This window comes from Jaculus jaculus, chromosome 1 (genome assembly GCF_020740685.1).
Source record: "Jaculus jaculus isolate mJacJac1 chromosome 1, mJacJac1.mat.Y.cur, whole genome shotgun sequence".
Classification (NCBI taxonomy): domain Eukaryota; kingdom Metazoa; phylum Chordata; class Mammalia; order Rodentia; family Dipodidae; genus Jaculus; species Jaculus jaculus.
The window spans coordinates 244,464,686-244,525,633 of record NC_059102.1 but is presented as its reverse complement, the minus strand read 5'-3'; the positions used below and the strand labels follow the sequence as shown (position 1 = coordinate 244,525,633).

At 53.1% G+C, this 60,948-nt stretch overlaps 3 protein-coding genes across 6 annotated transcripts in view; all 3 read right to left on the bottom strand.

Annotated features, from left to right (window-relative positions):
- Positions 1–1,259: 1,259 nt before the first annotated feature.
- Positions 1,260–20,034, bottom strand: Tnnt2 (troponin T2, cardiac type). Of its 4 annotated transcripts, none has more exons than XM_045152197.1 (16): positions 19,941–20,034; positions 15,135–15,182; positions 14,155–14,165; positions 14,036–14,047; positions 9,789–9,818; positions 7,884–7,952; positions 7,558–7,593; positions 6,423–6,456; positions 5,478–5,541; positions 5,019–5,135; positions 4,440–4,517; positions 3,853–3,963; positions 2,665–2,774; positions 2,006–2,096; positions 1,682–1,722; positions 1,260–1,444 (listed from the first exon to the last, which is right to left on the bottom strand). In XM_045152197.1, exons 2-16 carry the CDS (start codon positions 15,170–15,172, stop codon positions 1,399–1,401), a joined length of 888 nt encoding a protein of 295 aa, XP_045008132.1. In that variant the 5' UTR covers positions 15,173–15,182; positions 19,941–20,034; the 3' UTR covers positions 1,260–1,398. The 4 variants fall into 4 exon arrangements, with proteins under 4 accessions (XP_045008132.1, XP_045008131.1, XP_045008135.1 ...); XM_045152196.1 differs by having other exon boundaries at positions 15,135–15,186; positions 19,941–20,030; XM_045152200.1 differs by lacking the exon at positions 9,789–9,818 and having other exon boundaries at positions 19,941–20,033.
- A 3,429-nt stretch (positions 20,035–23,463) lies between these two features.
- On the bottom strand, positions 23,464–43,439 carry Lad1 (ladinin 1). The gene is made up of 10 exons (XM_045144381.1): positions 43,367–43,439; positions 31,882–32,019; positions 28,646–29,519; positions 27,899–28,003; positions 27,117–27,160; positions 25,354–25,426; positions 25,130–25,267; positions 24,752–24,838; positions 24,432–24,506; positions 23,464–24,118 (listed from the first exon to the last, which is right to left on the bottom strand). Exons 1-10 carry the CDS (start codon positions 43,402–43,404, stop codon positions 24,113–24,115), a joined length of 1,578 nt encoding a protein of 525 aa, XP_045000316.1. The 5' UTR covers positions 43,405–43,439; the 3' UTR covers positions 23,464–24,112.
- Positions 43,440–55,569: 12,130 nt separating this feature from the next.
- Tnni1 (troponin I1, slow skeletal type) overlaps positions 55,570–60,948 on the bottom strand; it is an 11,981-nt gene continuing 6,602 nt past the window's right edge. Inside the window, exons 4-9 of the mRNA XM_004670689.2 lie at positions 60,809–60,850; positions 60,241–60,372; positions 58,993–59,082; positions 57,686–57,862; positions 56,771–56,880; positions 55,570–55,882 (exon numbers count right to left, since the gene is read on the bottom strand). Coding sequence (XP_004670746.1) covers positions 56,773–56,880; positions 57,686–57,862; positions 58,993–59,082; positions 60,241–60,372; positions 60,809–60,850 — 549 coding nt within the window. The 3' untranslated portion in view covers positions 55,570–55,882; positions 56,771–56,772. The remainder of the gene's footprint in view (positions 55,883–56,770; positions 56,881–57,685; positions 57,863–58,992; positions 59,083–60,240; positions 60,373–60,808; positions 60,851–60,948) is intronic.

Below are 60,948 nucleotides of genomic sequence, written 5' to 3'. Positions count from 1 at the left end.
AATAAGAAAAGAGGCCATGACCACAGGCTAAGCCCCTACCACATCCTTTTCCTGTCTGTATCACTAAGCATCTGTCATAGGAGCTAGAGCATAGCATAAGACAAAAAGGTCTGCACTGTGACCAGAGAGCAGGAGGGGAGATGCCTGCAGGAACAGATGGATCTAACAGTGTGGCATTAAAAGGCATAAGTTGAGGCTAGAGACATGGCGGTAAAAGCACTTGCCTGCGAAGCCTAAGGGCCCATGTTCTACTCTCCAGAGCCCGTGTAAGCCAGACATTCCAAGGTGAGGCAAGCACAAGGTTGCACATGCCCACTAGGTGGTGCAAGCATCTGGAGTTTGATTTCAGTGGCTGAGGCCCTGGCACACCAATTCTCTCTCTCTCTCTCTCTCTCTCTCTCTCTCTCTCTCTCTCTCTCTCTCACACACACACACACACACACACACACACACAAACACACACACACACACACACAAAATAAAAATTTTCTTTAAAAAAGGCATAAGTTGGCTAGTAGTCACAGGAGGACCTGGGTGCTCAGAACAAAGACAGATGGATTCCCTCTTCCTGGGAGATAGTGGGGAACTCTCTGAGATGGGGCTCACTGGGTCTTGTTGGGCCAAGGGGATCGCCCTAGAGAAACGTTGAATGAGAGGCTCTCCCTTCCCTGTGGTTTCCTCGTCCTTCTGCGAACTGGAATCTATGCCACCATGCTGTCCTCTTCAGCTCAGGGATCCCTTGGTTCCTAGTTTCTGGCTTTAAGTCTAGAGGTCTAGAGTTATGCAGATCACGGGAAAGGGGAAACCAAGGCACTGAGACTAGTCAGGTCTCTTGGCAAGTCTGGCATGAATGACTGCCCAGTGAAACCAGAACCTCCTTCCTCCCTCAAGGTTCCCTGCCCCTCAGACAGCGGGCTCTTAGTGTCTTGGCCAGGAGGAGAAAGAAAACAGGAACCATCTAAAGAGGCCCTATTGTTCCCCACTGAGTGACTCACGTGGAGAACGCTCTCTCCCCGTGCGACAGCACTCTTCCCACCGTGCTGCTCCCGGTGACTCACGGTGGCTAAAATCACAAGTCCTGTCCACTGTTCCTGGCTCCCTCCCGAGCTCTGAGAACGCTGGGCATCACTCAGGGCCTCCGGCTCTCCCAGGAGACTAGGAACAGAAGGGCCTAAGCAGACAGAAGCTCCTCCAAGCTGAGCAGATAATAGGAATCTGACTCCCTCTGACACACGGGAAGTGAAAGAAATGCCATTCAGTGTGTGAAATGTGCTGTCTTTTTATTCCTGGTGTGGCATGGGCATGGGGAGCGTCTACACAGGGGTAACCAGGAGGCCCCGGAGCTGAGGGTCCACAGGGCAGGGCAGGCAGAGAGTTCTGGTGAAGGCCGCTCAGCCTCTACTTCCAGCGCCCGGTAACTTTGGCCTTCCCACGGGTCTTGGAGCTGCAGGGGGGAGAAGGACCCCATGAGATGGGGAACACAGGCTGGGGTCTTCATGAGGTGAGGCAGGGACAGGCTGGGGATGCTGAGGGCTGAAAGGAGCAGCCTGGAGCAGGGGCAGCAGCCACCAAGGGGGAGAGAAGGAAGGTGTAAACTGACGGAGAGGAGGAAAGACTGGGGCTGGGGCCTTCTCAGGAGGACAGGGACAGGGAGGGCCAAAGGAGGGCCCCAGGCACTTACACTTTCTGGTTGTCATTGATCCTGTTCCGCAGAACATTGATCTGTAAGAAAACGGGGAACAAAAACAGGAAAAGTTGGGGCTCGTGGAGTTCAGCTCCGAGGAGCCTGCAATGAAGATGAGGGGACGTCTGCATAGCATCAGGGTGCAAGGGAAGGAGGAATGGGGGAGAAAGCACCTGAGCACTGTTGGAGGCCAGACGGGGTCAAGTACCTGAGTTAAATGGGTTGACAGGGGGATAGGGAGAAGGGCCTGAGGGACAGCAGGGGCAGGGGACCCAGTCAAGTCAGGGGTGTGGTGGGGGGCGGTTACAGCAAGCGGCTCACTTCATATTTCTGCTGCTTGAACTTTTCCTGCAGATCGAACTTCTCAGCCTCCAGATTGTAGATGCTCTGCCACAGCTCCTTGGCCTTCTCTCTGCGGGGAACACCGTGGGGACGGTGAGGGGTGACAGTGAGAGGCCCTCCTCACTGGCCTTCACCCTGGTCCTGGCCCAGCTCCCCAGGGCCCCAGTGGGCCCTTCCACCTTCAGGCCCACAGAGGGTACTCCCAGGGCAGGCTATGGGCCTCGCCCTCCTGGGTCTCAGATGGCGTGCCCATTGTTCAGGGACCAACACCAGAGGCTGTCAGGGCAGAGTGCTGAGAGCTGGGAGGAAGGGGAGAGGCCCTGTTGGCAGCGTGGACCTCTATTTCCACCTGCCTCCCGTCTCCTTAAGCAGGCAGGCCAGCTGGAGTTGGGACGGATGAAGGGCCCGCCCAGTTCTCTCTGCCCATCAGCAAAGCCTAAACAGGGAGTGGCCTGACCTCCCGGGACCCAACTCCTGCCCCAGCAACCCTCTGTGACAAATGTGTGAGGGAGCTGCACCCTCTGGTGGTTCTCAGCAAGAAATGCCTCCCCGTACCCCCCCCCCCCCTCCCCGCAACACACACACACACACTTCTCTGCGGCAGAGTGCCAGGAAGTGTCCCAAACAACTGGCCCCACCTCAGCTGGTCCTCGTTCAGGTGGTCGATGGCCAGCACCTTCCTTCTCTCCGCAAGGATCTTCTTCTTCTTTTCTCGCTCCGTCTGCCTCTTCCCGCTCTTCCGCTCCGTCTGACGTGGGTGATGGGTGAACGGGGGCACTTGGTTAGGGACAGCTCCTCTCTGTCCCCTGGCCCTCCCACTCCTCCCTACCCAGCGTGGGGGTGAGGCTTGCACAAAGTCAGGCTCTCATCCTCCTTGCAACACCCCATAGCACCGCCTGCTAAGACAGACAAACTAAGGCGAGGGTAAGAAAGGCCACCAAGGCCCTTCTCCTGTACCCAGCCAACCTCTTCCAGGCCTCTCCTCCTCCTCCTCCTCCACCCGCCACTCTCCCCTAGCAGAGCACTCTCCCTTCCCAAGGAGCACCCTAAAACTAAAGGGGAAAAGAGCACTTGAGGTTTTGTACCCACCTGGGCTTGCTAAGCCAGGAAACCATGAGAGAAAGACCCAGAGAGAAAGCCCGAGATCGCCACATAGACAGAGAGAGAAGGAAGGGCAGAAGGCAGGGGGACACAGGAAGGAGAAACATGATTCGCATGCTTAACAGAGTGTGCGGGGGTCTGAGGCTCAGGGCAGGGGCAATTTTGATGCGTCTGGCTGGTAGGATCACTGCAAAGACAGACGCTTAGATTTTGGAAATCTTAAGTGATGGTCTGAATCCTCCCCCCCAACCCATGCATTAGGAAGATCTATAGGTAGACTTTGAAAAGGAGAGATGAGTGTCCAGTAACAGACCACCCTACATCTCTGTAGCACTCTCTCCATGATCGCTCATCAGCCCTTCCACAGCATCAGGGCAACCAATAATGGGACCCTAGGAGGAAACTGAGGCTCAGAAGGCAGTTGCCTCACACTGCTGTATGCAGCAGAGTTGGCCTTCAACTAGAGCTCTGACTCCAGGGTCCAGGTCTCTCCTAGCTCTCCCTAGCCACCTCGAGGAGCTGGGGTGAAAGGCTCCAGCCTCGGCCCACAGCAGTCCACTCTTGGTAAGAGGTCATGGTCAGGCTGATAGCCAGCTCAGGGGCTGGACAACAAGAGGTCTCTAACTCCATCCACAGTAGTGGGCAATTTCTTTCTGGATCCAACTGAAATCAGCCTCAAGGGTACACCAGGACCTCCTGGTGCCCCCTGCTGCCTCCCCACATACCTTCTGAATGTAACCTCCAAAGTGCATCATGTTAGACAAAGCTTTCTTCTTCCGGGCCTCGTCCTCTGCCTTCTTCCTGTTCTCCTCCTCCTCGCGCCGGGCCTTCTCTTCCTGGTCTCAGGGAAGGGACAGAAGAGGGTAGATTAAGGAGACCGGTGGGAAACTTGCCTCTGGGCTGACGTGTGTTCTTTGCAGGTGAGATCGTCCCCTGCTGGACAGGGAGTTCTGAGGTACTGCCGGACACAGGACGGGCTATAGTTTACAGAGTGGATGAAATGAATGAATGTGTGAAAGAGGTCTTGATTCCCACCATGCTCTCAGGCCTATTGCTTTGGCTGCACAGGAAGGTGACAGACTCTTAGTTCCCGGGCAGCCTGTACTGGAGAAGGGATGAGGACTGGAGTGTCTTAGGATGTCACACATGAGAACCAGTCTGTCCTTTCACTGGTAAGCTCTCAGAGCCAAAACAATGGCTCACGCTTATGTGATGAATTCTGCCTCTTGAATATCGGTGCATGTTGAGGGGGGCTTGGCTCTGCAGGAGCCGAGCATCAGGGGCTCCACGGGCCAACCCCGGGGCCACTCACCGCCAGGCGGTTCTGCCGTTCCTTCTCCCGCTCACTGCGAATGCGCTGCTGCTCGGCCCGCTCTGCCCGCCGCTTTTCCTAGGGCGAGAGGCAGGGGCTCCCGAGTGTGCCTGGGAGGGGCTCATCCTAAGGCTTAGAGACCTGGAGGTGGGCTTCCTCGCACACATCTCTCAGTCTCTCCAGGGGCACAGATGGAACACCACCCCCCCGCAAAGGAGCACCCTGTCTGCGTCAGGACAGGCAGTCAAGGACCCATTGGGAAACATCAGGGGGCTTCGCCAGTCTCCAAGGACTACACTCCCACCTCGTCCCCTGCCCTGCCCCAAGGCGGCTGCTCTGGGGATTTCAACAGTCATTCCACAGACAGCAGGGCCTCATTTGGCCCTGCCTAGATCCAGAAATGATCAGACTCAGCTCCTGCTGTGGAGCAGTATCCGGGCTGGTGGGGCAGATGGCAGATGGCAGGGACCCAAGGAGAGCAGCCCAGCGATGCAGGGTCCCGAAGGAGAGCTGCATCCAGCAGGCACCAGGGCAGAGGAGAGAGTGGCTGTGGAGCCGGGTGGGGAGGGTGACACCTACGATCCTGTCTTTGAGAGAAATGAGCTCCTCCTCCTCCTTCTTCCTGTTCTCAAAGTGAGCCTCGATGAGTGTCTGCAGCTCATTCAGGTCCTTCTCCATGCGCTTCCTGTGGATGTCCTGTGGGCAGAGCCAGGGCTGAGAGGCCGCCACCCCCACAGTCCAGGGAAGAGGTGGGTGGGCTCAACGTGAAAGGGGCTGGCAAAGCCTGGGTCTTAAGCTGTGCTCAGGCTCAAGGGCTGCCAACCAGCTGGCTTATGCTAAGCACCATCCCACCTGCAACCTACCCCCCAGCCCACAAGTTCAGGATCTATGCCTGTCTTTCTGTCTGTCTGTCTCTCTCTTTCCTTTTCTTCTTCTCCCTTCTTCCCTCTCTCCCTCCTTCTCTCCTCTCTTTCTCTCTCTCTCATCAGATCCCTTGTGAGCACCCCCAGACCCGCTCTGGCTGCAGTCATCACTCACATCAAAGTCCACCCTCTCTCCATCAGGGATCTTGGGTGGCACCAAGGTGGGCATGAATAGCCTGCTGGAAAGAGGAATGACAAGTCAGGGTCACCAACCCCACATGGGACCTGAGGGACTGTGAGCGCCTGGGGCTGCCAGGGCCTTCTTCCTGCCGGGACTTCCACCACCACAACGATGTCAACGCCAGTGCCGACCACGCTGGTTCATGCCTGGCACCAAGGTCATTTCACTTCATCCTCTCAGTAGGCCCCTGGTGTGGGTAGCGCTAGTCTCTGTTAGGAAAGCTGAGGTTGAGAGAGTAGCTGGCTCAAAACCACACAGCGGGGAAGCAGAGAGACTGGTCTAAGATGGCACGCTGGGGTGGGTCTCGGGTCCAGCAAAGGAAGGACAAGTGAATAGACCTGGAACCAATGTGGGCCGAAGTAGGAAGAAGCCACGGGGGTGCTGAGACATCACTTGCTGGCAGAATAAACATCACCGAGAGGAAAACGTTCCTCGTCTCCCAACCTGCCACAACACCCATCGCCTCCAGATGTGTCTCTGTGCGTGGGACCATGCCGCCCAGCTCTGCCCCTTTGCAGCTCTCTGAAACTGCCATGTCATGCCTAGACTGGCATGTTTTCATGGCTTAGCACCTCCAATTTGCCTCTTTTTCTCCCCTCCGCCAGGGTGGAAGATGTTCTAGCCACACTGTGCCATAGGGCCGTGACTAGCCTATCCCTTCTCTGCAAATGAACATAGCCTTAGCCATGCCAGTGTATGGGGTGCCTAGCCACACACCCCTCACAGAACCTTGTGCACTAAACAAGCTTATGTGGTGGTTTATGCCTGAAACACCTGCAGCTCACGTTGATTACACCATGTATACTCCTGTCCCCTCCTTGACACCCACACTCACTGGAATCTTCTCCTGCGGACTTACCACCAGTGCAACCCACTCACCTGGGCTTGGGTTTGGACTCCTCCACTGGGCCATCTGGAGTAGGAAGAAGCACATATGTACACAGTCAGGAAATCAGAATCTAGTCCCTGGTACACACCCGTGAGCTGGGAACCTGGGAGCCCCCATTTCCTCATTCCAACAGGAAGTCCCTTCTAACCCTGGGGAACCCCAAATTCCAGGAGCATTGGTAAGCATGAAGACAGCCACGAGGGGAGGTCACAGAGAGCAGCTGTGTCTACAGAGCCAGCACGCTCAGCACGGAGCCGCAAAGCCCTCTTTTCATTCACCAGTTCTGGGCTGGGCAGACTGCTTCTCGCTCGTCACAGTGAGGAGAAAGGAGGTCCTGCGGGCAAGTCCCCAGGGGTCCTGACCCTAGAATCCCATTCCAAGTCTGCCTCCTGGTATGCACGCAGGACTTCCTGGGGCCCACAGTGCCAGGGAGCGGGTAGGGTAGGATTCCATGTTCCCAATAACTGTCCCTCCTGTGCAGGAGTGTTCAGCCAGCGAGCAGCCCGATAGAGGCTGGAGCCTGACAAGGACCGCATGGGCCGTGTATGACCTGGAAATCCATCCTAGAAATACCGAAGCCTGCTAACGTTTTGCCTGGATGCCATAGAGTGTGAATATGACGTTCAAGTCCCAATGGCCTGCTCATACCAGAAACTAGACACTGCTCCCCTGTCCTGCTGGGTACCAAGACAGCTTTTCTGGGATGAAGAAGGCAAAGCGTTAGAGGGGAGTCCCCTAGAACCTTCAAAAAGGGTTAGAGGTGATTCCCCCAGACCCTTCAAAAAGGTTTAGAGGTGAGTCCCCCAAGCCCTTCAAAAAGGGTTAGAGGGACTGGGCATGGTGGCGCACTCCTTTATTCCCAGCACTAAGGAGTCAGAGGTAGGAGGGTCGCTGTAAGTTTGAGGCCACCCTGAGACTACATAGTGAATTCCAAGTCAGCCTGGACCAGAGTGAGACCCTACCTGGAAAACCCAAAAAAGAGGGGGGGGGTTAGAGGGAAGTCCCTCCAAATCCTTCAAATATCTCCTATCTTGGAAGGAGCCCCACAGGCAGTCTCCCCCAAATCCACTGTGAGGGGTTCCTTTGCAGCCCCAAACCTCTCTTCTCATGTCCAGCGGCCCTTACCTTCTGCCTCTTTGGCTTCTTCCCCTGGACCATCCTCTAAACAAAACGAGAAATCCACAGAAGGCATGTTCTGAGCTTAAATCCTTCTAGAACATTTCCCTTACCAATACACAGGGTCAGCCAGCCGTCCTGCACACACATGTGTCCTAGGCCCAAGACTGCTTGGCATGAAACACTTGATCAGTGTTCATCAACTGGGCAATGGACTGCTGCCTCCCAACCCAGACCGAAGGCCCGGGGACACGGGGCAGAGAATTCGTTGCTTCCAGGTTTCTGGTAACCACCAGTGCCCCGGAGCCCCTTACCCCTTCAGCCCAGGGTCATACCTTCTGCTTTGGTCTCCTCAGCCTCAGCCTCAGCCCCGTCAGCCTCCTCTTCCACCGCCTCCTCTTGCTCTAGAGAGGGGAACCGGACACTGTGAACAACTCATCTCCGCTTGCGTCATCAGGCAGCACCCAGGACAGACAACAGACAGACAGACAGGAAGGGTGGACAGGGTCAGCGGTATGCAGATCCGCATGAATTTGAGAGCCACCAACGAGAATGACAGACAGAGCTGTTTGGTTCCTGACTTAAATCAGAAGTCAGAAAACCAGAGCCCAAGGCTGCATCCATCTCAACACTACGTGAGCCAGGGTTCACGGGCACAAAGCCTCACTCACTTGTCTACCCTGACTTCCAAAGCCACACGGCTGAGTTCATGCGACAGAGACAGTGGCCTGCAAGCCCAAACATTCCCTGCTATTTATGTCCTTTGCAAGAGCAGTAAAACACAACAGCAGGGTGCCGATGAATACCCCAAATTTGCCTTTCTTAGAGTTTGGTTATCAATCCTTCCCCATGTAGAGACCTGTTTCCTACCTGACGGCTACAGGACGGGCTAGGGTTTGAGGGTGTAATGAGTACTGTGGGGAGCACCAAAGATGGGAGGGGCAGCCAGACCCCTTGTGGGGAACCAAATTAGAGTGGGGGCCCACAGGGCTCCCTTCTGCCCAACTTATCTCTCCCTACCCCAGACACTTTTCTGGTGACATGATTCTCCCCCATTCCCCAGGTTTCTACCCTGGATGTTCCACCCAGTGTCTGGAGCACAGGACAGACCCTGTTTAAGGCGAGTCTGAGGCCAGGTGTGTTGGGAAATCTCTGCCGTGGACCCAGCGACTCTGCACGTCTAGACAGCCTCCCTCTGTGTCTAAAAGAAACCAATTCCACGAGGCCGAGATGCCCAGCATCAGAGATCTGTGCTCGCCACAGGGCTGCCAGGAATTTCTATTTTCATCCATTTGTTGGCAGGATGTGGGCCCCGCCTCTCCCCTGCATTTGGAGGGGATAAACTGGGGAGACAGGATGCCACCCAGACCACGGTCCTGCCTGGTGGAAGTGCTATGTGACACGCAGTGATGGACAGAGCGAAGAAAACACCTCAGGAAGGAAGGTAGAAAGGGCACCTCCACTCCCTGCCTCATCCTCTCTGGCCTTTCTTCCTATGGCACAGGCCTCTCTGATGCCCGGGCTTGCCTCCTCTTTCATCCATGCAGGAGGTTTATTCAAAAAATATCCTTCCAGTAGGTGTGAAAGAAGAGGAACAGCCAGGAAGGACAGAGCTAGTCTAGACCTCTGGTTTCTCTAGGTCACACCGCCCCTTATCACATGGTCCTGTAGCAACCCAATGAGTGGCTCATACTCACTGACACCCTGGGACACCGTACCTCGGGACATCACTGTAGGAGGGCCTGTTCTAAAATTGAGCTCCAGTCTGTCTCCTTTGCCCTCTCGCTACCCCTGGGAACAGGTCCAGCTTTGCCCCACCGCTCAGCAGTGCGCGTCTGAAGGCTGACACCATATCCTCTCTGTTCTGTCTCCAGTTCCCCTGTTGCCTTTCAGTGACTGTCCACAGGGCTATAGCTCTGGCCACTGAGCCTGGGGACAGGGAGGAGCTCCACACAGAATCCTGGCATGTGCAGAGGAGCAGCTGGAGCGACTCATTCCTGCCACCGGTGTCCCTCTATGTCCACGTTTGGAACAGGTTAAGAAGATTAGACAACTGAGGTCCTTCCCATTGCCCATCCCAGAGAACAGACACAAAGGACAGACACGAAGGTTGGGGTCCTGGCCCCTTCGATGCTGGGAAGGTTATGCCTGGACCACCCAGTGCTCTCCACCCCAAACCCAGAGCCCCGGATGAGCAGGAGAGCAGGGAGGAGGGGGCCGGGTAGGGAAAGCTGTACTACCGTCTTCGTCCTCTTGCCAGTATTCCTCTTCTGGGTTCAGGGGGTGGCAGCCACAAAGGGAAGAAGCAGAAGAGGTTAGTGCAACAAGCCCCGGGCAGCAGCAGCAGCGTGAGCCGCAGTGGCCTCAGAGTTAAGCCTGAGCGCCGATTCCCAAGCCACCGTTTCAGCAACATGCCCCACTCATTTCTCAGTGACATCCCTGGGCCTCGGACACCTCCCAAGCAAGATGGAAACGATGACAGTGTCTTCCCAAGCACCGTGAGAACTGAGTGACACCATGCGTGTAACCCAGCAGTTCAGGCCTGGCATGTGGAGGGCACTAACTGGCCTGGTCCTCCTTCTGAACCAGGAGCTCTGGGCTTCCCTGTCACTAAGAGAGAGACCCACCAAGAACAGAGAGTGGGGAACAATGCACTTCCATCAAACTTGCCTCACCTTCCCGCCTTGAGTGAGGCTTCAGGGAATCCCATAAAACACCTGCAGACTCCTAGAATCACACTTAGACCAGCCTCTCTGGGAACCAGACCCAAGGATCTAGCCTGGCCTGTTGGAAGGAACTGTCCCATAAAAAGCAAACCTGGGGCTGGAGAGCTGGCTTAGCAGTTAGGGCATTTGCCTGCAAAGCCAAAGGATCCCAGTTCCATTCTCCAGCACCCACTTAAGGCAGATGCACAAGGGGCGCATGCATCTGGAGTTTGTTTGCAGTGGCTGGAGGCCCTGGTATACCCATTCTCTCTCTCTCTCTTTCTCTCCCTCTTTTTTCTCTCAAATAAATAAATAAAATATTTTTTTAAAAAAAAAGCAGGGGCTCGAAGGATGGCTTAGGGGCTAAGGCATTTGCCTGCAAAGCCAAAGGACCCAGATTTGATTTCCCAGGACTCACGTTAGCCAGATGCACAAGGGGGTGCACACATCTGGAGTTTGTTTGCAGTGGCTAGAGGCTCTGGTGTGCCCATTCTCTCTCTCTCTCTCTCTCTCTCTCTCTCTCTCTCTCTCTCTCTCAATCTCTCTTTCTCTCTCCCTCCCTCCCTCCCTCCCTCCCTCCATCCATCCATCCATTCCTTCTTCCCTCTTTCTCTGTCAAATAAATAAATAAAAATAAAATATTTAAAAAAAAAAACAGCAAACCTGTACTCATAATTTGAAGAGATGGACTATCCTTCCCTGTTGTTCTAGATACAAATATCTGCCAAGGAAGAGCTCACAGCAGTGGTACAAACCTCTCTTCTAGAAAGGACCCTCAGGAATATCTACTCCATAGGCCTCTGCCACTCATCTGGAGCCGGCCCTCCCTTGACAGCTGACTGCCAGGTCCTGGGCTGGGACTGGGGAGTCTGTTGCAGGCCATGCACAGCAAGCAAAGCCACCACAGGTGCTGCATGGAGCTCAGTGGAGGAACACTTTAGTTCCAAGCCATGTACTTCTGTGTGAAGCCACCAAATTGGTCTCAAATCCCAATGAGGTCTGTTGTCCAAACCCCACCACACCAAATCTGCGGTGATCCTCCAAGGCAAAGGAACCCCAGACAGACCAGGAGTCCATTCTCCAGCAAAAGTTGTAGCCAGCTAGGTTTTTGATGCAAAAAGTGTTTCTGGGGCTAGAGAGATGGCTCAGCAGTTGAGGCGCTTGCCTGCAAAACCTAAGGACATATGTTCAACTCTCCAGGTCCCCTGTAAGCCAGACACTAATGGTGATGCAAGCACACAAGGTCACACATGTGCACGAAATGGCACATGCGTCTGGAGATTGCTGGAGGCTCTGGTGAACCAATTCATTCATTGCATTCTCTCTCTCTCTCTCTCTCCCCCTGACTCACTCTCCCTCATTAAAAAAAAAAAAAAAAAAAAAAAAAAAAAGTATTTCTGAAGCTGGGTGTCGTGGCTCACACCTATAATCCCAACACTTGTGAGGCTGCGGCAGCAGGATTGCCACAAGCCTGATACCAACCTGGGCTAAAGAGAAAGACCTTGTCTTTTAAAAATGGGTTGGGGCTGGAGAGATGGCTTAGCAGCTAAGGCTCTTGCCTATGTAGCCTTAGAACCCAGGTTTGATTCCTCAGTACCCATGCAAGCCTGATGCACAAGGTGGCGTATGTGCCTGGAGTTTGTGTACAGGGGCTAGAGGCCCTGATGCACCCATTTTTTTTTCTCTCTCTCTCTCCCTCTCTTTTTTCTCTCAAATAAATAAATATATTTTTTTAATTTTTATTTATTTATTTATTTGAGAGCGACAGACACAGAGAGAAAGACAGATTGAGGAAGAGAGAGAGAGAATGGGCGCGCCAGGGCTTCCAGCCTCTGCAAATGAACTCCAGACGCATGCGCCCCCTTGTGCATCTGGCTAACATGGGACCTGGGGAACTGAGCCTCGAACTGGGGTCCTTAGGCTTCACAGGCAAGCGCTTAACTGCTAAGCCATCTCTCCAGCCCAAATAAATATTTTTTAAAAATAAATAAATTAAATATAAACATTAAAAAATAGGTTTGGATGAGATGGGTCACCCCTAACTCAATCAAGTCATTACAGAGAAAGTGGTGACATGAATACTGCCAGCCTGAAAAGAAGTTCCAGGGCAACAGTGCCAGTCACTCAAACCTCATCAAAACAGAGACCCAGAGTGACAGAGAAAGCAACACTAATTCAGATCCCTATCTTGTCTGCCAAGGCTGAGGGAACATTTTGGGAGAAGGGGTAGAAAGACTGTAAGAGCCCCCGGGGTAGGAGGGAATAGCCCGAGGCATGGTATCTCTTCCTCTCCACAGAGACAGACTCAGCCCTCTTGGTCCCCACAATGGGTACTAATAACCCCACCACAGAGGGTCTCCTCAGCAGAATTGGAGTGGGGGAGAAAGTGGTTTAAGAATGCAACCTTCATTTAAAAAAATCAATAAATAAGCCAGGAGTGGTGGTGCACGCCTTTGATCCCAGCACTCAGGAGGCAGAGGTAGGAGGATCACTGTGAGTTCAAAACCACCCTGAGACTACATAGTGAATCCCAGGTCAGCCTGGGCTAGAGCGAGACCCTACCTAGAAAAATCACAAAAAAAATCAATAAATAATAAAAACATTTTAATGGGTTGAGAGGCTGGAAAGATGGCATAGTGGTTAAGACAGTGCCTGCAAAGGCTGACGACCTGAGTTCCATTCCCCAGGGTCCACGTAAAGCAAGGTGCACAAAGTAACACCTGCACCTGGAGTTTGTCTGCAGTAGCTGGAGACCCTGGTGCACCTGTTCTTTGTCTCTCTTCTCTCTCTCTCTCTCTCTCTCTCTCTCTCTCTCTCTCTCTCTGTTTGCAAATAAAAATATATTTTTAAATTTTATTTTATTTATTTATTTTACATGAGACAAATAGAGACAAGAAAGAGAGAATGGGCGCACCAGGGCCTCTAGCCCCTGCAAACAAACTCCAGACACATGTGCCACCTTGTGCATCTGGCTTATGTGGGATCTGGGAAATTGAACCTCAGTCCTTAAGCTTTGCAGGCAACTGTCTTAACTGTTAAGCCATCTCTAATAGGTTGGGGATTTAACTCAGGGGTCAATGTGCTCTTGCAGGGTTTAATGTCCTTTGAGAACCCAAAATGACTCCAGAGAGACCTTTGTGTTGCACTTATGAATTCCCCTCCCAGCTTTTCTTTGGGTAGATGGCCCAGAACAGGCCTAAATTTTTGTGGGCTCAGTTGGGACTGGAGGAAGGTTTCAATCATTTCCCAAGTCAAGCTCCCAGGATGGGAAGGCCAGGGTGTTCATCCAGGAAGAGAGGACCCCAAAACGGTGATGTGTCATCTTATTCAAGAGTGGGGTGCAACAAGATGGACCTTTATTTCATACCTGCAGTCCAGGTAGCCAAGCACCTTCATATCCATAAAAGCATTTGAAAAAGTGTTAAATGGAATGTCCTTGCGTTCGATCATGGAGTGTTTTTTTTTTAAAGTAGCATTTCTCTTTTAGAGATAGATATGTGCCAAAATAGTAAAGCATAAAATGATATCTGGGAATGACGTGGGGTGTCTGCTGCAGAACTGGGGCAGGTGAGTGGAGATGAAAAATGGTCAGTCATGCATTGGTGACTATGAAAACGAGATAATGCATTTGTCTCAAGACCCAAACAACCAAGGTAGGGCTGTCTCTCATGTACTATCTCCAACTGTCAGAATTCAAGGTTGGGACGGACGGGCTGTTTCCCCAGCAATGTGTTCTCCAGACGCTCCTCCCCTCGGACTCCCTGCCTGCTCAAGGTACGTACCTTCCACGGCTTCTGCTCAGAAGAGAAGGCCGGGGCCGAAAGAGAAGAGAGAAGAGGTGGTCAGTTTCTGCCACGCTGTTCTCAGCCATCCAAGTGAGCAAGCATCCCCTTGTGCTTACCTTCCTGCCCCCTGGGCATGAAAGAAGACATTGTTGGGGTGTGTGCATGCTCTGCCACACGTACCCCTGCGTGCACACACGGGGGCCTTTTCCCGAAGCCAGCCCGTCTGCTTCTCTACGCCCGTCCTTACTTAACGGAGCCTCCCATTCCCACTCTTGCTCCTCAGCCTGCCCTGTACTGATCTCTCTTAGCTTGGCCACCCTGCCCAGCCAGCACCATCTACCTGTTTCTGCTCCTAACAAACCTGTATCTTCAACACTCTGCCCTCCTCCTTGCACCTCACCTCTGAGCTTCTCCTTTCTAGAAAGTCCTTCCCTCTCCAAAGTCATTAATTGTTCCCAGTGCTATCAAGTGAGGCCTGCCGTCTCCATATCTGCCTCTGACAAGGCACCCCAGCTTTCTCTCTCCCAGAGCTCCTATGCTATACTACCTCGGACCACCTCCGCATGTCACACCCCCTTGCTAATTCCCTCCATGCTTCTCTCTCAGCAGTCCAAAGGAAGAGGGGATTCCCCCAAGGGCTATCCCTGGGATGGGGTTGGATATCCTAACTGAACCCCACCTCTGGCTTTTCTCTAGGACAGGGCTGTGGGTGGACACTGTCGGGATGACTAGGGATCCAAGGCACAGTGATCACCCTTGGCCTGAGGTCAGGTTAGTGGGAGGGTGAGGGGAGAGCGCCATCAGTTCTGTGGCCTGGGGACAGTCATGGAACTGGGTAGTGCCAGTCCCCTAGCCAATAGGACCCTACTGACCCTGGGGCTGAGCTCTGTGTTCCCAAAGTTCCCAGCCTGAGGTCTGCCCAGGACCGACTGTTTGGAGGTATAGGAACAGGAAGGAAGAGGGGAAGCCAGTTTCAATGTTGGAAACAGCCCCAGCCACTTCCACTAGGATCCCAGGGTAGCTCCTTGGCCAGGTGTGAGGGCTGGGGTGGGGGGGGAGATGGCATCCCAGAGACAAGGTGACCCCAGATACTCACTCTTCGTACTCCTCCACTACCTCCTCCGTGTCAGACATGGTCTCCGTTCTCCCTCCAGAAAGAGAAAAATGTCATTCATTGTGGGCAAAATAAGAAGGCTGTCTTCCTCAGAAGCCCTCTGCCTAACCCCTGACTATAGAGGGGTCAGAGAGGGGCCCGGGAGTGACTGTTTCCTCCTCTGTGAGGGGGTGCCCATGACATTCTCATCGCAGTGGGGCAGCCAGCGGATCCACTTCATTCCCTGCCCGTGAGTAGGCATGAATTTGGGATTTCTGTTTGTAACCTTCAAAGCGGTGTTCACAAAGCTTCCCTCATTCCAACCTGCTTCTGCATTCAGGGGAGCAGAATGCTGATAGAGCCCCACCTCTGTGCCCCGCGAAGGACTGGCGGGATCAGCTCTGATCCTGCACGCCATGGAATGCAGCTCAGTGTACAAAAGGCAGGACACTGATACACCTGGCAATCTGGGGGATCCCTCAGAGAACCCAGCTGCTGGAGAAAAGCCAACTCCAAAAATACGTTCTAAGATTCCGTTTGTATAACATCCTTTTTTGGTTATTCATTATGTGTGCCAAAGTCTCTTGCTGCTGCAAACAAATGCATGTATGGCTTTTTGTGTCTGGCTTTCTGTCGGTCTTGGTGGAAATAAACCCTGGGCCGGCAGACTTTGAAAGCAAGTACCTTTAACCAATGAGCCATCTCCTGAGGCCCCCTGTGAGACATTCTTCTGCTTTTTTCTTTTTTCCTGAGGTAGGATCTCACTCTAGCTCAGGCTGACCTGGAATTCACTATGTAGTCTCAGGGTGGCCTCGAACTCATGGTGATCCTCCTACCTCTGCCTCCCCAGTGCTAGGATTAAAGGTGTGCACCGCCTCACCCAGCCTGGCAACATTCTTGATATAACAAAATTATAGGCATGGAGAACAGGTTGTCAGAGCTCGTGTGGAGGGTGGAAGGGAAGTGGGGATTATAATAAAAGTATATACCAGGGATCTTTGTGGGTCTTGACTGTGAGCATGAATACATGAACCTTCTCAGGTTAAAATTGGACAGAATTTGACACAAACATAGTACACGTGAAGCTGGGAAAATTTGAGTGACAACTTGGATTATTGCATCAGTGTCTATATCTGGGCTGTGATATCATACTATGTAGTTCTGTAATGTTTTCATATGGGCAAAGAGTACAAGAAGTTTGTCTGAAAAGAAAAATAAATTTCTTTGTATTGGTTTTGCAATTGATATTAAATCCACCCTACCTCGTTTAAGCGCTTGCCTGTGAAGCTTGAGGACCCCGGTTCGAGCCTTGATTCACCAGGATCCACGTTAGCCAGATGCACAAGGGGGCGCACACATCTGGACTTCATTTGCAGTGGCTAGAGGCCCTGGGGCGCCCATTCTCTCTCTCTCTCTCTCTCTCTCTCTCTCTCTCTCACTCTCTCCTTCTTTCTCTCTCTGTCTGTTGCTCTCAAATAAATAAGTAAAAATAAACAAAAAAAATTTTTTTTAATTCCCATTAAAGGGTCTGGAGAGATTGCTTAGAGTTTAAAGCATTTGCCTGCAAAGCCAAAGGACCCTGGTTCAACTCTCCAGAACCCACATAAGCCAGATGCACAAGGACACACATGCATCTGGAGTTCATTGCAGTGGCTGGAGGCCCTGGCGTGCCCATTCTGTCTCTCTTTCTCCCCCTCTCTCTCTTTTTCTCTCTCAAATAAATAAATATATATATATATATATATATTAATTCCAATTAAAAAGCTTTCCCAGAGAACACATTTTGAGACCCTCCTCACTATACCAGGAGTAGATCTGTGGTCAGAGCCTCTGCCGGCATGTACTAAGGGTATTGGGGCAAGTCTGTATACGCAGACCTCCCGGCTGGGAGGGCTTTATGAGGAACCAGTGGAAATGAATGGAAGTTGGAGCATCAGGCAGGACCAGGTGTAACTATGTGCAGGTGTAGCTCAGGGAGGAGCCACAAGGAAAGGTAGAAAGAGCCAGGCTTTAGAGTGACACTAATCTGGTTTAGAATGCTGGCTCCCTGGTGCCTTTGCGTGTGTGTAACCTTGGAAGAGATGTTTCGCTACCCTACACTTTGGTTCCATTTATGATGTAATCTCCCCCTTTCTGGGGTGGATGAGATAGGCTGCAAAGATCAGAGCCCATGTAAAGTGCTTGGCCGAGGGTAGGCACTCAACTCATAGTGATTATAACCCAATCCAGAGCCCCAAACAGGTGCCTAGCCCAGGGACACCGTCACATTGAAATACGAACAGCACACCCTGTTGTTTGCAATCTGGCTGATCCTCCTGACAACTGTCAGGGTTGCAAGGGAGAAGGGATAATGTGACGGGTGGGAGAGGCTGGAGTAGAAGCAGACTGATGCACGGGACCACCCTTGCGTCTTCCTCCTGTCCTCCACTGGGGTCTGCCAACACAGAAGCCACCCTGCACAGCCTGTTGCAGTGTGGGGACAGGGGGGGCACACTTTCTCCAGTCCTCCCTGTATGTACCAAGAAGCTGCTAGTCCCATCTGTCACTTTGGGTAGAGACTGCCTAGAACCCAGGACCCACTGCAGCTTGGGTTGGTCTAGTTCTGCTTGGTGAGGGACAGGCTACAGCTAAGGAAGCAGAGAGGGCACGCCACGTGTCACAAGAGGTGATGGAGCCACATTCTGTTGAAAGAAGACTCAAACCCTAGATGCTCTCCAGCAGGATCTCCTGAGCACAGGCTGGATGGGAGTCTAGTGGCAGATGCACCTTGCCCAGCGACGCGGCCAGAACCTGTGACCTGAGAATGTGAGCTGCCACCTGTTCCCCAAAGGAGCCTGTTGCCTCAGGGAAGAGGAGAGGTCGTGGGGTCGGTGGCTGCCCCACGGCTTATGGTGGCCAGCTTCTCTCCAGCCCGGGAACCCCACGAGCTCGGAGTCATGGGGCTCCCTATGCTGGGCTCAGGGAAGATACAACAAGTTGGACTCCTCTCCTCGTCCCCAGAGCACCATCCAGCTCCTAAAATAGCACACAGACCACAGAGGCTGTAGGAGGGCTTTCAGCCAAAGGGGTGCAGCCAAGCCAGGTGGATCTGATAAAAAAGACGGGGAGGCTGAGACTGGGGCGGGGGGGGGGGGTTCCAGAACAGAAGGATCCTCACATTTCCACCAGCTGCTTGCCATCTTATTCCACTCACAGCAAGTGATTGGGGAGATAGATAGAATGGGCATGCCAGGGCCTCCAGCCATTGCAAACGAACTCCAGACCCATGTGCCACCTTGTGCATCTGGCTTACGTGGGACCTGGGGAACTGAACCAAGGTCCTTTGGCTTTGCAGGCAAATGCCTTAACTGCTAAGCCATCTCTCCAGCCCTTGAGACAGTCTCTTATAGTTCAAGTTGACCTGGAACTCACAACGATCCTCCTACCTCAGCCTCCCAAATGTTGTGATTAAAGGTGTGAGCCACCATACCCAACTTGGGGTCATATTTTTTGCGGGGGAGTAAAGCAAAACAAGAGAAGGCAGAAAGAAAATTGGCTTGGGGGTGGAGTGCTCAAGAGATCTGCATTTTAAACCCAGTTCTTGCTGTGTGGCCTTAAGTAAGTCACTTCAGCTCTCTGGCCTTTCAGTTGGTCTATCTATAAAATAGATGAGCTTCAAGTGCTGGTCTTCCAAAGTTTCTGAAGAACACAGGCCCTTATCCCTCAGTCTTTGTCCCCAACATACAGCTAGGATCTTGCTAGACTTATAGTTGTTAGACCACCAGGGGAGCAGAGGGACTGGGGAAGGGTGAGAACCCCCACACCCACCCCACACAGGTAACTTGATCCCCTTGGATTCTTCTCCTGCCCTAAGGGGAGGGTGACTTGCCCTGTGAGAAGAGGAATCCTAGAGGTCAGGTGGCTTCCCAGTTAGACTCCTGTGGAATGTGCTGGAAATTCCTTACACCCAGTGTCTAGGAATCAGAAAATCAGGGGAACCTTTCTTTGTCCACCAGTTCCAGGCACAGCGCAAAGTCCCTCTCTAAGAGTGTGTTGGTGTGGGGTGGGAGCAAGGGGCATTTTGGAGGGGACATAATGGGGCAGCTAGACCTAGGGTTAATCCTTTAATGCCAACAGGCTTGGCTGGTCCCATCAGCCCCCAAGGGCTGACAGCGGTTGTAGCTCTCCTCCAGGTAGGGGGATCAGGCCCAGCTACCACGCCAGGGGAACTCGCATGTATGCTTGGAGAGGCCCCAAGTGCTTGGAGACAGCATCTGAGTCCCTGGACACAAGAGCTAGGCCAACAGGATTCATCAGCTCTTAGGACAATGGTCTCATCCCTGTCTCCAGGCCTTTAGAAGAATGTGCCTGCCAAGTTCCAGGTGGCCCTTGATCCGGAGCAAGGGAATTGATGGAACAGTCTGGGGGAAATCCCTATCTCACATATCTGAACATATATATAGTACTTAAGGCAGACAGAGGCCCAGCAACGACCTAGACCACTCTGGAGAAAGGAAATTAAGACTCAAAGGTGGAAGAAAGTGACCTGTTCAAAACTATACAAAATACAGCATCTTCAATGGCAGACGGGCACCTTCAACCTCAGTCTCCAGCTGTCAATGCAGGCTTCCTCCTTTCCACTGCACTAGCCCTGGAGCCCAGCCCCAGGAACACCTCTGAATGTGATCCCCTCCAGGAGGGGCTGTGGATTTTCATCAATGTGGTGGCCAGAGGGGACACAGGCAGAGGCTGTGGAAAGGTACCAGAGCCAGGACCCTCATGTTCCCCCATCCTGCTATGCCCTTCTCTCAAGTTTCACCCCCATCTTACCTCGGATCGGGGCGGTACACAGGTCCTGAGATGTCTGCTCAGCCTCAGCAGGGACTGGCCCAGGGTAGGGACTGGAGAGGGCTTTAAGCAGGCATGTGGGCTGAGGCCTTAGGAGCCAAGCCCTTCAGTGGGAGGAATGTGCAGCAGGAGATGGGTTGGTGGGGGGGGGGGGAACCACAATGAGGGGTGTTGGCTGCTATTTTGGCAGGTGCCAGGCACAAGGCTAAAGGAACAAGTACCCCACGCCATATAAGCCCATGTGGCCCTCCAGCTGCTCAGATAAGCTATTTAAAACCAGAAGAGATATGTAGGGAACAGGCTTGTGACATAAACCAGCTGTCCCTCTTGAGAATCCTGATAAAGCAGATGCCAATGGCCCAGGCCTGGGAGGGCAGGGCTGGGGCGGAAGGCCACCTAGGAGAGCCTTCAGGAGCCTCTGCTCCGGGTCCTTGGGGGCAGAGGGCATGAGCTCCACTGAAACCAATGCTAGGGTTAAAGAGGTCTTCTGGGCTGCTGGCTGCTACGGGCCAAGTGGCCATGGGCAGATGGCAGGCTCTGCAGCCTTGGTAAGAGCATCTGTGAAGTAGATCTTCATGACTCCCACGGCCAGGTGCCACCACCTCCTCACAGAAGGGGACTGAAACTAGAGGAGGTCCGAACAGCCATTCTCCTCCAACAGCACCTGGGGTGTATGATGGAACTCAGAGAATTACTGGAAAATTCTTCCCTTAAAGAATAGTGACTACAAGCCGGGCGTGGTGGTGCACGCCTTTAATCCCAGCACTCGGGAGGCAGAGGTAGGAGGATCGCCATGAGTTCAAGGCCACCCTGAGATGACAGAGTTAATTCCAGGTCAGCCTGGACCAGAGTGAGACCCTACCTCAAAAAAAAAAAAAAAAAAAAAAAAAAGATTAGTGACTATGGCCTGGCCTAGTGGCTGCATGCCTTTAATCCCAGGAGGAGGATCGCCAGGAGTTCAGGGCCACCCTGAGACTACATAGTGAATTCCAGGTCAGCCTGGGCCAGAGTGAAACCCTACCTCAAAAAGCCAAGGGGAAAAAGAAAATTAGTGGCTACAGCCACCCACGGCAAATGCCTTTCACTACTTGCTCACGGTATCTTCCGTTCCACCAGGTCAGGGCCAGGGGTTGTATGTGTATGTTCACTAGCCCCCGAGGAGGGCCTGGCACGAGGTGGGGTGAGTGTGTAAGGAAAGTGAAACCAAAACAAGGGGGAGCTGAGCGGACTCTCCCCTTCTAGGTCTCTGGAATCCGGGTCCCATCCTGGATATGCCCACATTTCCCCAGGTGCCTGGGGCCCCGGTGCCCTTGCTCTTCCAAGCCTGTTAGTGCACTGTTCTCGTCTGCCTTCCTCGGTCAAAGCAAGCCAGCTTCACCATCTCTGCCCCCACCCTCCTCTTGCCTGACCACATGACCAGCTTCCCCTGAGCGCCATCCCTCATTTCTGCCACCTGGAGTGGCACACTCAGTCCTTGAGGCAATCTTCACAGAGATGGAGAGACGGCTCACTGGTTAAAGGTGCTTGTACATAAAGTCTGCAGCCTGGGTTCAATTCCCCAGGACCCATGTAAGGCCAGATGCACAAAGTGGTGCATGAGTCTGGAGTTTGTTTGCAATAGCAGGAGGCCCTGGAATGCCCATTCTTTCTCTCTCTCTCTCTCTTTTTTTTTTTTAGTATCCTCTGCATACAGGGCTTCCAAGCAGCTAGCAGACGCCTGCCCAGCACTGAGCTGTCACTGTCCCTAGCAGGCTGACCCCCACCCCATGAGGGTGACATTCTGGAAGAGGGAGGCCTCGGGGAAGTGGAGGCTTTGGGCAGAGGTGGAGGAAGGGAGCAGATTCACAGAGGAACCGTGAGGAAGCCAGGCTCTTCTGAAACATCTCCCACAAACTACCATGCCACCACCTTGACTTGTGCCTGGGCCTCTAATCGCATAGACCTTAGGAGTTGTTTCTGTGAAGTTCAGTTCCTTGAACTGCTCCCATGGGTCACTGTGCCCAGAAAGCCCAAACAACTTCCAGACAGGACATGGCTGGCCTTGATGAACAGACTCCCGAAAGAGGGATCCAAAAGTCTTCCCATACCCAGCCCCCCATCCCTCTTGGAAAACCCCAGTGGGGTATTAGTTTCTGCAGACCGTAGGTGTGAAGCTTTATCCAGACAGCTGTGGGGCAGCCATTTAACCAAGGAGAGAGGCCAGCAGCCATCCAGAAGGCACAGATGAAGCCAGACCAGCCTGAGAGGAAGCAGCGCATGGCCGGGTATTTGTAGACTGGAATACCCACAGGACGACAGGGCACGTGTGACATCACCGTGCCACCGCAGCAGGTCGAGGTAAATAAGTAGGAGACCTGTCTCCAGGGGGGCTAAATTGTCACCACTGTGCCTTTTATCACTAGCAGTGAATGCAGAAAAGGTACTATGGAGAGGAACTGCACCCCAGCAGCCTGCCCACAATGAGCACCCCAAGGACGGGGTGCAAGCACAGAGGCCACACCACCCTAAGCCTGTGGCTGAACAGCCCCCCCACCACCCAGGAGCCTCTCCTAAGGAAACTGTGTAGTGCAGTTTTGCCGGCTAGGAAAGGCCACCTGCCAGAGGACTTCCCAAAGCTCACAGGACAAGCGTCTTGACTCGATGCCACCTGCTGGAACCCTGGGGCTCAGAAGGAACGGCGTCTAGGGTCATGCCTCAGGTTCCTAAAGAGCTGGGGTTCTCCTGAGCCTCGTGGCAGCGTGCAACCCCTCCTCTGCCCAGCCCCTCTTCCCCATGTCTATGGATTGGGCCTTTGGCAGAGCTGTGGGATCTCCAGGTAGTCCTCTAGGATCCAGCCCCTCAGCTCAGGGCAGGCACAGACCAGCAGCTATAGCAGACTCACTCACAGAGGTGTGCCAGCCTGGGGGGCACCAGCTGGCACATGCAAGCCAGAGGGCTTCTGTCCCCTGGACCTTGGGACCCAAGACAGGAGCCCTCACCCAGGATCACAAAGACTGTGGCAGGGCTGGCAGCAGAGTAGGAGCTTAATGCTGCCCTTATAAGCCACATTCTGAGAATCCCTGGCCCATCCAGTCCTGCACAGGGGGTGTAGGGGGCAGGGCTCTGAAGCCAGTCTTGCCTCCAGCTTGTTCTGGACAAAAACCAAGCAGAGGAAGAGTTCTGATGACTGCAGAAAACACCCTTTTCAGCCTCTGGCCTTATAGGTCTTGCAAGGCATGGGTCTGCCCTTCGCAGCCTGGCTCGTGCTGCCTGTGCCGATGGCTCGGCCTTGCACAAGCCCACAGGGGCTATGGTACTGGGGCCATGGAGGAGGGCGTCTCAGAAGTGTGAGGTGGAAGCAGACTTGGCACCATATGGGGCAGTTCTGCACCAAGCTAGCACCACTGGCGACAAGCCTACCACCTTAGTGTGAGAGAAGAGGGGGACTAGGAAAGGGCCCCTCCTTTTCCCGCAGGGAAAGCAAAGCCGGAGGCGGGGCCACCTCTGCAACATCATCAGTCACGCCTTCCCAACAGTGAATGGGTTTATCAGATCATCCCTGACACCAGGGTTCTCCGTGTGGGGGTGGGGGGAGTTGATTGGTCCCAAAAAGGCACTTAGCTCCTGAAGAGGGCAGTACAGGAAAGGGTACAAAGCAGGGTGATGGGGCACATGGGTGGTGCTTGGTGCTTCCTTCCCAGAATGGTCTGAGCAGACCTCAGGGACCCAATGAGTAGGTCCAGACCTCATGGTGGGGATGTCATAGGCACATGGAGCACACGCTGGGAGCAGGAGAGACAGGTGACCGCAGAGGTGTCAGAATGCCCAGCCCTGCCCTTGGAAGTGGGCAGGAGGGAGGGGACATCTCTAGGCAGGCCATGGAGGCTCCACGACTGGCATGTATGCCAGTGCTCTGAACTGAGCTCTGTTGGGTCCAGGATCTGCTGGGCCTGCAGGATAAGAAGCTGCCAGGGCACGCGGGACTGCTGGCTGGTCTGGGAAGGAGCTAGATGAGTGTCGGATGTTCCTGGCCTCTAGGGGCCCCAGCCAAGCTGGTCCGGAGGCAGGAAAGAAACAAGCGGTGCTGAGAGACAGGGATGCTGCTGCGGGGCAGGGCCTGGCATAGGGAAGGGCCCCAGGGATGCTGGCTTGCAGGTCTGTCTTGGCAGGGCTTGTCACACCTGTGGGGCAAAGACCAATTAGAACAACAGGAAAGAGAATTCCCACGGCTACGGGAGAGGGGAGCATGGGGATGGAAAGGCACCCTTTGCCCAAGCCCCACGCCCACCCTGGGAGAGAGACCCCAAATCTGCTGGCTAGAGGTTTTGTGGAGCCATGGCTTAGCCAAAGCAGCGCAGGTCCCAGTGTGCGTGTGGGTGGCTCAGTACTCAGGGACAGAGGGAACTGTGGGTACTAGGACCACACACCTGCAGATCAATTAGAATGTTCAACCTGGTGGGTATTTGGGGGGGTCTCCTACTGTGTCCCACTCACCTCTTCATCCAGAGAGGCAGTCGGTTTGTTTCCCCACTGAGTCCTCCTGGAGACTACAGTCTCTCTCTGCACTTCCTGATTGGGGACGTCAGAATGGAGATCAGAGACTTAGGGCCAAGGAGGGCCTTGGGACTCCCCACCCCCTGCCCAGGCTGACCTCCTTTTCAGGAGATGTCCTCTCTCTTCCTGGAAAGGAAAAGGACCTCAGACCCACCCTCCTCTCTAGAGCCCTCACCTACAGGTCACCCCTCCCCCCCCCATTGCCCTCCACATTGTCCTTCCTCTGACACGATCATACCACCCTGGAGAGATCAGGGCACCTGTGGGGTCTGGTCTCCAGACTCCTGGGTCTTGCTGATCCACAAGTTGAGCCGTGATGTCACAACCCCTGACAGTCGCAGATTCTCCTAGAAAGAAAAGCTCACCTTAGGGTTTGGGGCCCCTGGCAACAATGAGGTTCTTCCAGCGATCCAGAAACCAGGACAGAATCCTGTCCCCTCCACATCCACCCAGCACATGTCATGTACAGTTAGGACAGCCCCCACCTCAGAGAACTCTGTGCCCAGCTAAGGGGACTCGGGTTCAGGAACACAAATGCCATCTCAAGCTGTTGCCGACACCGGCACAAGACTGAGCTCCTGGCACTACCAAGGCCTAGGTCCAGGCTTTGGAGACCACCGCTGGGCTCTGGCCCTCACCTTCCGACTGGAGGCTGGTTCAGCACGGCTCTGGCCTGCCAGTTCCTTCTCAAAGAGGTGGCGTCTGCTGGCCACTCCTGCAGGAGCCACAAAGAACTCAGTACGGGAGTTGCTTGGAGCCCTAACAGACTCTGATCTCTGCAAATGAAGAGGCAGGAGGAGCTGAGCTGTGACTAAGGTTCATCAACAGTGACCACCAGGACTCCTGTCCCCTGGGTCCCCACCTGTACGGCGGTGTGGTATCGCTCCAGCTTCTCTCCTAGCTTCACAGTGCTCGCTGGAAGCCTCACGCTGGCACTGTAGGATGGCAAAACAGGACAAAACCAACCCGGTGAGACACTGTACCTCAGTGAGGCCAGACCTGTCCCAGAGACCGGAGGAACAGCTCCCCTCGAACCCTGCCACTTTGTTGCAGACAACATGCCTGCATTACATAGAGTGGACTCTAATGACTGGGTCCAGGTTACGGCTCCATGGAGCTGCCTTGCCTCTGAGAAACCCATTCAGTAGTGCATCCCAAGGTGAAAACCCCTCTCAGTCCTTCCCATCCCGCTTCTCCCACATCATGTCACCTCCACCAAAACCACCTCCCGAGCCTGAGCCTAGGCTGTCCTCGTCACTTCTCCACTCCCCTGCGCTTGCCACGTCCTCCTTCCTGCACACCACTGCCCAGTGCTTTTCCCCTCAGCCACCACAATATCCCCACTTCAAACAGACTTGATCCTCCCCGTCCAGCTCAGACCCCTGGCACCACAGAGCAGGGACCAAACTCCCGGGAACAATCAATACCCAAAGCTCTTGTGATGGTCCCTGCCTCCCTCCTCAGCGCCGGCACTGGCCCCTCCCTGCTTGAGCCTAAATGTCAGACAGCCAGCATGGCCCTCCTACGCCGTTCCCTCTGTTTAAAACCCCACTCCTCCGGGTTTTCATGCGGAAGTCTCCGGGTAGTCCTTTAGGCACTGCACTGAACTCCCACTGCTCTGTGACCCCTTCCCAGCTCTCACAGGCGGGGGGGGGGGGGGGGGGGGGGGTCATAAACACGTCTATGCGTCCACATTCCTATCCCTGCATCTCCCTGCTTTGGGGGCTCTGTCTAATGGTCTCACTTTGAGTAGCTTGAGGGTACCCCAGAGTCCTGTCCTGTTCCCCTCCTATTCTAGTCCCATCCCAAGCCCCAGGCTTAGGTATATAGGAAGAGTCCTTAGAGGCTTTGCCACAGGTGAGCACAGCACAGGCAGATCAAATTCCTAACATGAGCATGGCTACTTTTCAGATCCTATTTCAGTTTTCATTTTTTCAATGTTCAGTTCAGCCTAGATGCGTCCCCATTATCAAGCAAGAGGATACTTGCTAAACAGGCGGGTTGCTGGGCCCTATCCCAGGCCTGCTGCTGCCCCTGGAACTGCCCCTTCCTTGCCCCGGTCAGAGCCTCCCTCTGGAAAAGTCTTCCTCCCTCTTCCCACAGCAACTCCACGACCAAAATGTCTCCTCCCCCCCCCTTCCTCCAGAGTCCTACCCAAGTGCCGCCCCCTCCAAGGGGCTCTCCCTGATAACACCCTCTCTGTATCACCTCACCCAGCCTCGGGGCCTATTCATCCCGTCCCTCTGCCAGATCTGGAGCCCTGAGCTCTCAAGACCTACGTCTTCCTTAATGTGCCTTGTGACATAGCCTGGCACAGGGAGGGCAAGTGGTTGGTGCTCAAAAACGACATGACTGGGCTGAAGAGATGGCTCAGCAGTTAAGGCGCTTGCCTGCAAAGCCAAAGGACCCTGGTTCGAGTCTCCAGGACCCACATAAGCCAGATGCATGAGGTGCCGCATGAGTCTGGAGTTCGTATACAGCAGCTGGAGGCCCTGATGCACCCGTTCTCTCTCTCTCTCTCTCTCCCTCTCTTTCTCAAATAAATAAATAAAAATAAAATATTTCTAAAAAATAAAAAACCTACATGACCAGACGAAAGAAAGCAAAAGCTTTGAGGCCTCCCACCTGCGGGTTAAGGTTGTTTCTGAGTTGTCTTTCCTGGGGCTCATCTGAAATGAAAATAGAGGTGCTGGTGAGTCGGGGGTTCCCAGGAAGGTTCATGTCTTCTCCCAGTGAAGGGCCCAGCCTTCAGGATTCACCCTCTTCCTCAGACCCTCCCACTAGAGAAAGATGTATCTAAGCCTTCATTAGAAGCCTTAGTCTTATCTGGAAGCTCCTGCGTCCACCCTCCAGTGGGGGTCCCAGGTCCCTCCTCAGCCTTCCCAGTGTGGCCAGGGAACGGGTCATGGTCACCTCTTCCGTTCCTATCTGCCTCTGTGACTAGGAGCCTGGAGGGTGCTCATCACGCTCAGGCCTGTAGCCTCCTTCCCAGGGGCACAAGGCACAGCCAACCAGTGAATGAGCAGGCGATCCAGTGAACAAAAGAACTAAGAACAAGCACTGGGACGGCCAGACAACACGGCAATCTCATCAGTCACTGCACTGCGGCAGGGCAGAAAGGACCGGAGAGCCCAGAGGCCAGGGACTAATGGTCTGCCTTCATGCAGTTCTGGCCTTGCCCACTAGGTGGGGCTGCTCACACTTAGTCACAACCCCACCCAGGTCTTCAACATGATGCTCTTTTATTTAAAATGACTTTATGTGGTTGGGCACCCATGGGAATCCAAAATCCCTCTCTGTCCAGAGACTCTTCCTGCTGTCTAGCCTAAGGCTCGTATGCTTAATGGATGCTGACTTCTTTGGCACACTTTGCAGTGGGTTGATGCCAAGGACACCGTGGCTCTCACCCGGAAGGAGATGGTCCTGGGACTGGAGCGTTTGAGGGAGCTGCTATAGGTGAGCAGGGTGGGCGAAGATGTGTCTGTCTCTTCATCCTTCCTGGGAATTTTTACCTGAATGGACCAAAGGAAGTGTCAAACAAGAACCCACCCACCCCCACCCCCGCTTGGGTACAAAACTAGAGGCCCTCTCCACCAGGTCCAGCCTCCAAGTTTGAACCGCCAGAGACTCCACGTGGCCTGGCTCATCGCAGGAGCTGGGGGTGGAAGCTTGTGCCTCACCCTCCTACCTCTGCTCTGGTGGTGCTGGCACAGTCTCATGGGGCCAGGCCACAAAGCAGGCAGAGAGAGTTCTAGAAGACTTAGGGAGAGATCAGAGGTTCCCTGAGAATTTGCTGTAGTGGATGCTGACGTGTTTGGTGTGCTCTGCAGTAAATGGGAGACAGGGTACCTTAGCTCTCAGCAGAAAGGACAGAGTTTGTGGGCTGGAGTCCAGGTCCTGCATGAGAAGGTGGCCCAGGGTCCTGTGTTTGTTCCCTACACACCACTGGTGCCCCTTTCAGCTCCAGCAACCCACCTTTGCTGACAGTGGCCCTCGTCCAACAGTGGCTAGGAAGTGCAGGAAGAGAAGAAACTGCAAAGCCGGCCCCAAGGCGAGAGGAGAGGAGGCTGCAAGGAAGCCAGAGGGCACCAGGCAGGACTAGTGGTGATACGTGCCAGGGAAGGCAGCGGGAAGGAGGACAGAACAGTGCCAACCTGGAGGGTGATGGGTGGGAGGCGAGAAGCCATAGTTGGAGGGTCTGCCACCCTCTGCTCTGCCGAAGAAGGTGTGCTCTTCCCAGGGACGGCCCGCCCCGTGGGCTCCCCAGTGGTAGCCTGGCTTCCCCCAGGGGCCTGGGGCTCCTCTGGGGTCACCGCCTTCTTTGGGGCCAGCTTTGTCTCTGAGGCCACGGGCTTCTCAAAGATGGATGCTCTTTCTGATACCAGCCTCCTCTCTGGCATCTTGTCCAAGACGCTGGCTTTTTCTAGAGCCGGCTTCTTCTCCGGAGACCTTTTCTCTGGTGCGGCCGTCTTCGGGGTCACCGGTGTCTTCTCAGGCACTGGCGACGTCTCTGAGGCCCTGGTTCTGGCTGGAACCGACTCCTCGGAGCCGCATCTCTTCCCAGTCAGGGGTGCCCGCTCTGCGGCCGGCCCCTTCTCGGGGACGCGGGCTTTCTCTGAGGACAGTCTCTTGGTGGGCACGGCGCTTTTCTCGGGCACGAGGCGTCTCTCCGAGACGGAGGTCTTCTGTGGGGCCTCTGCCTCCTCCGGCGGCTCCTCCTTCTCGGTGCCAGCCTCTCCCATCCCGGCCCACGGGCCCCGCTGCTTTTGGCTCAGTCTCCGGCGAGGCAAAGGCTCCGGTTCCTTCTTGGGCACAGAGGGCTGCTGCACGGTCTGCTCAGGGCCCGGGCTGTCCTTTCCCGCCTCCACCTCCCGACTCTCCTGCACGGGGGCCTGGGCAGTCTCCACCAGCTGCCGCCTCTGCCTCCGCTCCTTCCGGGTCCTGAGGATGGCCTGGAAGTCCTCATCCTCCTCTTTGGAGGCCCGGGCTGGCGGCTTGGGATCTTCTGCTTCTTCCACGCCTGGCAGCCTGAGTCAGGGTGGACAGAGTCAAGAAGCATCACTCAGGGGGTGAGGGTGACTCTGGAGGGCCATTAACCCAGTAAGATGCCCCTAGGGCCACCAGGCTGGGGATAAGGCAGTCGGGCCTCCCTCACAGCCCACCACCACCGCTTTAACATAGATCGCGTTGTCTCCTCTGCATGCTGCGCTTCCAACGTGTCACTGAACCAAGCGCCCACCGTGTAAATCCCTGTACTCAACCACGCCATGCTCAGCCACAGTCAGCAAATATTGATCAAGCAACTGCTTTACAGGCTCTATGCTGGGCGTAGGGGCCAGCGGGCGAGTGTGCAGTCTCTGCCTCTTAGAGCCTACATGGACCCCAGGGGTATTCATGATTTGTCGAGATTTATGCAGCTTGCTGGGCGTGGTGGCGCACGCCTTTAATCCCAGCACTTGGGAGGCAGGGGTAGGATCGCCATGCGTTCGAGGCCACCCTGAGATTACATAGTGAATTCCAGGTCAGCTTGAGCTACAGTGAGATCCTACCTCAAAAAAATAAAATAAATAAAATAAAATAAAATAAAATAAAATAAAATAAAATAAAATAAAAGTCACTCAGCTAACTGGTAGGGGAGCTGGAAGGAGAACCCCAGGTTTCTGGGGCACCATTTCATCCTCCTGTCAGTCATATGGCTGGGACTAGGTGGCAGCCACATTTGGGTCATATAAAAGGACACACTATGGACTCCCTTCAGTGGGAGATGGAAGGGAATAAGAACAGCCCAACATTACACCAAATCACGGCGCCCTTGGGCACCAGCGAAGAGACTCTTTCTCCCCTGCCACCCTGTTCTACGTGTGATTTTAGTCATGTTAACTTGCTGCCCAAGCATCAGTTTTCACATCTGAAGATGAGGTTTGACAGGAGGTAAACTGAGACCCATCCCAAAACAGCACTGTGCCAGCCCATGGATAACATTCAGTAAGTCCTGAGCCCTTCTTTTCCTTTCCCACATAGTCCCAACACCCAGGTGACAAAATCAGTCCCCTTTTCTTCCTCTAAAAGGGTGAGGGTCAAGGCAGAGGGAAGCAGCCTGGCTTAAAAAAAAAAAAGTCCGGGGGCTGCAGGAATGGCTTAGCAGTTAAGGTGTTTGCCTGCAAAGCGAAAGGACCCAGGTTCAAATCCCCAGGACCCACATAAACTAGATGCACAAGGGGGTGCATGTGGCTGGAGTTTGTCTGTTGTGGCTGGAGGACCTGGCATGCCCATTCTCTCTCTCTCAAATAAATAAATAAAAATAAAAATACTTTAAAAAAAAAGAAGAAGCCGGGCGCGGTGGCGCACGCCTTTAATCCCAGCACTTGGGAGGCAGAGGTAGGAGGATCGCCATGAGTTCGAGGCCACCCTGAGACTACAGAGTTAATTCCAGGTCAGCCTGGACCAGAGTGAGACCCTACCTCGAAAAACCAAAAAAAAAAAAAAAAAAAAAAAAAAAAAAAAAAAAAAAAGAAGAAGCCGGGCATGGTGGCACACACCTTTAATCCCAGCACTCAGGAGGCAGAGGTCTGAGATTACAGAGTGAATTCCAGGTCACCCTGAGCTAGAGTGAGATCCTATCCCAGGGGAGAAAAAAAAAGAAGGAAAAAAGTTAGTTTGGCCAGATGTGACATCACACTCATTTAATCCCAGCACTTGGGAGGCAGAGGCAGGATGATTGCTATGATTTTGAAGCCAGCCTGTAGGTACAGAGTGAGCTCCAGGTCAGCCTGGGGTAGAGCAAGACCCTACCTCAAAAAAACAATAATAATAATCATCATCATCATCATTAAGTAAATAAACAGTAAGAACAAAGAGGGCTAGGGAGCTGGCTATGGTGGCACATGCCTTTAATGCCAGCACTTGGGAAGCAGAGGTAGGAGGATCACTGTGATTTTGAGGCCAGCCTGAGACTACAGAGTGAGTTCCAAGTCAACCTGGGCTACAGTGAGACCCTACCTTGAAAAACGAAAAGAAAGGAAGAAAAAGAAAAGTTAAGTTTGGCAAATCTGGGTGATCCAATAGGTCACCGAAGGACCCTCCCCAAGTCTCTCTTGCTGTGAAACTGGTTCCGTCTCTTAGGGGCCTTATGAGGATCAAGGGGACATCCATCAAATGTCCATCATCATGGATAGTTTCTCCAAACAGCAGCCATTGGTGTGATGGCGAAGGTGAACCGTGTTGGGACCAAGGTGGGGGTCTAAAGATGGTGAGCATCCTGAAGTGTCATTCTTGGACCAAAGGCCTGGCAGGCCAAATAGACTGCCCGTAGTCTACATGGGGCAGCCAAGTCCACCCCTTCCCACCGAGGATAAGGTAACGTCACCCAGGTCGCAGCCAACCCCCGTACCTCTCGGCAGCCCGCTGGGTTCCATTCTGGGTGAGCCTGGGAGACTCACTGTCCGTGGTTGAACTCAGGCTGCGGTGTCGTCGCCTGCGTTCCCGCTCCTGCTCCTCTTCATCCTCCAGAGACCGCTGCAGGGCCAAGCTGGGGGAAGAGGGGAGCATGAGCGCCTTCTCAAGCCAGATGCCCACAGGCGGGGAGAGGACGAGTCGGCCCCAGGCTGCCCTGCCGTCAGCGGCGCTGGAGCACCGCAATGTGTAAATACACACTATGCATCTCAAAGAGCCGGGATGAGGAGAAAGCGACAAAATCTCTCACTGAGAAGTGTGGAGCTGGGCACCACGGCCTGTGCCAGCTACCGAAGGCTGAGGCAAGATGATGGCTCGAGCCCAGGAGTTTGAAGTCAGCCTGCACACAGTAACTGAATACCTCAAAAAAAAAAAAAAGAGTGCTCTCCAGGTCTCAGAAAACATTTGGAAGGAGCATAAAGAATAAGGGGGGATGGGGTGGAGGGATGGCTTAGCAGTTAAGGCGTTTACAAAGCCAAAGGACCACATGCATCTGGAGTTCATTTGCAGTGGCTGGAGGCCCTGGCGCACCCATTCTCTCTCTTTCTCTATCAAATAATTAAATAAATACAAATTTTAAAAGTTTTAAGACTTTGAGAGGATCTGGGCGTGGGGGCGCATGCCTTTAATCCCAGCACTTGGGAGGCAGAGGTAGGAGGATCACCAAGAGTTCAAGGCCACCCTGAGACTACATAGTTAATTCCAGGCCAGCTTGGACAGAATGAGACCCTAACCTTGAAAAAAAAAAAAAAAGAATATGAGAGGGCTGGGGAAATGGCTTAGTGTTTAAGTCATTTGCCTGTGAAGCCTAAGGACCTAGGTTTGATTCCCCAGGACCCACGTAAATCAGATGCACAAGGGGGCGCACGAGTCTGGAGTTCGTTTGCAGTAGCTACAGGCCCTGGTGTGCCTATTCTCTCCTTCTCTCTGCTGCTCCCTCTCTCTCAAATAAATAAATATTTTTTTAAAAAAAGCATATGAGAGCCTGGGCTGGGAAAAAAAACTCAGTCAATAAATTGCTTCCCTCACAAACAGGAGAACCTAAATTCAAATTCAATCCCCATAACCCACAGAAAAATGCCGGGCATAGGGCTGGGAGATAGCTCAGTGGTTAAAGGCACGAGCTTGCAAAGCCTGCCAGCCCAGGTTCAATTCCCCAGAACCCACATAAATCCAGACACACAAAGTGCATTTAGGGTTTGTTTGCAGCACCAAGATGCCCTGGTTGTGTTCTCTTCTCTTCTCTCTCTCTCTCCCAAATAAATAAACACAAATTTTTAAATGCCAGGCATGATAGTACACACTTGTAAACCTAGTGCTGGGAGGCAGAGACAGGCGGATGCCCGGAGCTCATGGGCCAGCTAGTCTATCCCAATTGGTGGGTTCCAGGACAACAAAAGACTGTGTTTCAAAAAGAGGTGAGGGTTGGAGGGATAGCTTAGCGGATAAGGAGTTTGCCTGTGAAGCCTAAGGACACATGTTCTACCCTCCAGATCCCACGCTAACCAGATGCACAAAGGCAAGGTAAGCGCAAGCGAAGTGTCTGGAGGTCGATGGCAGTGGCTGGGGCCCTGGCATGCCAATTCTCTCTCTGCGTCTAAAAGTTAAAAAGAGGTGAGCAGCGTTCCTGTGGTCACAGAGAGGTGAGCAGCAGCTCCTGAGGCCAGCACCCAGCCCTGTCCTCGCCTCCACATGCACGAGCACATACGTGCACAACAAGCACCCGCACACAGATGTTGAGGCGGTTTGACTCCGATGTCCTCCACAAACGCGCATGCTCTGAGCCCTTGCTCCCAAGCTGGAGGCAACCCAGGAGGTGAAGCCGTGTTAGTGGAGGCTCTTTGTTTGGGGGGGTGCTGGGGGTGGTAGAGCCAGCACCCCAGCAGATCAAAATATATTATAGACATGTATGAAATTGTCAAACATAGTTTGTATTGAAGGCATGTTGAAATGACCAGTTTGGGGGCTGGAGAGATGGCTTAGCGGTTAAGCGCTTGCCTGTGAAGCCTAAGGACCCCATTCGAGGCTCAGTTCCCCAGGTCCCACGTTAGCCAGATGCACAAGGGGCGCATGCATCTGGAGTTCGTTTGCAGATGCTGGAAGCCCTGGCGCGCCCATTCTCTCTCACCCTCTATCTGTCTTTCTCTCTGTGTCTGTCGCTCTCAAATAAATAAATGAAAAATTAAAAAAAAAAAAAAAAGAAATGACCAGTTTGGGATATATTGGAGCAAATACATTATGTTTTTTAAAATTTTTACTTTTTTAATCTTATTTTTTAAAATATTTTTATTTATTTATTTATTTGACAGAAAAAGAAGGAAAGAGAGAGAGAATGGGCATGCCAAGGCCTTCAGTCACTGCAAACAAACTCCAGGCGCATGTGCTCCCTTGTGCATCTGGCTAACATGGGTCCTGGGAAATCGAACCAGGATCCTTTGGCTTTGCAGGCAAACACCTTGACCACTAAGCCATCCCTGAAGCCCTTATTTTATTTATTTTGTAGAGACAGAGAGAAAATTGGCAGCTCAGCCACTGCAATCGAACGCTGGACACTTGTGCCACCTAGTGGACATGTGCAACCTTGCACTTGCCTTACCTTTGTGCATCTGGCTTACATGGGATCTGGAGAGTTGAATGTGGTTCCTTAGACTTCATAGGCAAGTGCCTTAACGCTAAGCCATTGTTCAAACAGCCCTAAAATTTTTACTTTTTGATATTACTACTAGAAACTTTGAATTTTTGATGCAGATCATATTACATATCTATTAGCTTTCTACAAAGCTTGCAGGGATTTGGTTAGGTTAGGACTTTTCCCACTGAACACTACTGACATTTTAGTGAGATAATTCTATGCGTGGGCTGTCCTGGACCAGAAGATATTTAGCAGAACTGTTAGCTGCAGTAACATCGCTGCCCCCAGCAGTGACAATCAAAGATGTTTTCCCACTACTAAATATTCCGAGAGTCAAAGCTATCCTGTTGGTCTTTACTGTGGGCGCCAGGGAGGAACGAAGCCTCTCTCGGGTGGTGGGAATGGGAAACGGTGGCGTGGTTCTGTCTGAAGGAAGTAGGTGAAGTTGACAAGTTCAAGTTCCCTTCTCTTCTCCGCCCTGGAATTCTCAGATAACCTCCTCAAGGGACAACCCACTGAGCAGTTTCCTAAAAAATGCTCAATTCTCCACACACGCAAACCAAAAAACAATATAAAACCACCCTGGCCTCTAATGAAGAAGGCAGGAGTAGACTCACAAATAAGATCAACTTAGCCTAGAGAAAACTCCAATACATCTTTGCTTCTCAGGTGCTCCTTTGGCCTCTATCTTTTAGAGCTAACTTCCACAAGGGGCCCCCCTACATCTTACTTTGACCCCAGTGACCCTGTACTTGTGGGGCCAAGTGGGCACTTTTTTTTTATTTAAAGATTTATTTTTACTTATTTGTTAGAGACAGAGAGGGAGAGAGAGAGAATGGGCGCCTCTAGCCACTGCAAACTCCAGAAGCATGCACCACCATGTGCATCTGGCTTACATGGGACCTGGAGAATCGAACCTGGGTCCTTAGGCTTCATAGGCATGTACCTTAACCACTAAGCCATCACTCCAGCCCCTAAACTGGCACTCTTACAGCTAGCCAACCAACCCCCTAGCCAACCGTTTGGCAACCCAACTGACCCAGGCACGTGCCCTTTTCATGCTTATCCACTTTGCCCTACCACGCACCTGCCCACCTTGCCACCCGCCGCCAGCCCATCTGCCCTGCTATCTACCCTCCCTCCCACCTCACCCGAACCTCAAAGAAACATGCAAGCAGTCACAGGAGCTTGCATCATCCCAGGACCTGTTGGGGGGCTGGGGAGTCACAGAACGACAAGGCAGGGTCTCTAATCTGGAGACATCTATAATCTCATGGTTCAGAAGTGTTCCCACCAGTAACTCTCTCAACCAAAGAGCAGAAATTGTGCTGTGAGAGAGTGCTAACTCTACACTATCAGAAAGACTCAAGGAAGAGACTCAATCGAGGCTGGCTCTCAGTGGGTGAACACGTTTCAATGGAGAGGACAAGGGGCAAACTGGTGGTCAAAGAGCGGTTCTTTCATCTTTTTTTTTTTTTTGGTTTTTGAGGTAGGGTCTCACTCTAGCCCAGGCTGACCTGGAATTCACTATGGAGTCTCAGGGTGGCCTTGAACTCACAGCAATCCTCCTACCTCTGCCTCCTGAGTGCTGGGATTAAAGGTGTGCGCCACCACACTGGGCTTTAAAAGAGAGGTTCTTTGTTGAAACAGAGGCTGCTCTTCACCCCGAGAGGCAGGAGGATGTGGCTGGGGAGCAGCAGGCTGTGGAGGTCAGCTGAGCTCAGAGTTCCCAGGTACTTCCCTATGATTCCCTATGATTCCCCCATTTCGCTATATACCTAGATCAGAAGGTTCTAGAAAAGGCCTCCATCGTCCTACCCAGGGTTATGGCAATACTTGTAAGACCTCCCCTGGCCACTGACAAATACCAGACTCTAGACTCTCTTGCTGTCTTCCCATCTCTCCCTCCTGGGGCGGGGGGGGGGGGGGCGGGGGAGGGGAGACTGTCATCAGCAATCAAGGCTGGATTTAAGAAGCCAGTTTCTGAGAAAATGAAAATCTTGAAGCCTGTCACTAGCAGCAGAAAACAGAACTCAATATTGAAGGCGGGGCAGCCTGAGGAGTTCTTTTAAAGATGGGGGCCTGTACTCAAGAGACTGAGGAGTCCCTTCAGAGATAGGGGTCCTCTACTCAGATACAGCTCTGTTCTTTTATATTTATTTATTTATTATTTGAGAGAGGGAAGCAGAAAGAGAGAGAGAATGGATGCACCAGGGCCTCCAGACACTGCAAACAACTCCAGATGCATTGTGCTACTCTGTGCATTATCTGGCTTACGTAGGTACTGGGAAATAGAACTTGGGTCCTTTGGCTTTGCAGGCAGGCGCCTTAACTGCTAAGCCATCTCTCCAGCCCCCACAGCTCTGTTCTTAACACCGTAAATTTGAGGAGAAGTCAGAGTGAGGCAAATTAATGAGCTTATTGACTAAGCAAAAAGGCAAAATGAGCTTAGACTCAAGTGCTGGTGTTTGCAGAGGAACACACAGCACAAGTAAGTAGCAACGTTATGAGTGATTTTGTTGTTGTTGTTTTTTGAGGCAGTGATTCACTCTAGTCCATACTGACCTGGAATTCACTATGTAGTCTCAGGATGGCCTCGAACTCATGGCGATCCTCCTACCGCTGCCTCCCAAGTGCTGGAATTAAAGGTGTGCACCACCACCCCCAGCTCTTTATGTGTGATTTTTATACAGTGAGTTGCATCTAAAATGCATCTGGGGGCTGGAGAGATGGCTTAGTGGTTAAGGCACTTGCCTGCGAAGCCTAAGGACCCAGGTTCAATTCTCCAGGTACCATGTAAGCCAGATGCACATGGTGGTGCATGCATCTGTAGTCCGTCTGCAGTGGCTGAAGGTCCTGGTGCACTCATTCTCCCTCTGTCTCCCCCTCCCTCTCTCCACCTCTAATAAATAAATACAAATAAATCTTTAAACACACACAATTAAAAAGCCTCTGGGCAGCCAGGCATGGTGGCGTATGCCTTTAGTCCCAGCACTTGGGAGGCAGAGGTAGGAGGATCGCCGTGAGTTCGAGGCCACCCTGAGACTACATAGTAAATTCCAGGTCAGCCTGGGCTAGAATGAGACCCTACCTCAAAAAAACAAAAAAAAAATAGCCTCTGGTCTTCCAGTGCAAGGCAGGCTCAGTGGCCTCCCAAAAGTCATGTTTTCTTTCTCCCTTAAAAATGTGAATGAAGTACATAATGGCTCTGTTTTCCTAGGTCAAGCATCACATCTATGCCACCAACATTCACTAGCAAATACTTTGGAGTGCCTATGAGGCCGGCTTGAATCAGGCAGTGGAATTCAGCAGCCAACAGACCAACAAGTCCCCCTGCATGGAGTACGTGGTTGTGGGGACAGGAGCCTTGGGCAGCGAGCAAGGAAACAAGCTCATGCACAGAACGACATCGGCTTGGTGTCAAGAGGACAGTGGGACGAGGTGCAGCATGAGAGAGATGCTTAGGTAGAGAGACCTAGTTCATGAGGAGCCAGCAGTGCCAGGTCTGGTGGCAGAGGGCCCCAAGAGTGGGGGACACAGTGCAGATCCCTGGTGTAAGAGCTACGTGTGCAGGGGAGAGGGCAGGCCAAGGACAGCCCTTCAAGGGAACTGGACAGGGAGGGGGCAAGGGCAAAACACGGGGCTTCAGTGACCAGCACGCAAGTACCAACAGATGTGGGAGAAACACTGCACGTTGGGGCTGGAGAGATGGCTTAGCGGTTACGCACTTGCCTGTGAAGCCTAAGGACCCCGGTTCGAGGCTCAATTTCCCAGGACCCACTTAAGCCAGATACACAAGGGGGCGCATGTGTCTGGAGTTCGTCTGCAGTGGCTGGAGGCCCTGGTACACCCAGTCTCAATCTCTCTCTGTCACTCTCAAATAAATAAATAAAAATAAACAAAAAAAATTATTTTAAAATAAAACTGTACATCTACCTTTAGGACCTAGCGCCCTCCTTCCCCCACCAATCACCAAACTTCTGCCTTGCTGCGAAGAGGACAAAGGGGGAGCAGGCCCAGAGCCCTGAAGACCACCCACCCAAATCTACATAAGGAGGAGAGGCTCTGCTCACCACTGTGGGAAAGGAGCTGTCTTGGAAGAGAGCCTTCCAACTCCATCACTACGGTGACAACTGTAATCCCCTGCCTGTTACTCATACCCAAACTCCACCTCAGCGAAGACGGAGCTGGGCCGCCCAGCGTTTTCCCCCATGACCTTCACTACGCAACTTGAACAAGACCCTGCCCCACCCCCACCCCGACCTTCCCATGAGTCCTGTATGTTGACTTACTGATCCTTCATTCATCCATTCCCCAGTCACCGCACACAGCCAGGCTTCTGATTCATTTACTGATTCTTTTGGAGGCAGAGTCTCATGTTGCCCAGGCTAGGCCTCAAACTCACAATATAACTGAGGATGATCTTGAACTTCCGATCCCTCTGCCTCCACTTCCTGAGCGCTGGGACTACAGGTGTGCAGCGCCACGCCCAGTTTTATGTGGCACAGGGATTGACTGAAACCAGGGCTTCATGCATGCTAGGGAAGCACTCAACCAACTGAGTTACCTCCCCAACCCCAGGAGCCAGGCTCTGGGGTCCCACCTCCAACTTCTGCTGACTTTCATTTGAGCCCATGGTTTCCTCTCCTCCTCTGCATAAGCCCTGCCCCTGTCCTAGTTTGGGAACAACTCTTGTCCTCCAAAGAAGGACCCATATCCTGAGGAAAGTGACCTCTCCCCTGACCACACCCCAGCAGGGCTGGGCAGGAGCCTCTAGGATTCCTCCGTCCTGAGCAACCCTCTTCCCACACACTGCTCTCAGCCCTCGGGGAAGCAGGGGATTGGTTCACCCTCAAGTGGGGCCCTAGATGGTGTGCCATCAGCCTGAGCTGGGTCTCCTCAGACATGACTCACATCCCAGACGGGGCCAAGGCTGCTGTGGAAGATAGGGCCCGGTGTAGTGGAATGTGTCCAAACTTTACACCAAGACCCCACCAGTCCCTCAGGTTGATGAGGTCACCACCCTGATGCTCAGGAGCCATGGGGCGGCCTTTAACTCTTCACACCTCACCCCACCCTGTGGAAGGACTGTTACCTCCAACAAAGAAAGATTACTGGCCTCTAAAGATGAGGAAATGGACAGAAATAGAAGGGGGAAAAAAGGGGGTCAAAGTCAGTCCCCAGGAGGGAGCTTAGCAGGTGCAAGAGCTAAAACCCTAGTAATGAATCAATTTTTGAACTTAGAACAGTGCTTTTGAAATTCAAATATGGTGGGAAACAAATTAATAAGAGAATAAAGGAAAAGTTGAGAATGCTTACCTTTAATACAAGAAACTGGTCAGTATTTTACAAATACCTTCAATGTTAATCCTTACAGCCCCATTAGGCAAGGAGGGGAAGAAAGGGCCAGGCATGGTGGTGCACACCTTTAATCCCAGAACTTGAGAGGCAGAGGTAGGAGGATTGCCATGAGTTCGAGACCACCATGAGACTATATAATGAGTTCCAGGGGCTAGAGAGTGAGACCCTACCCCCCCAAAAAAGGCAAAAAGAGTGACCTCCTCTTTCATTTGAGGACCCTCATTCTCAGACAGCTTAGCAACTTCTGAAGAAAGCTCAGCTACCAAAAAGAAGAAACTAAGATTCCCACCCAAGTCAGCCTCTCAAAGCCTCATGCCTTAACCAGACACCAACCACCACCAGGAAAAAAGAAAATGTCCTGGAAGGTTGGTCTGACTCCAGAGGACTGTCCCACCTTACAGCCCAACAGCTGAACACTCAAGGGAAGGGCCAAGAGAGCCTCAGCAAGGATGGCACCCTCCACTCGGGGCAGACTGAGCTCAGGGTACAGCTGGGAAATCAGAAATCCCAGTGACCTTGGAACCCCAGAGCCAGGCCCTGGGTGGAACCTGCAGGCCCCAACAGCCCAGTCACTTGCCAGCTTATACTGTAGCCTAGAAGCTTACCACTCCCTCTCCTCCACACAGCTGTCCCTGGGGAGGGATACACTTCCATCTCATGCTTCCAGGTGAGGCTGCTATCCTTCCCTACTCCTGATTCACCAACCCATCCTTTCTCCTAATTAACTCAAGACATTCTGCCCCATTGCTCTGTGACATTTAGCTGTGGGATTCATTCGCATCAGCTGAATTGCTTAGAGAAGGGCAGATACATCAAGGCTCAGCTGCCTTGGTTTGAGTATCAAGAGCGCATGAAGGTGCCTCAGAAACATTTGGTGGACCCTCAAAGAGCAGTTAACAGAGAAGGGGAAACAGAGGAAGGAACGCCTACGTGGCAGAGACTTTGAGCCAACCCCCAGCCTCTGAGCAGGCAGGCCTCAGGCTTGCAGGGGCCACTGAGGGTGGTCTGGGGTCCCTTATGGACTAGACGGGACAGCTAGAGCTGTCCAGGAGAACGCAGGGAAGCGCTCAGAGGTGGGAGAACTGCTTTGGGGCTCAGGCAAGGAAATGATTAACCAATGGCCATTTAGTCCTGGAGCTCTCAGATCCACCCTTCACCCCCTGCAGACAGGCTGCCCTAGCCTCACCGGTCACTAGGTCAGCCTACAGAGGAAAGGACATAGCTGCTGGCCAGGGCAGCCAAGCCACCCCTGCCCCCATCCCAGGACGACAGCCTCTGAACCTCTACTTACTGCTGAAGATGACCTACAAGGCTTGCTCACAGCTCCTTCCTGGCCTTTCCACTTGGGCCTGGGCTGGGGCCACCCCTGTCACACCCTCAGCACAGTCCTCCCTGGCCTGGGAGGCTCGGTTGACAGTGACTCACAGCCCCTTCCCTGTAGCCCGCTGAGGCTTGTTGCTGAGGAGGAGCGGTCCTCCGTTCCAGGTGCTTCATCCAGGTGACTAATGGCAGCAGCTTCCTCTGCTCGCCGAGCAACGAACACTGGTCCTCGGCAGAGAGGCCAGACCACGGCCCCCGCGGTAGGACTGCTCCCTAGAGCTTCCCTGCCACTTAGCCTGGACGTCCCATGGGAACTTGGCCCCAGTCCTGCAGCCATGGGCATCCACGTCTATCTGAGCAGTAGACAAGCTAAGACCAGACCTCACCCCCATTTTGAAAGTCTCAGTGCCCCAGTCACACCCCTTTCACACACACATACCCCCCCACACACACACGCCCTTTACGTATCCAGGCACGCTCTCAGACACAAAATCACAAATACCTCATCAGACAGGGCACTTTGGAGGCAGTAGCGTCTGGTTTGTATTTTCAACCTAATACACAGTATTACACATTTAGATGGCTTATATACTGGGACTTGCAAACCTCCAACTCAGCCATACAAGAACACGCTGCCCACACAGGCGTCTCATCGCTACACAGGTCACAAACACGATCGCCCACAGAGGGCTGGCTGCACACATGTTCTCTACACAGGCATTCGTAGGCACAGATGTGCTCACGCCCAGAAGCAAAGGCACTCCCACACCAGCCCAACCCCATGCACACTGACCCACATGCAGAGTCCAAGGACTTGACATCCCCCCCACACACACCAACCCTCAGCACAGACCTTCCCTGGGTGTGGCTGACCTCTACGGAAGCCTGGTTTGTTGTTGTTTGTTTGTTTCCAGAACACTGGGTTTTCTCCCTTGGTGTTTCCTTCGCCACCCCTTCACCCCACTCAAGACTCCAAGGGCCTGCTCTGGGGTTGTGGGGCAACCATGCTTGAAAGCACTGTGAGGTTGAGGGTAGGGAATCGCCCCAGAGCAGGAGGATGAGCTACTGTGGGACACCGATGGCCTGGAGCCTTTCAGGATGGCCAAGAGTGTGTGAGGAGATGCTTTGATGAACAAAGCGTGTGGTACCCACAGTGCTGGACCTATAGCGACAGCCCTGATCCTACAAAAGGCCCGAACGCCCAAAGCCCAGTTGGGAGGAATCGAGGTCAATCTCACCTGGGCTGGGGCCCAAGGAATACAAAAACCAGGGGGGCAAGGTGTGCGTGTGTGCGTGCGCCAGGTTGGGGGGGGGGCAGTTCAGTGGGAAAAGATGCTCATGCCAGCACTTCTGTATAAAGGTGGGGCAGCTCCCAAGAGGTGCCACCAACCACAATGAGAGAAGCTGCCTCCTGGCCACCCATACTCTCCAAAGCTTCTCGGACACCGGCAGGCAGGAAACCACAGCATCCCCAGTTCCTGGACCCGTTGGGGAACCAGCTCACAAATGCGGATCGCAGCACCTAGGGGCACAACAACTGTCTTTTTCCCCCAGCCCAGATGCTGCCCCAAAATGTCATGCTCAGAATGTGAGCCTCCTTTTATAAAGGGGGGGGGTGATTTTTTTTTTTTTTCTGTTCTTATCCACAAACCCTCGTTCTGCTAACCTTGTAAGATGGTGCTCCCAAAAGAGGCTGGAAGCTATCTGTAAAACTCTAACCGAGACTCCGAGTCCGAGGATTCTCTCTCGGGAATAAAGCAAGTCACACCTTGGGGCTGTCCGGACGAACGGAGAATTTCCCGGGTACGCCCTTTGCGATTCAAGGGAAGGGGCAAGAAGTTGCGAAGGAAGGAAGAAAACTGCCCGTGCTGTCCCGGGAGGAGGGGGGGGTGAGGCTGACCCCCAAATCTGACACCCACAGGCCAGCAGCAACACCACCAGGGTCCTGCCTGGATGCCAGGCTCCCGACGGAGGGGAGAGGCCGACGCCCGATGCCCGGGGAGAGGAGCTCGGAAGGTGCGCCGCTGCCCCCAGTCCAGGTCGGCCGGGATACCCCCACTCGACCCCCAACACACACATCCACACACAGCCGGGGGGCGACCCCGCTCACCTGGACAGCGCGGACCAGTCCTTCCTGCTGACCGACATGCTGCCGAGCCCCGCGCCCGCCGCGTGCGTCCTGCTCGGCGCCCGCCGCCGCCGCTCACCTGGGCCCCTCCCCCGCGCCCAGGTACGGTCACATGGCCGCTTATCTCAGCCCCGCGCGGGCCCGCGCCGACCCGGGAAGCGGTCGGTTGGGGTGTGGGGCGTCCCAGACAAAGCCGAGCAGGTCTCCGCCCCGGCCGGGGTGGTCGCCCGGACCGTACCAACGGGCGCTTGGGGCTAGCGCGGGGCCGATCGTCCGTCCGTCCGTCCGTCCGTCGGTCCGTCTGCCCGGAGCCAGGGCGGGAGACTTCCTGCTCAGAACCAGTCCGACCAGCTCAGCGCCGTCGCGGCCGCGGCGTTCTCTCCGGGTCGCGGTCCCGAGTGCCCGGGGAGTGGGGCTGAGGGCGGGACCCAAAGATCGCGGGGAGGGGGGTGTCGGACTCAGCTCCCCGCCCGGCCGCCCGCCCGTCGGGAGAAACCCCGGAGCAGGAAGCGGAGCGGAAAAGGGAGAGCGGCTACCGTAATGTCGGGAGTAGAGCGCCCGCGGTGCCCGGGAGGGGGCGGGGGAGGGGGCTGCGCTCCGGGGAACGCCCCTTCCCGCCCCAGAGTGATTTTGGGCATCGGAAGCCACCCGGGAGACCCCGCTGTGAACATGCCCTGCGCCCCGAGCACGCCCCCTGCAATACCAGCCCCCGTCCCAAGCCCACCCGCCCCGATGCACCGAGGCCCGCTCCTTCCTCTCCCGCGCCCACCGCGCAAGGAGGGACGCAGTGTGTGTAACCGCGCCGAGGCGGCTCCGCGTCTCCTTCCCACCCGGAAAGAGAGCCAGCCCGCGGGCCACGGAGACCAGGGTTGCGGGGACCCGAGGCGGCTCGCGCACCGCCTGCGGGCGCCCACCTGGGTCGGCGCCGTGGCAGCCACTGTCCATCCGAGAACTGCCTCCGGCTGAGCGGGGACCCCCTCTGGGAAGAGGGGTGCGAAGCGCCGGATCCAACAGCAGCTAAAGTTCGGGACACAGCGCACGGGATTAGCCAGCTGGACCCCCCCCCCCCCCCAGCATTCGCCTCTTGGTGAGGCTGATCCAAACCAAGCTCTCTACACTGATCTCCAACTTTGAGATCTTAGTCCAAAGATGCTGGGCAGAAGCCTGGTCACACGACAACCACACACAGACACACACACACACACACACACACACAGTTTCCCTTTCCGTGTAGGGGAAACGATGACCCTTTTGTTCTGCTTCCTTTCCAGGTTATGAGAATCAAATGAGTTCCCTGCTGTTAACACAAATGAACTCTGTGAAGATTGGCAAAACCCCCAGAGAATTCTGAGCAGAAGCCAAGGCAGGACCCTGAGCTCTTTGCTCTTTCCAAAAAAAGAAGGGTTGGTAAGTCTATATCCCATGTGACCCAGGGTCTGACACATCCCCGAGAACCTTCTGTCAACCTGAGGATCTTGTGAATGCTCTTGGCATGGTCAGTAAGTGGTGGCATTTCAACCTAGGAAGAAAACTAGTTCTGCTTATCGGAAGCCTGGCCCTGTCAGATACCTTGAAGCCAGGGTTCTTCCCTGTGGCCCTAAAAGCAGAGTCCAGACATGGAAGAACATTGGCTGACCTGTTTTTGTTTGTTTTGTTTTTGGAGACAAGGCCTTGCTATGTAGCCCAAGATGGCCTTGATATTGTGATCCTCCTGACTCCACCTACAATGCACTGGGTTATAGATCTGGGGCAGGGTGCTGGTAAATGGTGGCTTCAAAGCAGAAGTTTCTTCCTTCTTGGCTCTGAGGGCTAGAAGTCTGAGGTCACGGCATTAAGACAGCCATGCTTCCTCCAGAGGTCCGGGGAAGAGCCCTTTGCTTCATCCTGGCTTATACAGCTGGTTGCTGACTTTTTTTTTTCTTTTTTTAAAAAATATTTATTTTTATTTTCATTTATTTATTTGACAGAGAGAAAGAGGTGGGGAGAGAGAGAATGGGCACACCAGGGCTTCTAGCCATTGCAAACGTACTCCAGACACGTGCACCACCTTGTGTATCTGGCTTATGTGGGTCCTAGGGAATCAAACCTGGGTTCTTTGGCTTTGCAGGCAAGTGCTTTAACCACTAAGCCATTCCTCTACCCCCCCTTTTTTCATTCTTAAGCATAAGTTCATTAATTCATGTGTTTACTAGAAGTTTTGTTTCTCAAGTAAATGTGTCATTATTACAGACTTTCTAAAGGAGAACCCAATCTCAATAGTTCCATTTACATTATTTTATAATTTATTTAGTAACAGTGGTGGTCCATGTACATAGTGTGTTTTGATCATATTTACCTCTCTTTACCTCCTCTTGTTCCCCCCCATCCCACTGAACCACTTCTTCCCAATTAGACCCACTTCTACATTGAAATCTTCTGTGGAGAGGGCAGAAAGGGAATCACTGAGTTTAATTAGGGTTATTTACATGAGCATGGGTGAGAAGTTATTTACCAGAACATAGGCAGCTTATCACTGGAAGAAAAAAAAATATGTCTTCCCCCTCCCCAACAACCATAAACTGTGTTCTCAGTTCTTAAAGGTCCCTGGCTTCAGTTACATCACTCTAATTTTGGGTCTCTGAGTCTGTGCACACACGTGAGCACGCACAGGTATTTAGAGGCCCAGTTTTTAGAATCTGGGGACTAAAGAAAGGGAGCTTGAGCAAAGGCAGCCACAGAACGGGAGAAGGCAGTGTCAGCAGGAGGTCTGGAAGGCTGAACTATCAGGCACAAGGTGATTCACGTGGCAGGCAACTTCCTTCTCCATGGCATGAGGGTTTGGGTGAACTCAGAGGCCACTGAAGAGATAGAGATTTGGGAGACTTAGGGTGATCATAGACCATGGAGGGCTCCCCAACTGTGGCATTATTGACATTTTTAAAATATATCTTATTTATTTGTTTATTGAAGAGAGAGAGAATGGGCATGCCAGGACCTCCAGCCACTGCAGATGAACTCCAGATACATGTGCCACTGTGTGCATCTGGCTTATGTGGGTCCTTGAGAGTCAAACTGGGAACCTTTGGCTTTGCAGGCAAATGCCTTAACTGCTAAGCCATCTCTCCAGCCCTGCATTACTGACATTTTGACCTCATCATTCTTGGTTGTCCGGAGGGAGGGAGGAAGACATTATATATGATGGTCAGCAGCACCCAGCAGTCATGGGCTTCTCTACCTATTTGACTTAAAGGTCCCTGAAGGACCTGTCCAACAGATCACTGGATGTTGGTGTGGAAGCTCAGGAGACAGCTTAGCATTGTGTTTTCCATAGTGCACAAGAACAGAGGTAGAGGAGGAAGGAGTGATTCTTTGGGAGCAGGGAGATTAGATGGGTATCTGTGGCTATGTCCTGGCTCCCCTAGAATCTTGTGGATGTCTTGAGAGGCAAAAGATGTTCTTACCTCAGTATCCTTTCTTCACCACTCTGGGCATAAGGGGCGGTCAATAACAGTGTGGATAATTAAACCAGCTTGATTTGCAAAGGACAGGAAACTCCATCCCACTGAGGGTGGCATTGGGAGGTTGAGTCAGGGAGAAGCTGAGGTCAAGGGGACTCAGGACTTCTGGCCTCTGAGGTTGGGAAAATCAGCCTGTAGAGCCGCAGCGGCTCTCAGAGTTGCAGGTCGGGTATAGCCATGGTGATGTCATTCTTGTCCACCAGCAATTGCATTCCTGGGGAGCAAAGCTCTTGGACATGGAAATCAGAAGAGAGGCTCATGAATCTTCAAAGCAGCCCTGTTGTGAACAGCAGAAACCTGAAATCACCCAAATGTCTAGCCACAGGAAGAGGAATGAATGTGTGATGATGCCGTCACCATCTCCTCATTGCTTCGCAGTGAAATGGATAAACTGCAGTTACCGAGAGGGATGAATTTACAACCCAATGTCTGAAGGAGTAAAAGCAAAATAGATGCATCTGTGTAGCAGTTACAAATAGATGCGAACTTAGCAAGGTGCTGATTAGGGATTTGTAAGCATTTAGCAATGTTACAGAGAGCCAAGGAATTAGATAGTGGTTTCCCCTTATCCTCAGGAGATACAATCAGAGGCCCCTTGTGGCTGCCTAAAACCACAGATAGTGCTCAATCCTATATGTAATATAGTTTCCTATACATATTCATGATAAATAAATTGTATAAAATAGGCATAATAAGAGATTACCAAACCAGGCGTGGTGGCAGATGCCTTTAATCCCAGCACTCAGGAAGCAAAGGTAGGATTATTGTGAGTTCAAACCAGATGCACAAAGTGGCACATGCTACTGGAGTTCATTTGCAGTGGCTAAAGGCCCTGACATCATGCCCATACTCTCTGTCTCTCTCTCTCTCTCTCCATGTATGTGTGTGTGTATGTGGAGGTACATATATCTGCTTGCAAATAAATAAAATATTTTTAAAAAGAGACTGGAGAGATGGCTTAGTGGTTAAAGCGCTTGCCTGCAAAGCCTAAGGACCTATGTTCAACTCTTCAGATCCCATGTAAGCCAGATGCACAAGGGGGCGTATGCATCTAGAGTTCGTCTGCAGTGACTAGAAGCCCACGCACACCCATATTCTCTCTCTCATTCCCTCTCCCTCTATCCCTCTCTCAAATAAATAAATAAATTTTTTAAAAAAGAATGAGGGCTAGAGAGATGGCTTAGCGGTTAAGCGCTTACCTGTGAAGCCTAAAGACCCCGGTTCGAGGCTCGGTTCCCCAGGTCCCATGTTAGCCAGATGCACAAGGGGGCGCACGTGTCTGGAGTTCGTTTGCAGAGGCTGGAAGCCCTGGTGCGCCCATTCTCTCTCTCTCCCTGTATCTGTCTTTCTCTCTGTGTCTGTCACTCTCAAATAAAAAAAAAAAAAAACTATAAAATAAAATAAAATAAAATAAAAAAGAATGAATTCTAACTTTTAAAAAAAGGCCTCAAAAAAAAAAATACAGGGGCTTGAGAGATGGCTTAGCAGTTAAGCGCTTGCCTGTGAAGCCCAAGGACCTCAGTTCGAGGCTCCATTCCCCAGGACCCATATAAACCAGATGCACAAGGGGGCTCATGCATCTGGAGTTTGTTTGCAGTGGCTGAAGGCCCTGGTGTGCCCATTTTCTCTCTCTCTCTCTGTCTCCCTGTCACTCTCAAATAAATAAAAATTTTAAAATTATTTTAAAAACTACAAAAAAGTAGAAAATTATAACCACACTGTTATAAAAATTCCAGTTAGACTACTTTTGTATTTGGGGACTATTAAGAAAAATGGAACTAGGAATACAGTTCAGCCAGTGAAGCGCTTTACTGTGATATGGTATAGCTGGTCTAGTAATGGAGATGGTGGGACGTGTACACAGTGTGCACCTGCTGAACAAGGGGATGATTCACATCCCAGGCTACTCAGAATAGTGATTTATTTATTTCTGGAATTTTCCTATTTAGCATTCTTGGACCATAGTTGCCCACAGGTTACTAAAGCCATGGAAAGCAAAGTCGTGGAGAAGGGAGACTCCACCAAACACAAAACTGAAGGTCATGTTTATTTACCTTTATGGACAGGAAGGTATATGACTAGGGTGAGGTCCACAAGGTTTGAAAAGGATTTTGCAATATCATAGTTTTTAAAAACGAATGGTTAGGAGCTGGGGGGGGAGTAGCTTAGAGGTAGAGAGCTTGCCCGGCATGTTCAAGGGTTCAACCCATGACACAACAAAGATAAATGGATAATGAATGAACAAGTAATTTGTGTATAGCTATTTACCTCATGATTCTGAAATGATTGCACATAAATTTCGAAAGCCATCACTTCCTTCAGGGAGAATCCACTGAGGTGTGGGAATTTCCTGAGCAAGAGCAGGTGCTGGGGGAGAGCTCACTTCTCTCCTTTCGCTCCCTTGAGCTCCTAAGGCACCCCAGAACACATGCCCGGGCTCTGGAATTCCCCAAACAAGACTCAAAGGGCATCTTGTCCAGAGAGGCTAGAGTGGAAATCTGGGGGATCCCCAGCTCCAACCAGCTGGTCTGGACATCATACCCTGCACACCCTGACATTTCAGTTCTGGCCCCATTGTGCATTGCTACTGCAGCACCACAGAAGGAATAGGAGAAGAGAACAGGAACCAAATGGTAACACGTCCACCCCCAGCAGTCCAGGCCAGCAGTCCTGGCCAGCTGTTTTTTATTTTTATTGATGTTTTATTTCATTTTTGTAGTACTGGGGATTGAGCCCATGCTGAGCAAGTTCGCTATCATTGAGCTATATCGCCAGCCCTCTTTTTCTTTGGAAGCACTCTCACTGAGTTGCCCAAGGTAGCCTTGAATTCACTCTAGTCCAGGTCCAGCCAAGCTTTGAACTTAACTTCTTGCTTCAGCCCCCATTACAGGCCCAGCTTCAGCTTTTGGTTTTTATAAATGAACAGTGTCTTTAAAAATACAAATATTGGGGGCTGGAGGGATGGCTTAACGGTTAAAGCGTTTGCCTGCAAAGCCAAAGGACTCAGGTTCTATTCCCCAGGACCCACGTTAGCCAGATGCACAAGGGGGCGCATGCGTCTGGAGTTCGTTTGCAGTGGCTGGAGGCCCTGGCATGCCCATTCTCATTCTGTGTGTGTGTGTGTGTGTGTGTGTGTGTGTGTGTGTGTGTGTGTGTGTCATAAATAAATAAAAATAAAATATTTTTTTTAAATTTATTTATTTGAGAGCTACAGACACAGAGAGAAAGACAGATAGAGGGAGAGAGATGGGCGCGCCAGGGCTTCCAGCCTCTGCAAACGAACTCCAGACGCGTGCGCCCCCTTGTGCATCTGGCTAACATGGGACCTGGGGAACCGAGCCTCGAACCAGGGTCCTTAGGCTTCACAGGCAAGCGCTTAACCACTAAGCCATCTCTCCAGCCCTAAAATATTTTTTTAAAAATACAAATATTGGGGGCTGGAGAGATGGCTTAACAGTTAAGGTTCTTGCCTACAAAGCCTAAGGACCCAAGTTCAATTCCCCAGAGCCCATGTAAGCCAGCTACACAAGGTGGTGCATGCATCTGAAAATAAAATATTGAAATGATGCTGTCACCATCTTAATCTGTGACTTAAGAATGCTGGAAGCCAGCATGGTGGTTTATGCCTGCAATCCCAGCACTTGGAAAGCAGAGGTGGGAGGATCTGAACCCAAGACCAGCCTAGGCTACAAGAGCCAGACCTTGTTCTACAAAGAAAAGGAGAATATTGGAAAATAATTACCACCCTATAAGTAAAGGACTTTGAATACTAAAACAACAAAATGGAGGCACGTGTGCTTTCAGAACAAAGGAGAGCCTTTTCCTTTTCACCGGTAGTTTTGTGGGAACCTCACAGCACCTGTGGCCTTGGGCTCCTTGGTGTGGGGCAGAACAGAGAGCTAGAGTCATGCAGAGCCAGTCGGGAGAGCAGTCTCAGGGAAGCATTAGCCTCAGGGTACATGGCATACACCCCACTGATGAATGACAGCCAGCTTGCTATAGGGACAACCCAGCTCGCCCCTTAGCTGAGTATAGTCCTTCCCTGGGGCCTCCAGGTTCAAATACCTGCCCAGACACCTGGGGGAGCACACCTCTCCTGAACCCAGGGCAAAGGGCCAGGATAGCCCAGCCTGCGCTGGCCTAGCCGGCGAACGATGCCACTTGCTGGCACTGGAGTTGGGCAGAATCCTGAGATGGGCAGGTGTTGTGTGGCAAATTTCCTCCTCATTGAAAGGTGTAAACAACTATTGCCAGCTTTATTAAAAGCAGCTGGGCCAGTTCATGAGCAATGATGGGGGAGGGTTATCAGACCCACCACCTGAGATTTCGGCGGCGCCCTGCACCAGCTGTATGCAATAATCAAGGGGAGGGGCGGGGAAAGGTAGAGTATAGAGAGAGAAAGAAAAAGCTCCACTGAGGCGGTGTCTTTATGCTCTGTAAGCCCTTACCCTGAGGCTGAGGGAGGAGCGTCCACGAGGGTAATCCCAGTGTAGTGAGCCCACTGAAGTGCTGCTTTGGGGTCTCCTGCTCTGCAGGTAAGCCCTCACCCCCAGGCTGAGGGAGGAGCTCAGTGAGTCCCCCTGAAGGGCTGCTCTGTGGTCTCACACTCCTGGACAGGGACAACAAGCGCCTAGAAGTGGCCACAGGGAAGTTGTCATTTCAGGGTGCAATGAGACTTCTCTGGGGTCCCGAGCATCCAAGGAGCAATTTTGTTGTTGTTGTTGATTTTTATTTATTTGAGAGAGAGAGAGAAAGAGGCAGATAGAGAATGGGCCCGCCAGGGCCTTCAGCCACTGCAAACGAACTCCAGATGCGTGCGCCCCCTTGTGCATCTGGCTTGCGTAGGTCCTGGAGAATCAAACCTCAAACTGGGGTCCTTAGGCTTCACAGGCAAGCGCTTAACCTCTAGGCCATTCTCTCCAGCCACAAGGAGTAATTTTGACACAGAATTCTCCATCAAAGTGGCTGCTTTGGGAGCCCCACATTCCTATGAGTAACCCCTCTTTGTGTCCTACAAGTGACCCCCCCCATAAACTCATTGGTTCACCGAATTGTTATTGGTGTAATTGTACTTTGATCTTCTATCTGAGCCCTATTGGGGGTGAAGATGTGTGTCCACGTCACCCCAGGGAAAAAGTTTCCCATGACATCAGGCTGTTCAACCCCCCATCTTGGCTTCTAGGAGCTCACCACTTATTCATATCCAGTTTTCCCAGTAGATGTGGAGTCTGGGGATCTGTGTCAATGACACGGGGAACCAGGGCTCACACGACGCCACTTTGGTCTTGGGGGCCCGTGGGCCAGCTTAGGAGAACATCCTGGAAATAGAGCCCCCCCCCCCGTCCCTCCCTGCAGCGCAGAACTCACAGGTCTGTAACAGTTGGGAAGTTTTGAGGAAAGAGAACCCTCTCGGGTCAGGAGAGGAAACGCCGTCTGCGTTAGTCCTGGCAAACTGTCCCAGCTGCAGCAGCTTGGTCACCCACCTGGAACAAAACTGCCCCCCTGGCTGCCCAGCCCAGAGCCCTGAAGGGAGTGTGACTCACTTCGCGGGGGGCCATTTTGGCTAATGTGTAACGCGGCCCCTCCTTCAACAGGGCACTTTAGCCCCAGAAGCCCAAGTGCAGCCCTACCCTGAGCACCCCACTGCTAAGTGGGCTCCAGACATACACACACACACACACACACACACAAGATGGGCTCACCCCTGGGTCCCATAGGCGCAGGACACCTCTTGAGGGACAGGAGTGACAGCAAGTAGGCCTACTGAAGGCTCCAAGTTAGGCGCTAGTAGAGACACTGTGGCATTTTGTCCTGATCCAGGACCCTTACAGCTGCTGTGGGTTGCTTTTGAACAGACATCTTCCCCACCCACAAGAAAATCCTGTGCCTCGGTACTCAGCCTGTGCCCAACTGTTGAAGGATGACCTCAGCACTGTCCATGTAGGTATCACTTGCTTTTCACTTGAATGTCATCCCCTTTGGTGAGAATTCCCCAGAGTACATGCAGATCTCATGACCCACTGAGGGGGGTCTCTCCTGGATAGCTTATTAAAGCTGATTCCAGAAAGGGTCAACCCCCAAGGCAGCTGTGCCCACAGCTATGGAGCCGTGCATCTTCTTGTATGTCCTGACCCCTCCAGAGCTCCCTGGAAACAGGAGACAATGGGATGTACCTCTGAGGTTCTGTGAGGGAGGCTAGAGTGATGGAAAAAGCATTTGGCATTGGACATTGGTCACTGTTTTTACTGGAAATAATACCATGGAAGTAGTGAATGAGCTTGGACCCTGAGTTAAGCCCTGGCCCGCCCTCTTACCGCCCCCGTCACGGCTGTGAGACTGTGGGAGGTCCTTAGGATCTCGGTCCCAGTGCCCCCCTCTGTAGTGTGGGGACACTGTGGCTGCTTAATGACTGCAGTGCCTAAAGCAGAGCCTGGCACACGATCCCGTGCTAGGTGTACGAGTTGCTGATCAGTAGGGGGCCCCACGGCCCAGTCCTGCTTGCCTGCAGGCACGCCTAGCTAGGTGGGCCTCCATAGGGAAAGAATTGGGACTCCCAGAGACCACACCTTTCACCTCAGAGACCCTGCTTATGCCCACAACTATAGAGCCTGTCACAGGGCACTCCTGCCTCAGCAGCCCAGTGATTACCTTCCCCTCGCCCATGCAGGCTCCGTCTTCCCTTGAAAGAAGGGTAACCATCTATCTGCTCCTCTAGTCTATCTTCAAGGAGATGGGGAGGACACAGGAAGTAGGTGGTGGAAGAGCCCAGTGACCTCCTGGAGTCCTCTGAATGGTCCCTCTGCCCTTTCCCAGAAGGCCACAGGTTTGGGTGTGTTGGAGCCCAGAACTCCTCCTAGTGGCCCTGTGTACCCCACGTTTGCTTTGAGTCAGGCTCAGGGCTGGTCTCCTGCTTCTGTAGGGCAGGGTGGAGACTCCAGTCTCCCAGGGCCTCAGGTTAATCGTCGACTGGCAGACTGAGATTCGGCCCTGGAACTTGAGGCCAGGCTCTTCTATCAAAGGGCTGGGAAGAGGCAAAACACAAGAGGCATGTTTTGGAGCCAGGCCAGCTGGGAGGAGCCCTGTGAGGCAGGGAAGGGTAGGTTTCTGTGGCTGCCCAGGCACGAAGCCTCACCCTACGCTCTGTGGCATGGGCCAGCCTTGTCAGGCTCCCCAGCTGTGTGTGTGTGTGTCTGGGTGTGTCTGTACCTGAGGGCTGTGTCCTTGGTGGAAGGTGTACTCTGTGCACACACCTACCATTCTGCTCCAAGCCCGGTGCTGGCCCCCACAGCCTCTGGCCAGCCAAGCGGGCCTCCCCCCCACCCCGACTGGGCCCCATGGGGAGCAGCAGCACGCTCTGCACCAGCCTCTGGCATTTGTGGCAGATAATGTGTGCGGGTCGGGGGTGGATCAGGGGGCAGGGGAGAGGGAGCTGCTCGGACAGCTCAGCCTCCCTTGGGATCTGTTCTGGGGATCAGCCACTTCCTTGTAAGCTTAGCATAGTAGTCACCATGACGTAGCCCTAAAAAAGTCAAGCTCCATTCGCTCGGGTGCTGAACTTTGTTCTCTGCTCCTTACAAGCCACTTTCCTCAGTGCGTGCATGGGGTGGAGGGCTACCCCGGTCCCCTCCCCCCCCACAACCCCATTCCACCTCAGCTGCTTGTGCTTCTCACAGGCTGTAGGGCCAAATATTAGTGCGATGGAGAAAGGCCCTGTCCAGAGGACAGACCACTAGCTACTCCGCCTTGGAGAAAGAAATGATCCTGGGAGAGGTTGGAGAGGTGGCTTAGCAGTTAAGGCGCTTGCCTGAAGATCCTAAGGACCCAGGTTTGATTCCCCAGTACCCACATAAGCTAAATGCACAAGGTGGTGCATGCGTCTGGAGTTCATTTGCAGTGCATAGAGGCCCTGGTGTGCCCATCCTTTGTCTATCTGCACCTCTCTCTCTCAAATAAAATATTAAAAAGAAAAAAATGATCCTGGGAAATTTGCCCAGGAGAATGAGGTGAAAGAAGGTCCCAAAATACTCAAGCCTGTGGCATTCTGGGAAAGGGCAAAGGGTTCATGCAGAGGATTCAGGGAGGTCACCAGGCTCCTTAGGTTTCCTGCGTCTTCAGTGTTAAAGGAATTAAATTTTTTTAGGAGAAAGCCAAGGCCAGAGATGAGGAGTGGAGCCACCTGGTGATTAGAATTTGAACTGCATGGCGTCCCCATCTTCTCCGTCTTCTCCCCAGTCTCTTCCCCCCACTCCATCCCAAGACAGTGTCCAAAGCAACTCAGGCCCAGGGGCCTCCCGGACCAGATGAGGAGTTGAAAGCACCGTGACCTGTTAGCTGACAACAATGTATTCATCTGCAGGCACCAGATGGTCCAGGTTTGGGAAGCAGGGAAAAATCAGGTGGCACAGGCTACGGAATGGAGAAGCCTCTCTGATGGCTGGAGTCTGGGGTGGGACTTAGCTGTTTGAGGAGGTTGACACCAGTGAGCCAGGAGTCCTGGATGATGAGACTGTGAGTGTGGTGTCACCAGGGCTGGGCAGAAGGGGACACTGGGGAACATTAGCAGGCAACCCTCCATTCTGACCCTGAGCTCCTGCGTGGATGCCAAAGCCCCTTCCTCACAGACTCCTGACTCCCATTCTCCTGAGCACTCACAGAGGAGCACAGCAAGGACCAGGAAACTGGGATTTTTAATGGTGAGCCATGATGCCCATGAACACAGCCCATTGCAACCGTGGCGGAGGGAGACGGTACAGGCCTCGAGGAGAATGCTCTCCCCAGCCCCCTCCTTAGCCTGCAACCGTTCCAGGTGGCTGCTGGGCCCTGGGGTGCTTCATGGTGGTTGGAGGCCCACTCTGCTGGGCTGAAGTTTCTGACACTTGCTTTTCTCCTCGTGTGCATGTGGGTGGGAGGGAAGGGGTCCCAGGGGACACTCCAGACAGGGGCCGGGATAGGTGAGCAGGAGTCTGAAGCAGGAACCCAGAGTGCCACGTAGCAAGTGTGCCTGTAAGGGCCAAAGAGGAAAGGCGATGGTCAGCTTTGATAAGGCGGTAACGGCGACAGCCCCTTGGCTGGATCACTGCCCATGAGCACTCCTGCCGAGCCTCGGCTGTTGCATGCAGAGCGGGAGTTCCCAGCACCCTTCCCGAGCTCCTTGGCTCTGACCTGGCCCTGCTGCCCGCCAGGACTAGTTAGCTCCCTCCCTCAGCTGTGCTTTGCACCCTCAGTGCTTCCGAGGGGAGGCCACGGAGACTGGCTCCTGAGCCCTTGCCTGTCACTTGCTGAGAGAGCCGCTCCAGGGACGAGGCCTCTGCTCCCTGCCGCAGCTGGCCCTGCCCACTGCGCCACCTCTCCGCTGCCCCGCGGTGCGGCTTGTGAGGCCTAATTCCGCTGCCATGCCAGTTAGTTCTTCCAGCTATTGCTCTGGAGGGCAGGAGCTCCTATCTTCTCTGAATAGTGCCTCTCTAGCAGCAGTGACCAGGCATGCCAGGCACTTTGTGGGTATACCAGTAAAGCACATCACCAGGAGGCATACAGAAGACCTCCGATTCCAGGTGAAGTTGGCCACAGGGTCACCTAGCCCCCTCCCCCTCCCAAAGCCTCCACAGCTTCTAGTATAATTTATCTAACTAATCATTTGTGCCCCCAGGAGATGTGGGTGCTGCTGGTCCCAGGCCTACTGGTCTGATACAAGCCCTAATTCTATAAAGAAACAAAAGGGACCTGAAGTAGATAGGCTGTGCCCACCGCGTCTGATGACTCAGCCGCAGACCTGACTTCCCAGAGCTCTTCTGCACCCTGGCTTCAACCTCCCAGCCCTTATCCCAGGAAGTCCCTAGGTGCCCCGCAAACCCCAAGGCGCCCCAGAGAAAGGGAGTCCATCTCTAGGCACCTCTACTGTGAGGTTGGAGACTTGGCAGCATCGAACATCTTCTTGCGGCCCTCCATGCCAGACATGGCCTCCACGTTCTTCCTCCAGTCACCCACCTCCACGGGCCGCTCCTGTGGGCAGGCCGCATACACATCAGGCTGGAGGGGCAGCTATGGGCACCAAGCTCAAGAGAAGCTAGGCGACAGAGTCTGCCTCCTCAGAAGATAGGGAGTCCCAACACCCCCACCCAGCAAAGGACATGTAAGGACTCAGCCAGACAGAGGCTCTACAGGAAGAAAGGGGCTACGTGGATGGGAGGTCCTGGGAGACCATGCTGGGGTGACTGAGCTGGTTCCACCTCAGTGGACCATGGGACAGTTTCACTTCCAGGTCCATGATACCCTCCTGTCTGCCACTTTGTATCTCACAGTGACCTCCTCGTCCAAGAAGCCTTCCCTGACTCATTTGACTTATTTTCCATTTCACCTCCACACCACTGGGCCTGGTCTTTCTCTTCACGAAGCTTCCTGGGCCCAAGACTGTTCCTTTCCCCCTCGTGCCACACAAGGCCTGTCAGTTCTGGGTGCAAACACTACAAGATCAGCAACCTTGAAGTCATTCGTTGTCGAGCCACTGATTGAACTCGCTTCTCTAATGTCTGCGCTCACGTGTCCCTGTCTCGACAATAAGGTGCCTTCTCCTTTCCCCTGTGCTGACAGGGACAGTGGCGGCTCCCAAGTCTCTACATTCTTTTGACACGGGAAAAGTAGGATTTTTATTTAATCCTCACTCTGCTTTCTTCTGGCATTAGCCTTGTGTGGGTTTCTAGAATGTTCTGACTCAGATTGACTGGAGCCCCTGAGGCTGCCTAAGGCGGTGGGAAAGGTGACAGGTGAAGGAAAGCTAGTCGGCAGGAGAAGGGAGCAGGGCCCTTACCTTCTCTGTGTCTTCTTTCTTCACAGACTTGAGGTTGGCCCGTAGGTCCATGGACACCTTGTGCTTCGAGCCCAGAAGGGCACGCAGCATGGCATCGGCAGACACCCGGACCCGACGCAGGGGCGGGCGCTTGAACTTCCCGCGGAGATCCAGCACCTTCAGCTTCAAGTCCTTAATCTACAGGCAAGAAGGAGGCCAGCTCCATGAAGGGAGAGCTAGCCTTGGGGGGTTCCTCCTTGAGGTTTCAACTGTAGGCTTCTAACTAGTGCCACAGGCTCAAGGTCCGAACCTCTGGATCTTCTAGAACCACCCATCCTGTTCCAAATAACCACCACATGTGGTGAGTGAACAGTTGCACAGAAAGAGCCCATTGGCCACTTCTATTCCCAAGCCTTGAATTAAAAGAGGATGGGGAAAGAGCACCAAGCCAGTATTCCTGGCTTGGAAGCCCTGTGTGGATGCGTCCTTCCGTTCTCCATAGCCTTGCTCCTGTTTCTACCAGGCCTTGCCCAGGGAGCCTTCAGAGCTGCTCAGCCTTGATCCGGCCAGTAGAAAAACTCCAGGTTCTACACCTCTGAAGGCGTTCCAAACACGTGATCTTCGGAGGCAGCTCTTGGGTGCTCAGTGACCCTGAAGATCAGCATGGTAGCAAGCAGAAGTGGGAAGGAGAAAAGGTCTCCCCAGTGCTTAGACAAGTGCTTAGAAACAGCCACCACCACCACCCCCCGTTGTGAGGGCTTCGCCTTTCCCCACGCTGTCCAGGTGTACCAGATGAGGCCTGAGAAGCAGCGGGAAGAACCTCAAACACCCCATGCTAAGGGATCACAGTGTGGAGCGGGAGCCAGAGACCAGCAAGCCCGCAGGACCCACGCTGTGTGACCTGGGCCAAGTTCTCGGCCTCTCTGACCCTCAGCGTCCTCATCTGTGTAAGGTGCAGCTAATGACCCCCCACCTCCCCCACGGGCACACAGGGAGGATCAAAGGATTAGCGCATATGAAAGCCCTTCACAAGGGTGAGATGTCATTAACCGGCATCTAATGACATGTGTGGGTGAAGGAGGAGGTAGGCGGCTGAAGAGCTACGTGACAGGTGGGTAGGAAGCCTGTTCCTTTCATGTGTAACTATCCTTGGCCAGCCTTGGCCTAGCGTGCTTCCTGTTGAGAACCACCTTCCAGGTACCATCGAAGGCATGGGGGGGCGTCCACATGAGTGCCCACCTCACCCCACCCAGATCTCACCCCACCCAGACCTGACCTGCTCCTCCCCACCCTAGCCCGGTCCCGCGCCTCCCCTCCGCAGGGCTTACCTCTCTGGTGTTGTGGAGGCATTTGGCCTCAATGTCATATCGCTCCTCATCCACCACCTCCACCTTAGCATGTAGCTCCCTGCACAGGTCCTGGGGAGCAGATGGATGACATGAGAGGGACAGCTGGCAGCTGCAGCCTCCCATTTCTGCCTCCACCTCAACATCCTGGGCTTCTGCCCGGCCCCTTTGCCAGAGCTGAAGTCCAGCCCCTAGGAGTTGCTCAAGGCTCACTGGAAGGTGACAACTCAGTGTGAGCGTTTCTGGTGCAGACAGTGCGCATGTCTTCCTTTTCACTCATTTTTAATTTTTTTTCTGGTTTTAAAAATATTTTTATTTGAGAGAGAGAGAAAAGCAGGGTGAGGGGAGAATGAATGGGTGCACCAGGGCCTCCAGCCATTGCAAATGAGCTCCAGGCGTGTGCGCCCTCTTGTGCATCTGGCTAACGTGGGTCCTGGGGAATCAAGCTGGGTCCTTTGGCTTTGCAGGCAAACAACTTACCCACTAAGCCATCTCGCCAGCCCTTTTTTTTTTTTTAAATTTTTGAAGCAGGATGTCCTTATGTAGCTCAGGCTAGCTTAAACTAGCCTCCTGCCTTTGCCGCCTGAGTGTTGGGATTATACCCAGCTCATACTTATTTGCTTTAAATAAAAAAGTTTTCCTGGGGGCTGGAGGGATTGCTTAGTGGTTAAGGCATTTGCCTGCAAAGCCAAGGGACCAAGGTTCGATTCCCCAGGACCCACATTCTCTTTCTCTGTCAAATAAATAAATAGGAAAACTTTTTTTAATATATTTATTTATCATGAAAGTAATATAAGCTAATTGTATACTTTTGAAAACTACATTAAGCAAATAAATAAAAACAGTGATTTGTAATGCTATGGGTGATGTTTGGATGTACATCTCTCCAGTCTGTTTTCTTTGCAATCACTAATGTTGAAAAAATGGTTGAAAAGCTTTGAAGGCCTCTCTCTAGGGGAAAGAGGCAAGTCGTTGGAGGAAGGCCTTCCCAAGTCCCATCCACTTGCCCCCTCCATGCCACCACACTGGCCCATGCGAAGCCAGGTCCCTGGCACACTCATTCCCCCCTCTAAGACTCTCCTCCTTCACCTACAAATGGGGTCTAATATCGCCACCCCAAGGGCAGCTGTGACTGGCAAGAAAAGAGTGACTCGTAAATAAAAGCAGTGAACCCTGAGGGTGCCGCACCCCCATTGGCACAGAGCTCCTCACCCAGCCTGCCAGGCTCACCTGCAGGGCACTGAGGGACAGGCCGCGGGTCTGCAGCTTGGGGATCCGCTCAGCCAGGTAGCGCACCTTCTCGGCCTCGCGCTCCTCATGCTCCTGCTCCCAGCACTCCTTGGCCTTGGCCAGCATCAGGCTCTGGACGGGACAAAGCCACTGAGCCAGGGCCAGAGCCTCGTGGCTTCGCCCAGCATCAGGAAGTGATTGCTCAGCCAGGCCGCCATGTGCAGTGGCCACTGCGGGCCACATGGAAGGACACGCTGTCTGGCCACACGTGGCACTCTTTCCCCTTAGTCTTCTGCCTTGTCCATTTCAGCCCTCAGCTCCAAAATGAAAGCAAGTCCCTCCTCCCACCTCACTGAGGAATCCCACCCAGAGGATGGCTCCCCCTGCTTCTAAGGTCCCCAGGCCCTCGCCATCTTAACCTGCCACCAGCTCCAGCAACGGCCAGGCTCCCTCTGCCTTTCCTCATTCTTGCCTGGTCTCCTCCTCTCCCTCTTTCCTCTCTGCACCCCACAGATTGCATGGCTGTCCCTCTGGGCCTCCCACAGAACTTCCCCAGAGCCAGCCTCACCTTCAGCATGAGTTTGCGGGAAGCGGTGATCTTGGATTTCCTCTGTGAGTGAGGAGAGAGAGAGGTGGTAAGGTAGAGGCCATGAAGCTGGAGTGCTGTTACAGACCAGCAGTGTCAACGGGGGTTCACCACCATGACCC

Excerpts from the sequence above, each read along its gene's own strand:
- Lad1 (XM_045144381.1), bottom strand. The coding sequence starts at position 43,404 with ATGTCGGTCAGCAGGAAGGACTGGTCCGCGCTGTCCAG. Across the intron at positions 32,020-43,366 it reads GACTGGTCCGCGCTGTCCAG|CTTGGCCCTGCAGCGGTCTC; the intron begins GTGAGCGGGGTC and ends CTCTTCCCCCAG. Across the intron at positions 25,427-27,116 it reads GAAACAACCTTAACCCGCAG|TGCCAGCGTGAGGCTTCCAG; the intron begins GTGGGAGGCCTC and ends GCCATCCTACAG.
- Tnnt2 (XM_045152197.1), bottom strand. The coding sequence starts at position 15,172 with ATGTCTGACACGGAGGAGGTAGTGGAGGAGTACGAAGA. Across the intron at positions 7,953-9,788 it reads CTGGCAAGAGGACGAAGACG|AGCAAGAGGAGGCGGTGGAA; the intron begins GTAGTACAGCTT and ends TCCCCTCTCTAG. Across the intron at positions 3,964-4,439 it reads AACGGCAGAACCGCCTGGCG|GAAGAGAAGGCCCGGCGCGA; the intron begins GTGAGTGGCCCC and ends CCCTGAGACCAG.